At 39.9% G+C, this 64,217-nt stretch overlaps 3 protein-coding genes and 1 pseudogene across 5 annotated transcripts in view; 1 reads left to right on the forward strand and 3 right to left on the reverse strand.

The window, feature by feature from the left end:
- The first annotated feature begins 8,145 nt into the window (after window positions 1-8,145).
- LOC146477948 (uncharacterized) lies at window positions 8,146-14,354 on the forward strand (annotated as a pseudogene). Its single transcript, XR_014865201.1, has 2 exons — window positions 8,146-9,459; window positions 9,704-14,354. The product of XR_014865201.1 is annotated as an uncharacterized LOC146477948 (transcript).
- A 23,410-nt stretch (window positions 14,355-37,764) lies between these two features.
- LOC146477949 (uncharacterized) lies at window positions 37,765-53,481 on the reverse strand. Of its 2 annotated transcripts, XR_014865199.1 has the most exons (5): window positions 53,021-53,481; window positions 42,014-44,794; window positions 40,251-40,395; window positions 37,931-39,878; window positions 37,765-37,895 (listed from the first exon to the last, which is right to left on the reverse strand). XR_014865199.1 is itself a non-coding variant. In XM_085112622.1 (4 exons), the coding sequence occupies exons 1-4, from the start codon at window positions 53,268-53,270 to the stop codon at window positions 39,794-39,796; spliced, it is 3,261 nt and encodes a 1,086-aa protein (XP_084968748.1). In that variant the 5' UTR covers window positions 53,271-53,481; the 3' UTR covers window positions 37,765-39,793. The 2 variants fall into 2 exon arrangements, 1 of the variants encoding a protein (XP_084968748.1); XM_085112622.1 differs by having other exon boundaries at window positions 37,765-39,878.
- Window positions 53,482-53,863: 382 nt separating this feature from the next.
- On the reverse strand, window positions 53,864-60,651 carry LOC146477950 (uncharacterized). Its single transcript, XM_085112688.1, has 5 exons — window positions 60,399-60,651; window positions 59,701-59,823; window positions 57,950-58,153; window positions 56,739-56,888; window positions 53,864-56,053 (listed from the first exon to the last, which is right to left on the reverse strand). The coding sequence occupies exons 2-5, from the start codon at window positions 59,755-59,757 to the stop codon at window positions 55,970-55,972; spliced, it is 495 nt and encodes a 164-aa protein (XP_084968814.1). The 5' UTR covers window positions 59,758-59,823; window positions 60,399-60,651; the 3' UTR covers window positions 53,864-55,969.
- Window positions 60,652-62,299: 1,648 nt separating this feature from the next.
- LOC146477951 (derlin-1-like) overlaps window positions 62,300-64,217 on the reverse strand; it is a 14,856-nt gene continuing 12,938 nt past the window's right edge. The window contains exon 8 of the mRNA XM_085112681.1: window positions 62,300-63,124. Within this exon, the coding sequence (XP_084968807.1) occupies window positions 62,980-63,124 (145 nt within the window). The 3' untranslated portion in view covers window positions 62,300-62,979. The remainder of the gene's footprint in view (window positions 63,125-64,217) is intronic.

Here is a 64,217-nt window from a genome sequence, read left to right on the forward strand (position 1 = left end):
AAGTCACGATTTGCTTGTTTGATATTACTTGAGATCGTGGTGCCATAAGGTTTCCTAACCATTCACAGAGCTCGAGAGCTTAGCAAAGCAAAACCAAAGCAAACGCTTTTTGGTTTAGTGTATGGCACTATCGGAGTGGTTTGGTTCTCAGCTCCATATGGATTCCTCAAAACGTGTCATCAGATCTTTTCGTTAATTTCTTACGCACGGATTTGTAGTGCATCTAGGCTTTGTGTCCGTGGTAAAAATACAATGATAAGTTATCACGTTAAAACAAACAAACTTGTAACTGTGACTACCGTAGGAAAAACTCTCTTAAAGTTCAAAATTACAAAGGATAAAATTATCATATGAATAGAATATAGCTTCCGGTTGTTGTTACTACCATTTTATATGGTAGCTCCTTAAACCTAGAACGCGTGTTCTGAAGTAGAGGGAGCCCTCTAACGTTTAAGATACACATCTACATAAATCTCCAAAGCAGAGAAATCTAGTTAACAAAAAACAAAATGCGAGAAGGGTTTAAATAACTTACCACCAACGCTGTAGTCATCCACAAGCCACCTACTAAGCTTTGACCAATTTTTACACAGTGAAAGTGTTACGTAGCAAAAGGTAATTAAATATAGATGTAAAATCTTACGATTGAATAATTTGGCCATTTAACAGACGCAAGTCTCAAGAGGTGGGTTTGTAAGTTCGAGTCCTTGCCGTACAAAATTATGATATATGATATATACAATCGTAAAAGATGGTGGTTTTTAACAACGTTAGAAAGAATAAAATTGGAATGACAAAGTGTAAAATAAAGTAAAAATACAAATTTTAAATTTATTAAAACGAAAGACAAGAACAATGAATGAACTACACACGAATAAACATATCCCTAGATAATTGTCTCTCCTTTCTGGTTCCTAGATTTTATTACTGTTAAATTTATGTAAAAAAATTTCAGTATTTATTCGAATTATATGATATATGAAATTAACTTTAAATAAAAGATTCAAGTGGTGTAAGAAGGTGTTCGCTAAGCGTGTGATATCAATGGATGTCTGCAGGTGGAACGGTATGGCTATTGACTTTGTAAGAGATAATTGAAAGCATAGGTACATAAAAATGCTTTTTCTGTCAGTAGATAAAACTAATATCGTTTTTTCCTTTTTTTTTTTTTAATTAAAGGTGAAGATGAAAATGTGTAATTAAAGAGACATTTATTTTGAAATTGTCATAAAATCAAACCAATTTTATAGCTCTTACCAATAGGAACAGACCTAAACAATGTAATGAACCAATCAGGACTCGCAGCAGATAGATGTCGTCGACGTAAAGCGCGGGAAAAGGCGTGCCATCAAGTCACGATTGGTTTGTTTGATATTAGGTGAGATCGTGGTGCAATGAGGTTTCCTAACCATTAACAGAGAGCTTAGCGAAAGAAAATCGAAGCAAACCCTTTATGGTTTAGTGTGTGGCACTTTAGGAGTGGGTTGGGTCTCAGCACCATATGGATTCGTCAAAATGTGTCATAAGAGCTTTTCATTCATTTCTTACGCACGGATTTGTCGTGCATCTAAGCTTAGTGTCCATGGTAAAAACACAATGTTAAGTTATTAAGTTTAAACAAACAAACTTGTCACGATCATTGGAAAACCTCTTTTAAAGTTCAAAATTACAAAGGATGAAATTATCATGTGAATAGAATATAGCTTCAGGTTATTGTTACTGCCATTTTATATGGAAGCTCATAAAACCTAGAACGCGTGTTCTGAAGTAGAGGGAGCCCTCAACGCTTAAGATACACATCCACGTAAATCTCCAAAGCAGCAAAATCTAATTAACAAAAAACAAAATACGAGAAGGGTTAAGTAACTTACCACCAACGCTGTAGTCATCCACAAGCCACCTACTAAGCTTTTACCAATTTTGACAGAGTGAAAGTGTTACGTAGCAAAAGGTAATTAAATATAGATGTAACATCTTACGGTTGAATAATTTGGCCATTCAACTGACGCAAGTATCAAGAAGTGGGTCTTTGGTTTCCATTAATCTCAAGGACTATCGGTAATAAAATATGGGTATCGCAACAGGAAACTTTGTAGATAAAATTGAACGCGGATCACTAAATAAGAGGTGCATCTAAGCTTAGTCTCCATGGTAAATACACAATGATAAGTTATCAAGTTTAAACAAACAAACTTGTCACTGTAACGATCGTTGGAAAACTTCTTTTAAAGTTAAAAATTACAAAGGATGAAATTATCATATGAATAGAATATAGCCACAGGTTATTGTTACTGCCCTTTTATATGGTAGCTCCTTAAACCCAGAACGTGTTTCCCGAAGTAGAGGGAGCCCTTTAACGTTTAAGATACACATCTACATAAATCTCCAAAGCAGCAAAATCTAATTAACAAAAAACAAAATACGAGAAGGGTTAAGTAACTTACCACCAACGCTGTAGTCATCCACAAGCCACCTACTAAGCTTTTACCAATTTTTACAGTGTAAAAAAGTGTTAAGTAGCAAAAGGTTATTAAATATACATGTAATTTCTTACGATTGAATAATTTGGCCATTCAAATGACGCAAGTCTCAAGAGGTGGGTCTTTTGTTTCAAGAAATCTCAAGGACTATCAGTTACAAAATATGGGTATCACAACAAGAAACTTTCCAGATAAAATTTAACGCGGATCACTAAAGAAGAGGAAAAGCCAAACACTAAAAATACTTTTCCATTCAAAACAGTTTATTTCTGTCATTTCCCAGTTCACAGGTCGTATTAGCAATGTGTGGGTTAAAATTCGTAGAAGTAATAAAAACAGTTAAACTGGCAACGAATTTAACGAGTATAAAACTATTTATTATTGTTTCTACAACTTTCCTGAGTCAAAAATAAAGCTGATATCTCAATTCAGATATAGTACTAACAAGCGCTAGAAACGACGTATCGACTGATCATCACTCATTTTCAAGCTCGAGTCCTCGTGTAGAAAATCATCATATATGATATATACAACCGTATAAGATGCTTGTTTTTAACAACGTTAGACTATATCAAAAATGTGACGATAAAGTGTAAAATAAAAATAAAAATATATATATAAATTGATAAAACAGAAGACAAGAACAATGAGTTAACTTCACACGAATAAACACATCCTTATAAATGAGTCCAAATTTCTCTTCTTTTTGGTTCTAGTTTTTATTTCTGCTAAATTTTATGTCGAAGAATTGCCTATTTACTTGAATTGTATGATACATGAAGTCTATATTAAGTATAAATGAAACACTCAAGTTGTGTAAGAAGTTGTTCGCTAAACGTGTGATATCAATGGATGTCTGCAGGTGGAACGGTATGATTATTTACTTCGTCAGAGATAATTAAAAGCATAGCTATACAAAGTGCTTCTCTTTTCTCTGTAGATAAAACTAATATCGCTTTTAAAATTTAAGGTGAAGATGAAAATGTGTAATAAAAGCGGCTTTATTTTAAATGTCATAAAATCAAACCAATTTAATAGCTCTAACCAATAAGAACAGACCTAAACAATGCAATGAACCAAACAGAACTCGAAGCCGATAGATGTCGTCGACATAAAAAGCAGGAAAAAGCGTAGGAGCAAGTCACGATTTGCTTGTTTGATATTACTTGAGATCGTGGTGCCATAAGGTTTCCTAACCATTCACAGAGCTCGAGAGCTTAGCAAAGCAAAACCAAAGCAAACGCTTTTTGGTTTAGTGTATGGCACTATCGGAGTGGTTTGGTTCTCAGCTCCATATGGATTCCTCAAAACGTGTCATCAGATCTTTTCGTTAATTTCTTACGCACGGATTTGTAGTGCATCTAGGCTTTGTGTCCGTGGTAAAAATACAATGATAAGTTATCACGTTAAAACAAACAAACTTGTAACTGTGACTACCGTAGGAAAAACTCTCTTAAAGTTCAAAATTACAAAGGATGCAATTATCATATGAATAGAATATAGCTTCCGGTTGTTGTTACTACCATTTTATATGGTAGCTCCTTCAACCTAGAACGCGTGTTCTGAAGTAGAGGGAGCCCTCTAACGTTTAAGATACACATCTACATAAATCTCCAAAGCAGAGAAATCTAGTTAACAAAAAACAAAATGCGAGAAGGGTTTAAATAACTTACCACCAACGCTGTAGTCATCCACAAGCCACCTACTAAGCTTTGACCAATTTTTACACAGTGAAAGTGTTACGTAGCAAAAGGTAATTAAATATAGATGTAAAATCTTACGATTGAATAATTTGGCCATTTAACAGACGCAAGTCTCAAGAGGTGGGTTTGTAAGTTCGAGTCCTTGCCGTACAAAATTATGATATATGATATATACAATCGTAAAAGATGGTGGTTTTTAACAACGTTAGAAAGAATAAAATTGGAATGACAAAGTGTAAAATAAAGTAAAAATACAAATTTTAAATTTATAAAACGAAAGACAAGAACAATGAATGAACTACACGAATAAACATATCCCTAGATAATTGTCTCTCCTTTCTGGTTCCTAGATTTTATTACTGTTAAATTTATGTAAAAGAATTTCAGTATTTATTCGAATTATATGATATATGAAATTAACTTTAAATAAAAGATTCAAGTGGTGTAAGAAGGTGTTCGCTAAGCGTGTGATAATAATGGATGTCTGCAGGTGGAACGGTATGGCTATTGACTTTGTCAGAGATAATTGAAAGCATAGGTGCATAAAAATGCTTTTTTCTGTCAGTAGATAAAACTAATATCGTTTTTTCCTTTTTTTTTTTTAATTAAAGGTGAAGATGAAAATGTGTAATTAAAGAGACATTTATTTTGAAATTGTCATAAAATCAAACCAATTTTATAGCTCTTACCAATAAGAACAGACCTAAACAATGTAATGAACCAATCAGGACTCGCAGCAGATAGATGTCGTCGACGTAAAGCGCGGGAAAAGGCGTGCCATCAAGTCACGATTGGTTTGTTTGATATTAGGTGAGATCGTGGTGCAATGAGGTTTCCTAACCATTAACAGAGAGCTTAGCGAAAGAAAATCGAAGCAAACCCTTTATGGTTTAGTGTGTGGCACTTTAGGAGTGGGTTGGGTCTCAGCACCATATGGATTCGTCAAAATGTGTCATTAGAGCTTTTCATTCATTTCTTACGCACGGATTTGTCGTGCATCTAAGCTTAGTGTCCATGGTAAAAACACAATGTTAAGTTATTAAGTTTAAACAAACAAACTTGTCACGATCATTGGAAAACCTCTTTTAAAGTTCAAAATTACAAAGGATGAAATTATCATGTGAATAGAATATAGCTTCAGGTTATTGTTACTGCCATTTTATATGGAAGCTCATAAAACCTAGAACGCGTGTTCTGAAGTAGAGGGAGCCCTCAACGCTTAAGATACACATCCACGTAAATCTCCAAAGCAGCAAAATCTAATTAACAAAAAACAAAATACGAGAAGGGTTAAGTAACTTACCACCAACGCTGTAGTCATCCACAAGCCACCTACTAAGCTTTTACCAATTTTGACAGAGTGAAAGTGTTACGTAGCAAAAGGTAATTAAATATAGATGTAACATCTTACGGTTGAATAATTTGGCCATTCAACTGACGCAAGTATCAAGAAGTGGGTCTTTGGTTTCCATTAATCTCAAGGACTATCGGTAATAAAATATGGGTATCGCAACAGGAAACTTTGTAGATAAAATTGAACGCGGATCACTAAATAAGAGGTGCATCTAAGCTTAGTCTCCATGGTAAATACACAATGATAAGTTATCAAGTTTAAACAAACAAACTTGTCACTGTAACGATCGTTGGAAAACTTCTTTTAAAGTTAAAAATTACAAAGGATGAAATTATCATATGAATAGAATATAGCCACAGGTTATTGTTACTGCCCTTTTATATGGTAGCTCCTTAAACCCAGAACGTGTTTCCTGAAGTAGAGGGAGCCCTTTAACGTTTAAGATACACATCTACATAAATTTCCAAAGCAGAGAAAGCTAATTTACAAAAAAACTGCGAGAAGGGTTTAAATAACTTACCACCAACGCTAAAGTGATCCACAAGCCACCTTCAAGCTTTCACCAATTTTTACAGAGTGAAAGTGTTACGTAGCAAAAGGTAATTAAATATAGATGTAATATCTTACGGTTGAATAATTTGGCCATTCAAATGACGCAAGTCTCAAGAGGTGGGTCTTTGGTTTCCATTAATCTCAAGGACTATCGGTAATAAAATATGGGTATCGCAACAGGAAGCTTTGCAGATAAAATGTAACACCGATCACAAAAGAAGAGGAAAAGCCAAACACTAAAAATACTTTTCCATTCAAAACAGTTCATTTCTTGTCAATTCCCAGTTTACAGGTCGTATTAGCAATATGTGGGTTAAAATTCGTAAAAGTTAAAAAATAAAGGTTAAACTGGCAACGAATTCAGCGTGTATACAACTATTTATTATTGTTTCTACTATTTTACTGAGTCAAAAATAAAGCTTGACGTCTCAATTATAAAGTACTAACTAATGCTAAAAACGACGTATCGACTGATCATCAGTCATTTTCAAGTTCGAGTCCTTCTGTAGAAAATTATCATATATGATATATACAACCGTAAAAGATGCTAGTTTTTAACAATGTTAGACTATATCAAAACGTGAAGATAAAGTGTAAAATAAAATAAAAATTATAAATTGATAAAACACAAGACATGAACAATGAATGAACTACACACGAATAAACACATCCTTATAAATGAGTCCAAATTTCTCTTCTTTTTGGTTCTAGTTTTTATTACTGCTAAGTTTATGTCAAAGAATTTCCTATTTACTCGAATTATATGATATATGAAATCTATTTTAAGTGTAAATGAAACACTCAAGTGGTGTAAGAAGTTGTTTGCTAAGCTTGTGATATCAACAGATGTCTGCAGGTGGAACGATATGGTTATTGACTTCCTCAGAGATAATTGAAAGCATAGCTACACAAAGTGCTTCTCTTTTCTTAGTAGGTGTTGCGCCTAGAATTTAATTTATCCCTAAGGAGTTTGCACGGAATTATTTCAGTGTGTTACATAAAAATTTACATACCGCGTCGGTATATCAGCTATGTTTTCCAGCTAGGTTATTTTCCTCCGTCTCAAGTTTGTATTGCGTCGTGTTCTGCGAGCGGGTATATTTCTCAGTTGGGAAGCGTTCTTCGCATGTCATTTTTATTTTCAAGTTTTTTATGGCCACAGTTTTGTAAGTATTTCTCTTAGTTGTTTGCTTGTATATTTCGGTTTGTTTATTTCGCGTAGTTCTTGTTGTTTTGTTGCAGTTTGTAATTTATAATTCCCGTTTTATTTTATTTCAGTCGAGCACACTTGTTTTGGATTATACGTTATCTTCGTATTTCGCCCTTTTCTTCTTCATTAAACTTTGGAAGTGCATTCAAGCTGTGGCATTTTATTTTTGTGTTCGTGGCGGTGGCGGCTTCGGCCTGCCACATTTATTCGAAAAACTGTGTGGAAGTTTATGTCAGCGACCGTGTTGGTTTTGGCCACATGTTCTCACAGGACCGTCGAGTCGACGACCGCTCAGGTAGTGGCACTCCTCGCTTAGAGTTGAAACAAAATTTGAAAACGTCACGGAAAGGATATAAGGGTCACGTAACAAAGATTCGAAATGAGATTGAAGCGTTGATGGTTTCGCAAGAGTATGAATGTGTTCGTGGCAAGTTAGCTAACCTGGAACCAGCATTCTCGAACTTTCGGCGTGCTCATAAAGCTTACGTGCAGTGTCTTGACGATCCGGAAGAAATTTTTGAAGCAACAACGTGGTTCGAAGATTTCAGCAACGAGAATCGCCGGTTTGTTCAGCGCGTTGAGAAGTGGCTTGATGGCTCTCAGAGGTTGCCTTTGGTGGATGCGAATGATTCAGCCAGCCAGTATGGCTCTTCTTCGGTGTTCAGAAAATCGCCGAGTTCGGTTTCCAAAGCAATTTCGCGTTTAACGGTGAAGGTCAAAGAGGCCAAGGTAGAAGGGGCTCTCGCTGAGTTAAAAATGCAGCAACTCAAGAACACAAGAAGAAATTCGATTTGCAGCAAAGACGTGTGGTAGTACAGCGCGAGGAGGAGTTATTGGAGGTCGAAAATAAAATGGAACAAGCGCGTCTTAGAGTGCAAATTTTAGAGGAAGGAGAAGGTTACAAGGATCATTTGGCGTATTCCTTCGATCCACCCCCGGCATCCGGTGTTCCACGTGCCAAGGGCGACGACCCGCGAACTGCTACTTTTCCGGACACCGGTTTTAATTCGAAGTCTGCACTTACACACGAGCCTTTGCCATCGAGAGTTGAGACGAACACGTTACACGCGCGTTTCGTTTTAGATCCTGTTTCTCAATGGAAGCGTGAACCTGCTTACGGTGAGCCTAATGCTAGCCTTGACCGTGGAAACCCTTATTACCGTGAAAACCTTCAACAATTATTGCATCAGCAGCAACAAATGATTGAACTTCAACAGAAGACCTTCCAGTCAATGGCGTCTACGATTAAACAAGGATTCTCCTTACCAAAACCTGACATTAGCAAGTTTGACAGAAATCCACTCGTCTACTGGAATTTTGTTCGCTCGTTTGAGAACAGCATCGCAAGAAACGCATCGGATGATAGCGAGCGCCTCTCGTATTTGTTGCAGTTCTGCACAGGGACTGCAAGGGAAGCCATTAGTTCGAGGTCCTCTGTTGAAGCCGTACGACCAGCGTGGTTTGCTGACCTTTGCGGATCAATTAAGAGACTGTCAAAACGTGTTGGAATCCATTGGATACCTGAACGAGATCAATAGCGCCGACAACCTGAGGAGCGTCGTGGAAAGACTTCCGTTTTATCTTAGAATCAAGTGGCTAGAGGTTGCTGATCGTTTGCAAGAGTCGGGGTTGAGACCTAGTATTCACCACATCTCCGAGTTTGTGTCCAAGAGAGCCCGAGCAGTAAACGATCCTGTATTTGGAAACATCGTTGCTGGCGACAGACAGAAGACCAAAAAGACTAACAGGCCCAGCAGCTCATCAAGGGGAACAACCTTCGCGGCTCAAGGGGGCTCAGTCAAGCTTAATTCCTCCAACGTGAAGAGTAGTGTAGTGAGTGATAACAGCCGTTCTGCTGTGAACCAAGGTATTGGTGTTGGGTCCGGGACGTGCGTTGTATGTGCAGGCCTACATCAGTTATGGAACTGTGAGGAGTTCAAAAGAAAATCGTATGCCGATCGCATAAACACTTTGCGAGAATACAGATTGTGTGACAGTTGCTTCAAGATGGAACACATAGCCAGGGGATGCCTGCAAAAGAGTGCCTGTTATGTCGAAGGTTGTAACAGGAAGCATATGACGGTGATCCACCCCCCCTACGGAGCTGTCTGCGAACCGCAACATTTACGTCAATCGCTTTCGTGAAGGAGTTCCTCGTCCGTGCTTAGTTGAAGATCGCGTTAGCCAGAGTCACACAATGACAATCGGTGCAACTTCCGGTGGTGATGGTGTCACCCTGCGTCACGCCATTAGAGCTGGCACAACTTCCAGACCATACTGCGATTTCTTGAGTCACGCTGGAGATCGTGTCACGCAGAGTCACACGACTGGCATTGGTTCAGCTTCCGGTACACATCGCGATATCCAAGGTCGAGCAAGTTCTGGTGGAGGTCATGTTACTCAGAGTTATGCGATTGGGGCCGGTGCAGGAAATCAAAGAAACCAAAACAACAGCTAACGGTCAACCGAGAAGAGAATACGCCTCAGAGTTGTTCCGGTCAAAGTACGTGACAGTTTGTCTGGTCGTATGCTATAAACGTACGCTCTCCTGGATAATGGTTCAGATGTTTCTCTCTGTGATTCTGAGCTGGTGAAGGAGTTAGGTCTTCAGGGTGAACGGCGAGATTTCTTCCTGACCACACAAGAGAAGAAGGACAGTGTTAAGTCCGGCTTGGAGCTGAAGCTTACCGTTAGTTCCTTGGATGGTGCTTCAACATTGGAAATACCGAGAGTGTGGTCCGTTGATTGCTTAAATATCTCAAGTCGAAGTATTCCAGTGCCTGAAGATGTGAAAGGATGGCCTCATCTGAGCGACATTGAGCTTCCAGAGATCCAAGGCAAAGATGTTAGGCTGCTCATTGGATGCAATGCACCAGAGGCTTTTTGGGTGTTGAAAGAGAGACGTGGTGCGAGAGGACAACCTGTAGCTGTACGATCATTACTTGGTTGGACTTTGATGCGACCTGTTGAGAGGTTTGGTGGAGATTCCAATTTCAATGTGAACTTTGTACGTCTGGAGAGCGGTAGAGGTGATCATGATGAGGCTTTATTGCAGCAAATAGAAAAGTTTTGGAGGACAGATTTCGTTGATGCGTTATGCAGTTCTAAAGTGGCTATGTCCGTAGAAGATCGGAAGGCACTAAAAACGATGGAAGATTCAGTTAAGATCGTCTCTGGCCATTACCAAGTAGCTCTTCCTTGGAGAAATCAGCCACCTTATCTTCCAAACAATCGATTGGCAGCCGAGCAGAGGTTGCAGTCGTTGAGGAAACGGTTTCTGCGCGATGAAGAATTCTTTCAAAGGTACAAGGGGACAATCAACGATTACATCTCCAAGGGGTTCGCCCATCGGGTGCCTCAAGAGGAACTCCACCCCACTGGCAAGCCTCTATGGTATCTTCCGCATCATGCAGTTTTTCACCCCCACAAACCAGATAAGTTGAGAGTAGTGTTCGACTGTGCAGCAAAGTTTCGAGGAACGTCGTTGAATGATCAGCTGTAACATGTTCCTGATTTCACCAACAACCTTTTTGGTGTCTTCAACAGATTTCGTCAAGAAGCGATTGCCCTTGTCTCAGATATCGAGGCCATGTTTCATCAAGTAAGAGTTGACCCAAGGAATCACGACGCTCTTCGTTTCTTGTGGTGGCCTGGTGACGATGTGAGACAGCAACCAGTTGAGTACAGAATGGAGGTTCATCTTTTTGGTAGTACCTCTTCGCCTAGTGCCGCGAGTTTTGCTTTAAGGAGGACTGCCCAGGACAACGATGGCGATTTTGGACATGAAGTGATCGATACTGTGCTCAAGAATTTTTACGTTGACGATTGTCTTAAGTCGGTTTCCTCAAGGGCTTTTGCTGTGCGCTTAAGGGTTGAGCTTTGTGGTTTGTTGTCCAGAGGTGGTTTTCGATTAACCAAGTGGCTGAGTAATGATAAGGATGTGCTAGAGACTATTCCGAAGTGCGAAAGAGCTCCGTCAGTGTTGGATTTGGATTTGTTTAACGACAATCTTCCCCTCGAGAGAACACTTGGAGTTCAATGGAATGTGGACACAGACACATTCACTTTCAAGGTTGTACCAAAGGACAAACCTTTCACTCGAAGAGGGATTTTATCCGTAACAAGCTCGGTTTATGATCCTCTTGGGCTGGTGTCACCTGTTGTCGTGTCTGCCAAGAAGCTTTTGCAAGACCTTTGTCGAAAGAAATTAGGATGGGATGATGTAATTGCATCAGAGGAAACTATGCGCTGGAAGGCATGGCTCGCAAACCTGCCTAAGCTTTCTCAAGTTGTCGTGTCGCGGCATCTTAAGCCAGGAAACTTTGGAGAGATATTGTCTTCTCAGCTTCACCACTTTGCCGATGTATCCCAAGTGGCGTTTGGGGCAGTTGCATATGTAAGATTTGAAAATGCGGACGGCCTGGTTCATTGCAACTTTCTTGTGGCAAAATCTCCTCTAGCCCATGTAAAACCGATGACCATACCGAGGCTGGAGCTGTCGGCAGCTGTCCTCGCAGTCAAGATTGACCGAGTATTTCGTGAAGAGTTGAAGTTTGCGATCGACAAGTCAATTTTCGGGTCAGATTCTACTGCTGTGCTGCAATATATTAGGAATGTGGACAAGAGGTTTCATACCTTGTCGCCAATAGACTTGCAGTCATACATGATGGTTCTCAGCCTGCCCAGTGGAGGTACGTGCCGACTTCCAATAACCCAGCAGATTTAATTAGCATAGGAGCAACTGCAGATGAGATGATTCATAACACTCAGTGGTTTAGCGGTCCAGAATTCCTGTGAAAAGATGAACGTTTCTGGCCTACTTTCCCAGAACCCTTACACGAGACTTTAGATGAGGATCTGGAAATCAAGAACGAAACACAAGTTCATCTTTTGGCTTTTCCAGTAACAACATTGACTTCGATGATCCAACGTTATTCTTCCTGGTACAAGTTGAAGAGGGGTGTCGCTTGGCTCATCCGCTTCAAAGAATTTATAAAGAACAAGCTTTATTCACGTAGGGGACTTAATAATCCTTTGGACGCCCGTCTGCTACCCAAGGAACTTTCTTTGGAAGACACAAGCACCGCAGAAGTTGAGCTAATCAAATACGTGCAGAGAGTGTCATTTCCTCAAGTTTTAGACGCTCAAAAAAGGTCAAGTTCTTTGGTTCGGCAGAAGCATGTACTGAGATGTTCAGGCTCGAGTGGCTCAATTTACAAGTTGAGGCCCTAGCTGGATCAGAGGGGAATTCTTAGAGTCGGAGGCAGACTTGAATATGCTCCAATAAATTTCCAAGCAAAGCATCAGATTTTGTTACCAAGCAACCATCACTTGTCCAACCTTATCATCATGGAACATCATGAGCTTGTTGGGCATTTTGGCCAGGGATACGTGTTGGCGAGCTTGCGTCAAAGGTTCTGGATTGTTAAGGGTCGTGCTACTGTTCGAAGAGTGATTGGGAGATGCCTTACTTGTCGAAGACAGAATGCTGTTCGTGGACAACAACTGATGGCGAGTTTACCCGAAGATCGGCTGACCCCTGATCAGCCACCGCTCGCTTCCGTTGGTATTGATTTCTTCGGGCCATTGTACGTCAAACGGCGTAGGAGTATTGTAAAGCACTATGGATGCCTTTTTACATGCTTAACCATGAGAGCCACTCACATAGAGGTGACTGAGTCTTTGGATACAGATTCGTTTGTCAATGCACTTCGGAGATTTATTAATCGCAGAGGTCATCCAAAGATCATAAGAAGTGACAACGGCACCAATTTATGCGCAGGAGAGAGGGAAATTCGAGAAGCAATAAATGATTGGAACCATCGGAAAATCGAGAAGTTTCTTCAGCAAAGGAATATTGATTGGAGATTTAATCCACCTGGAGCTTCCCATACGGGGGGAGTTTGGGAGCGCATAATCCGGTCTGCGCGCAAAGTCCTTGCAAGTTTGTTGAGGGATCAGCTGGTGTCTGGAGAGGCTCTTCGCACCGTTATGACTGAAGTGGAAAATGTTTTGAACAGTCGTCCTTTAACACCCAATAGCAACAACCCTACAGATTTCGAAGCTTTGACGCCCAACCATTTATTGCTCCTGCGACCGAACGGTAGCATGCCACCAGGTGTTTTTTCTAAGAATGATCTATATTGCAAGCGCTGTTGGAGACAAATTCAGTACTTAGCGGATGTATTTTGGAAAAGATGGCTGTCAGGTTATCTACCTGCCCTTCAAGAACGCCAAAAATGGACAAGACCATCACGGAATTTTTGTGTTGGCAACTTGGTTTTGGTTGTTGATGAAAGAGTTCCACGTGGACAATGGCCTTTGGGTCGGATCATTGAAGTGCATACTGAAAGAGATAATCTCGTTAGATCAGCAAAGATTGCAACCAAGAAATGTACTTTGATAAGACCTATTACGAAGCTGTGCTTTCTTGAGCAGGACCTTAAATGAGAACTGTCATTAAAGGAAGACTTTTCAAGGAAACGCCGATCACTTTTTGTGAACTTGAACTTTCAAATGTCCTTAAGACAGAACATTTATTTGTTTATTTATTTTTCGTTACTTTTCTAGACGCTTAAAAGTTTAAGTGAACTTAACGCTTTAAGTTCAGGGGCCGGAATGTTGCGACTAGAATTTAATTTATCTCTAAGGAGTTTGCACGGAATTATTTCAGTGTGTTACATAAAAATTTACATACCGCGTCGGTATATCAGCTAATGTTTTCCAGCTAGGTTATTTTCTTCCGTCTCAAGTTTGTATTGCGTCGTGTTCTGCGAGCGGGTATATTTCTCAGTTGGGAAGCGTTCTTCGCATGTCATTTTTATTTTCAAGTTTTTTATGGCCACAGTTTTGTAAGTATTTCTCTTAGTTGTTTGCTTGTATATTTCGGTTTGTTTATTTCGCGTAGTTCTTGTTGTTTTGTTGCAGTTTGTAATTTATAATTCCCGTTTTATTTTATTTCAGTCGAATCACTCACTAGCACACTTGTTTTGGATTATACGTTATCTTCGTATTTCGCCCTTTTCTTCTTCATTAAACTTTGGAAGTGCATTCAAGCTGTGGCATTTTATTTTTGTGTTCGTGGCGGCGACGGCTTCGGCCTGCCACAGTAGGTAAAACTAATATCGTTATTAACATTTAAGGTGAAGATGAAAATGTGTAATAAAAGCGGCTTTTATTTTGAATGTCGTAAAATCAAACAAATTTTATAGCTCTAACCAATAAGAACAGACCTAAACAATGCAATAAACTAATCAGAACTCGAAGCAAATAGATGTCGTCGACGTAAACTGCGGGGAAAGGCATGCGAGCAAGTCACGACTGGTTTATTTGATATTAGTTGAGATCGTGGTGCAATGAGGTTCGCTAACCATTCACAGAGAGCTTAGAAAAGCAAAACCAAAGCAAAATCTTTTTAGTTTAGTGTGTGGCACTATCGGAGTGGGTTGGGTCTAAACGCCATATGGATTAATTTAAAACGTGTCATTAGAGCTTTTCATTCATTTCTTACGCACGGATTTGTAGTACATATAAGCTTAGTGTCCATGGTAAAAACACAATGGTAAGTTATCAAGTTAAAACTAACAAACAAACTTGTCACAGTGACAATCGTAGGAAAAACTCTTTTAAAGTGGAACGGTATGGTTCTTGAATTCTTGACGACCAGCTTGTACCATTTTTATTTGAATGCGTGCATGCGCAATGATCGAGTTATCGTGATGTGGGCTGAAATTTACTCGCTCGATCATTCTCGACCCCAGAGCTCTTCTGCGCATGACCAGCAGGGAGGAAGAGCTCTGGGGAACCCTGGGACCTATACCGCTCCTGATTGGTTTACGGCTGAAACAATTGAAACAAAGGAGACTTTTGACTGATTGGTTAATCCCTTTCCTAGAGCCCAGGTTCCAATGACGGGCGCGCCAACGAAAACATTATAAACAAACATGGCGGCGATGGCGGCCGAAATAAGGATTTCTTTTTCATGCGTATTCTTTAATCACGATGGCGGAAATAAAGGCAAGGATTTTTTTTAAGCGCGAGGATACTTTTAGTGCAGAATTGTCCGCTTTTGGGAGCGATCGAGTCTTTCTTCCGCGACATTTGCCTCGATGTATTGCGAGCACAAGCATACATACTGGGCTGGAGGATTTTTTTTGTCGTAAATATTGCAACAGAAGTAAATGGTGATTGACCGTATCTATAAAGGACTGAGAAAATTCAGCCGTGGCTCTATCAATCGTGGAGGAAAGGTAACTTCAATTCTTTTAATTAAGCTGTATGTGCGCACCTTTAAATCATTTTAGATCAGTTTGAGATTGTTGAAGTAAGAACGATTTTCTAAAAGTGACCGGCAGTATTTCATCGAGTTTCTAAGCAATTTTAATTTAGGCTTTGTTTTAAGAGGGATACACGCAGAAATCGTTTGATTGCTGGCTCATCCAAGGTAGATAGGTTTCTAATTCAGTACCCTTGCATCCAATAAAGCCGTTTTTTTGTTTTTTTTGTAAATTCAACAAGCCCTTTACCTTATTTCATTAATACGTTGTAATGTTCAGAACCAATACTGGAAAGTATTAAAGTTACTTAGTTCCATGCAACTTATGATTTACAAGTCAAGGTCCTGCCCTTTTGCTTAGTTTGATATAAAAATTGTATAATGTTTTCATGTGTTTATAAAAGGAAAAAGGTGAAACATGGGCCTTTGAAAAATTCCCCTCAACCACAGCAACTCTCACTAGATCTTTTATTTTAAAACCGTTATTTTTCAGGTGAAAAATTCAAAGAAGTGAGAAGGTTACAAGAGGCCACTCAGACTTCTTGTGAAAACAACAAGGACACACCAATTTATGAGCCCAAGGATATTTTATAGTTTCATTCCAAACATACCTGGAGGTGTGTGTGTGTGTGTGTGTGTGGGGGGGGGGGGGGGAGGGGTGTTACCAAGTGTATTGGTGAAAGAGAATTTGAATGCATGGGGCAAAATGTCCGAACTAATCCACTAGCCTAGTAGACATAACCCCCAAACTTTATTATTCATCATGTTGGAAGTTTTAAGCAGACTGCGGTCATCTTTGCAAAGTGGGAACCAAATCTTTTTTGCTCAGGGATACCAGCACTGGGAATGGGTTAGCTCTTAAACTTGAGATTACAAAACTCGATACAGAACACAAACACATCAAAATCTTTTGTGTATGCCTATTTCTTCTTATAAATATGAAAATGAATATTATAAGTCTAATAACATTCAATGAAAATGTTTTTGTAATCTCATCATTTGAATGCAATTTGTTTAAGAGAAATTAATTGTTCAACCATAAATCCAAGAACACCAAGGTAGTGGCTTTTTTTTATAAATCCTCAAAGGTGACCTTCTACCAACAAAATTTCACCAGAAAATTTCTCAACAGTGAGTCCATTGCAGTTGTACATTTTTTTTGCCAGTTCCTAACAATACACGTGGGTAGAGAGTCAATGCTGTAGTGAATTTTCAGCACTTCAGGGACAGACCTAGCCTCAAACCATCAACACTTTGATTTTCTCATCAAAAGCCCAAGTGAGGAAGGTTTTTATGGCTTGCACTCAATATCAGAAGTCCGATTCATTTAAAAATAAACAAATTAACATTCATCTAATTTTGGTTGCAAGTACTGGTGTTGCCATTTGGCATATAATTTGAAGTTGTGTTAAACATAAACCCAACGCCAAACCTCAGGTTCCTAGGTTCCAGCATTCTTGTGTGTCATCCTCCCACAAACTCCCCTGTGTTTTTATTTTAATGGAAATCCTTACCATTGTAGTGGCCCTTATAAGTTTGTTGGACAGACAATAACATGGAATTACGTTTAAATTATCTTCTTAATAATTTTAATAAATTTCTATATGGAGTTTACAAAAATGCTGCGGTATAAAGAGATGCATAATTTGATTTATTAGACAACTTAAATATAGTAAGAGGGCACCTGAGTCACTACCATGATTTGTCAGTTTAGCATATTTCTAAACTAAATTTGTTGTTAAACTTCAAGGGCTGTGCCTTTCCAAAAGAGATTTTAGTTGTTTGTGACATTTGGTGTAGAAAAAGAAGTCTCACAGAAGGCCATCTCTGAAGCCTTTTTTCTCTGAAGTAATAATATTATTAGCTATGTTTCTATATCGTCTCAACAAAAAATATCAGATTTCTCTAGCCCTAAAGGGGACAAATGGTTTGAAAGACAGCACTACCTCTAAATGCCATGTAAATTGATACAAAGAAAGACTTGGTTTTTTTTCTTTTACAAGGCACATTCAAATACACCTTTCACAGTTGTATATATGTGCAAAGATTGCAAATAATTATGTAGAGATTTTTAAAACAGTCCTAGAGTTGTAACCAGAACAGATATATATCTTCCATAGAAAAGTAGAGACCTGTTTTATAATGCTTTATAATAAGTGGTCATGGTCAGTGTAGAAGGCATGGAAAGTTGTATTTTAGATTAGTTTTTTTACATTTTAGATTGTATTTTAGAAAGTTAGGTGTCCCCTATTAGCAGTGGGGAAATCTGCACTGCTAGATTTTACTCGACAGGTTAATAAAGTTTTCAATTAATTTGTTTACCCACATTCCAATGCCCCAAACATATCATTGTAAATGATACTGATACCTTTTCAAAAAATGTGTTCAGTCAATCTGAGGAAAATTAGTTTTTGCCAATTCATGATCTGATTAGCCTAATTTTTGAGTTTGTAATATGACCACTGCATTTACCCATGATCGCACGCCTTGCCACTTGTAAGTTTATTTTGTTGTGGTCATTTCATTTTTTGGTAACAATAATTTATTGATCATTTCTCTGCCAAAAGCGATTGCTGTACCACAGATTATTTGAAGAATATTTCCGCCCCAGAGTGTTTAAAAGGCGAAAAGATTTTCGTTCTCTCGCTGAAAATTACTTAGTAACTGAAGAAACAAATGATGGAAAAACACAACCACAACTACTTTTTGAACTCTGCAGTACTGTATTAAGAGTGTCATATTAAATTAGGGGAAAGAGATAAGATACATGTACATGTAACACAGTGTTTGATGCTGGGGAAATAAAATAATTATTCTTCTACATGTATGGATGAGTGATTTCTACCTGGGCAGCTTGTGGCTGTTATATCCAGCCCTTCAGACTCCATATTAAGTAACTAAACTCCACTTGTTATTCCATGTGTACGTCCACCTTACCCAGGACATTTTGCAGAATGTCAAAAATAACTTTAGCATTGTATTCACTGAAAACAGGTGGCAAGGATAAAATGCTTTCAACTGAATCAAGGTGTTCAATGTTGTTTACTGCCATATCAACAAGTTCCAAACTAAAGCCAGTTGATATGCTTACAATTCCTACACAACATCGTGAACTGCGAAAGGTGTTTCGAGATTGCAGAAGCTTTTGACGAAACAGGTCAGCTTGTTCTTTAGAGACAATGACTGTGCTGGCAGCAGGTGCTGTGCTGGGAAGAACATCTTCACTTACCGGTTTGATTTTACTTTTACACAGTTGACATGTACAAATGTTTCTGTGATGGTCACAGCAACTATGGCCACCGTCACTTCTTTTGGGGGCAGAATGCCCAAAGTGCTGAAGAATAATTTCACGTTTACATTCAGTTGTTGATTTCACAAACTTTATCATCGTATCCTGAAGGCCACGCTTTGCCTTACTGACATCGTAACAATTGAAATAAACAATTGCCTCAGAAGGCAGGCCATCCCAACTAGCTCGGCCTGCCTCTTGGAAGTACTCTTCCATTGTGTAGGGGACACCCAAATGAATTGCCCTTCGAATGTTAGAGCAGCTTTCCAAAAGCTGGGCAAAATTGTTTCTTACACGGATAATAAAATAAAAACAATATGCAACATGAGATTAGAAGGGTCTGTCACTTTGGTGTCCCCAATACCATAGACTAAGAGGGATAGTCCAAGAAGAAGGCCATGCAGCTGGAAGGGATGGTCTCCCAGCTGAAAAAATGTATCATCATTTAACACAACACTTACTGTTGGTTTTAAAAAAATTAATCATTCAGACAAAATGTTCTTCCATTATTTATTAACTATATTGTATTTTAATGGTCAGGAGAATCTAGTAAGCTTAACATTTCCTAGCTGCTGCATATCTACAGTAGCTAGACACAGCGTATATTATTGTAAGCTCATCCAATTATATAGGACCATTCCAATTTTTATCCGCACCTCCCCCCCCCCCCCCCCCCTTTCCACCCCCAAACCATCGATTTCCAAAGTGGGGGAGAAATCATTCAAGAATCCAAGAGGGTGAATCCAACACAAAGCCATTTCCAAAGGGGTATCTCAGAGATACGAGGGGATGTTTGCTTGAAACTGGATTCTGAAGGGGGATAATTTCCTCTGAAGCGGTCTTAAAGCATATTAATTATTAATACTTCAATAGGGGGCGGGGGATGCGGATATAAAATGGAATGGCCCATAGCAACAATTTCGGGCAATAGAACATTTAGAGAAGCACCCACCAGTCATCCACTAAGTGCGCCTCATCTACGACAATACAGCGTACGTGTTTCTCAAATGTGGAGGTCTTGAGCGTGGATTTGGTTGTATTCTCGATAACAAACTCTGGGTGAGGAAAAACGAGTTGTAGTTTGCCTTCCCGAGCTTGCAAAATCACCAAATCATTTGTCTTCTTGGCCAAGTTTGCTGATCTGGTCGCGCATCAGCGCATTTAGTGGCGATATGACGATTGTGGTGCTTCTCCCTTTCGCGGGAGGTTGTCCGGCTTCCATGAAGTCGAAGACATTACTCAGCAAGTGAAAGATAAGGGACTTTCCAAATCCCGTTGGTAAAATACCTAATACATCTTTCTTACGACAAACTACAGCATCAATTATTTTCTTTTGTTCGGGCTTTAACTGAAAGTCACAGTCTCTACCATCCTTTGCTAAAGCGAACTCTTCTGCTCTGCTCAAGGCCGCCATTTTGTTTTGGAAGAGCCGAGCATGCGTTATGATGTCCAGTTAGCCAAAGTGCGCAGAGTTTCCCAGAGCTTACGCGGTCATTCAGATTGTTAGAAGCGTAAGCACTGGGGTCGAGAATGTCGCTCGATCAGATGTAAACTTTATCTCAATTTCATCTGAATTTAATGAAAATGATAAGTTATTCATGAGTCTGCATAAAGTGCATGTATTCACCATCAGCCGCCTTTACGGGACAAAAAACAAGGACGTAAAATCAACTCAACGAATAACGTATTCTTAAAGGAAAACAGGTAGTATGTGTGTTGTCGGTTAACTCCTTCCTTTGATCGAAACTAAGGGGCAACTTTTCTTTCAGGACGGATATTTTCAAAAAGCTCGACTTCGGTTAACGCTCTTTGACTCTTCTCGTTTGGGAGGAAAGATTGCGTGACTAGGCAAAAGAGCATCTACGAGAGAGGCTACACTTCGATAGGCGGAGCTGCTTGTTTCAGCAAACATCAAAAGCAAACATGAAAACCTTTCAAGGAGCTTACGTAAAAATCCAAGGAAATGACGCGACTGAAAGAATAAGAAATTCCACGGTGGGATAAATACCCCTTCGGTGTCAAAGGTAATCGAGAAGATCAGGCCGTAAACACTGAAATTTACATACAACTGAATACAACATTTCATTTCTCTGGCGGCAATATAAAAAGAAAACGTTCAATTAACTTTAAAGATTCAAGACAATTCCGTGGGTGAAAGGCTAAGGAGAAAAGTAGGAAACTAAAACTTAAGCTTCGAAATAGATTTCATTCGGGGTCCAGTGTGAGCTATAAGATCTATTCACCAGCACTGAAAGTTTGCTAATGCCCCCCCCCCCCCCCCCCTCCCATATATGGGCTAGATAGGTATGTGCCGCCCGATAGGGTATGGTTTTTGAGGGTCTCGATCCTTAAATTGGGTATCATTTTTGCACGTGTTGGCATTGTGTTCTCGGTGTGATCTTTAGATAGGGTACCTAAGTCGTATCAGCTAAAATTCAAGTGCGTCAAGTGCGTCGAATGCCGCTTTTCGCGGCAAAGCCGCGAGAATAGTGCTTTCGCCGCCAAAACTGCAGTGAACAAACTTCTCTGAAAGATGTTTTATGGTTATGATGGCATATTATTAAACTAGGCTTACTCTAGTAATCTTTGCTTGATGCTTAACTTCCGATGTTACAGGAACGAAATAAAGCCGTTCACGACATTAAATTCTTATTTTTTGTTTTTCCCTTGAATAGGGTGTCATTGTTCGGGTTTGGGCCTAAAATAGGGTATCAATTTTCGTTTGTCTCATCCTTAAATAGGCTGAAGGTTTAAGAACCTGGGTGGCACACACCTATCCTCCGAAATTTATGGGAGTCACCCCCGGGGCTAATGCACAGCGACAATCAACGCTTGACGTATTTCTATGTTTACGTTCACGTTCTTTCTATGACTCTGAACTCAATAAAGTTCATCAATCCACCTAATAACCTTGCTCCGTGTCATCACACCTGGTGACTCAAGTTTTTCAAGATACCTGAGACCTTTTAAAGAATGCCGACGAGACTTTCTGTTTGTACTTTTGTTTTGTTTTTACGATGCAACACTAAGCGAAGATCTTAACATCACTTATAAGAGGTTTTTTCTTACAACCGTTTGGAGGTCTTTTGAATAACTTGTCACTGTTCTTAGCATACCCCACTGGCCACTTGACTTAGGTAACAAGTAGATCATCGAGGTTTATTGGTTGACCAGAAGATTCAGAAAGGGCCAAACGCAGTCAATAGCTTTACTCTGAAATTCCTCAGACGAATCTTGCGAGACAAAATACTATTAAAGGATTTAACCAAATGATCGTCCTTAGAGTAGCAAGTGGTATTCTGCGCGAGTAAAGGACGTAGGTACGTGGTAGTCTCAGGGATGCCACATGAGTCATTACAACGAAAATGCTTACGGATTCTAGTATTCCAGAAAGGTCTTGTTATGACGGCTTTTAAGTGTTATGTTTTTGTTTACCAGATAAATTATCTGAGTTTAATTCTCACACAATATTTGTTTAGTCATCGTAGTTTAACAACGCTCTACATGCAGTCTACTCATACGTTTTGACCACCTATTCTTTCCAACCCGGTCAAAGTTGCACGGAATTTTTCGTGATAATGGAAATTGCAACTCAACTTCGCATGCTGTGTTTGGTGTGGTGAAGGACCTTTTTTATGTAGGTCAAACATGTACATTGTATCCAAATTCGACAAGAAAATAGAGTTGAGGTGAGTGTCATTGTTTAATCCAACGGTTTGAAAAGTTCAAGTCTTGCGCAAAAACAACTTATTTATAATTCATCAGCTGATGATAGAACAAATTCACAATCGTAACAGTTAACTTTTATTTTCCACAGAGACTTGGATGCGATCACTGAGAAAGCTTGACCAGACTTATACGTTATTTCTGTGATCCGGTTCCCCTTGAACAGGGGAGACCATTAACTTGCTCTATTGCTGTAGTGGAAAGGTACGGTGATAGAATTTCCCCGTTCAGTAGGGAGTTGTTCATTCATACTTTTAACTTGAAATCACAATACTCGCCCTCTATTTTTGATTGCCGAAGAATTACTTTCATCTTTGTTTACATGTCCTCCCTCGTTGTTTTTAAAAATCGCCTGTCTTCTGTTTGAAACCTAGCTGTCAAAGACCTGGAGTAATAATTGGACAACCATCGTTTCGATTTAAGTATATTGGAAAAGGGATAAAAAAAAATGGCCATTGTCTCTATGTAATTCGCTTGATATAAATTCACTGTTATATGTATTCCGTTGGTAAATATCGTATGTCATTCTGTAAATTGCTGCTATAATTTACAAGCACCTTAACATTCGCAGTAATGAACCTAGCCCCTTTGCAAATATCACATAAGATTTGGATCATTGTCAGACAATCATAAATGATTTTTACCAAATTCAATTCGGTGGTACTGTGACTCGATTTCTTTTCTTTTTTGTTTGTTGTTGTTGTTGTTGTTTTATGTTTTGCCCTATTTGTGTCTTTTTCCCTGCCCATCAATACAAAATATTGTTACAACTACACACTGGCACTTGATATATTTTAGATCTGTTTTTCTATCCATTTTTTTTTATCACAAGTAATTATTTAAGTAACGTAGTATTGGTTCTGATTATCAGTCGTCTACTTTCTTAACATTGCAAATTTTTTTGCTAGACGCCAATCTTTTCACACGTTTCTGTTACTTGTTTTGTTTGTATTTCACGAGCCGTTAAAATGTTGAAATATGAACATGTTTCAACCTTCCTTTTACAATCGGTGAGATCGTTAAGGCGTGCATTTCTACCTGCTCCTCTGCTGATTGTCGCAAAGACCTCCAACAGATCGCCTGCAGTAGGGTCAGTAACCACCCGTAAAAGATCAGCCATGAACTTATTTTGTTACGCGACACGACAAAACACTGTCTTTAATTCTATTTGAATATTTAAGCTCTCAGATGTTATATTCTTTGAACACAGCGAAACCATGATTTCGATTTGAGATAGTACCTGGCTATCCAAACTAGACTTAATTCATTCAAAGATGGCCAGCACTGTTGATTTTTACGTACCAACCGGATAAATAATTTGAGGATGAGGTCACCATGATACACTGTTTGGTGAAGAACGTGAGAATTTCTTTGTTCTCTTGATCAAGTGATGATGTTTTTCTCGTATGAAAATCGAAAAATAAATTTTTCTTTCCCGCGTTTGAGGCGTATAAAAGTGTGAAATTTCATTTCTGGTTGGGTGGTTTGTGCAAGACGGGAGACTAGGGAAAGTAGGGCTGTGACGTCATATAAAAACGCCTGCTCTCGGGGTATTCAACAATCCGATTCAAATTTTCGTCAACACAGTTTTCTTCCCCTGCACACGAAAAACAACTGAGGAATAGAGAAACCGTGAGAGACCTTAGTGGTTTCTACATCTTCAAGGATAACATAAATTTTTAATGGTTCAGACAATCTTTGGAGTTCACTGAGGTTTATGTAATAAAATACAATATATTCTATTTCAGCTCCATTTATTACTTGGTGATTATTGATTGTGGTCAAAAGAGAAGTATGGCCTCTTTGTCCCTGATGGTTTTCCTTGGCATCGTCTGGTGCTCGTCTGCGAAAGCTTCATTCACCACTGCAGCTACAAGATTCTCTAAGGTAGCCGCTGCATCAGATTCCCTCCTTGGTACCTATTCTCGTTCTCGCACCGTTGCCACGTTATCTCTACTGGAACAAGAAAAGCTAGAGGAAGCTAAAGAGTCCCTTGCTCAAACAGCCCTGACGTTAGCCCTGCTGGATGTCGGAGGAGGCATCGTTCTACCTGTCGCCGAAGAAATCACAAATTACGTCAAGACAAAACCGGAGTTCGCAGATACCAGACTGGCTTGGGAAAACTACAATAAGGTCTTAAATGACGAAGCTGCAAAGGCTGCAAGCGAGAGTGTAGACAAAAACGCTGTCCGGACTGCCAAGCGAGCTTTGAAGAATGCGCTTAAAATCGATGCTGAGAAGTTTCCTCGTTTGAGCAAAGTTGGAAAGGCATCCACAAAAGCAAGTAAGTGGTTGAAGGGAGCATCTGTGTTTGATGTGCTTGGGCCAATCACTGATGTCTTAACTATTGGTCTTAACATATGGGGACTGGAAATGGCCATCAAAGATAACAATCCCGCTGGAATCGCTGCCGCTTCCTTGAGTATCGCTGCCGGCGTGGTTGGACTAACCACCTTCTTCGCTGCGATAATAACAGGATCCGCTGTGCTTGGACCAGTTGGAGCTGTAATTGGGGCGTTTCTTGGTATTGCCGCTACACTGATCGAACTTTTCGGAGGCCCAGGTTACGATAAGCAAGCAGTCGAAGATTACAGGGCAAGACTCAGAGAGCTTAGAAACCTGAGGGACGCCTGTATTTCCCAAATCGATAGGCGGATGGAGTTCTTGGACGAGGTGGGTTCGCCGTACACTGATGTCTATGTCAATAATCAAGCGTCTTCAGTAGTTGCAGCTCAGTATGGAGCATTGGACTTGTTTGATTGTTATTACTATCAAGGAACCAGTGGGAATCACCGATCCTATTGCCCCCAATTTAAAAATTCTTTGCACCTCCGAAAATTTGTAGGTTCAAACATAGACGATCTGCATGAGGCAAAGGAGGAGTTAACGAGTGGGAAGTACGTATGCATGGGTAACTATCGAGGCATACCAAGTCCATATATGCCCCTAGCATCAAGTCATACGGGCTGGGGTAAAGATATTGGCTTCGTTGGCTTCGATTTTTATGGAAAGTTTAAGAAAGGCACCTCATATAAGGGTGTTCATGTCTTTGTTAATTCTGAGTTTGTGTCCGACGAAAAACTAAATGACATTAATATAAATACCAATATTCCAGCAGAGGTTGAGCAGAATGACGCAATTAGTATTGGAGATTACAAAAAGTTTGATAAGAAAGGCAAAATAACTATCGCGACAGGAGCAGGAAGTGATTGTTTGAATATTAATGGTATGATAGGGGAATTCCATAGTGATTACGAGAATCTATTTACCGCTGACTTGGGAGGTGGGTATGACATACTTTCATTTCAAGGAATTTCCAAGGACAGAGAAGACATTAAAGGGGTCTTCTTTGATTCTAAAACAGGCATTGTGAAATATTATCACGGAGGAAACAGAAACACGCATACCCTCGGTACAGTGAAACCTGTCATGCTATTCAATGGCTCCCCTTATGATGATCTCGTGATCATTTATCAGGATGATTTGAAAGTTGTGCAAACGTCCGGAAGTAATGTGTATGAATTTAATTTTGATGATTTAGATCTCGGTAATCCGTGGCCTTCGAGGTTTCAGATCGTTGACAAAAGCAAGCAAGCCCCCAGAATCATGATGAGCTTAGGTGAAGAAAAAAATGTATGCTAATGAGCTTACGGTGAGTTGAAATCACCAATGGCTTATCATTAACTGCAACAAGAGAAACCATTTTGCACCTCTGCGTGTTATAATTCATGGTCGGAATGGTCTTTTTTCACACGTTCGGAGTTCCGGCAGTCACGCAGAAAGAAACAGAATCCCAGACATCGTGGTTTGTGCAGATCGAACGCGCGAGGAATGCTTTCGTTTTATCCACGCGAACGGTAAGACATGGTTTTTTTGCTCGAATAGTAACTCCAGGGCACAGACTTAATATAATATGAACCACTCAAAATAGGCAACTGGGCGATTTAGCATTTTAAAAGAACATCGAATCAAAGAACAAACCCAAACAATTCCTGCCAAAAGCAGTAGAATCGCGGCACAGAGTTGGGGACATTTATTTACTGTACAAAATGTAACAATATTTATTGTAGCACAAGCCGCGCTAGACTGTGTCTTTATGAACGTTGTAATCACATTAAACAAAATTCGGAGTATATTTTCCACAAAAAAAAGAAAGAAAGAAAAGTGATACAATTGTACATTGATGATACAAAGCAAGTGATCGTCTCCGCGCGTTGCATTCGGTCCTCCCTAAAATGGAAGAAAAAAGGAATAGTTTATAAACTGGAGTGCGAGGTTGGTATTCCTCTCATTTAGAGTTATAAACAATTGGAACTACAAAGCAGTGTTACTGTATACTACATTTGTGCTCGACAGAGCAGCTATGCGCAACGCAGAAGCAAAATATTACAAAGCAGAATATTACAGTAAGCTAGATTAATTAATATCCTGCCCGACAGATAACAACAGCTCACTGAAAAGAAAGCTGACTACCCAAGTAGAGCAGAATTGGTTATTGCGTTATTAATTAGTGGAAGCAGAGAATTCTGCTCGATAAGCTAAAGCAGAACCCAAGTTAGTGTTCATAGCGCGAGGTTAGCCGGTTAATGTTCTGCTCGACAGATAACAACAGCTTAATAAAGAACTGACTGTAACGAGTATGGTTACATGAAGTACAAGTCTAGTTCCCGCCTTGCGTGTCACGTGACCGAGCTTGTAGGAAGCCATCTTGAAGTTTTGTTGTCGCTGTTCAACCGGAATAAATAAGTTGTGTTTTGCGGACTCTGTGTCTTTCCGCCTGTCGTTACATGGTGTCAGAAGTTTCCCGGATCCACACGTCACGAAAAGGAATGATTTGTGGCAGAAGCTACCGAATTTATGCCTGAAACCAGTGTTCAAAATAGCGAAAGTCCGGCTTCAAGTTTGATAACCATGGCGAATTTCCAAAAACCTCCTCCTGACATACTCGAGCTAAACGAAGGTTCGACAGCGTCCAATTGGCGAACTTGGGTTTCTGCTTGGAATAATTACAGGCTGGCTACGAAGCTAGATAAAGAGGAAGAAGCACGCCAAGTAGCAACACTTTTGGCCGTAATTGGAAAAGAAGCGAACAAGGTGTTTCGTACTTTCACGTGGGCCTCGCCAGACGACGCGAAGAAAATCGCTGCGGTTGTAAGCAAGTTCGAAGAGTATTGCATTCCCAGGGAAAACACTATTTACGAACGTTTTCTTTTCTTTACGCGGGATCAGCGGGAATCTGAAACTGTTGATCAATATTTGACGGAGCTTCGCCAAATTGCAGCAAATTGTGATTTCGAGTCAATCACACCCGATCAGCTTCTCCGGGATCGACTGGTGACAGGTACCAAAACTGCCAAGGTACGTGAAAATTTGCTCAAAGAGAAGAAATTGACTCTTGAGAAAGCTATAGATATCGCTCGTGCCGCCGAGAGTACGGCTGTCCAAATGAAAGTTATGTCTGCTGAGTCTGGATTGAGTGCTGTGAAAGAGAAAGAGAAAGAGCAGTCAGAAAATGTCCCATCTGTCAGCAGTGGCTGGATCAAGGACTGCAGATTCTGTGGTAGGAACCACGAAAGACGTAGCTGCCCTGCCTTTGGCCAGATTTGTGCATATTGTAAAAAAAGGAATCATTTTGTTGTCAAGTGCCCAGCAAAAAGCAAGGTGTCATCTGTCCAAGAGCGATTTTATTTAAGTGCCGCAGGTGTTGGAAACGGAGGTCGTGAGATGGTTACCCTCACTGTATCAAAAGAGTCTAACCCCCTTTCAGGTCACGATGTAAGCTTCTTGATGGACACGGGGGCTGAATGCAATCTTTTGCCCTTGGATGTGTACAAGAAGGTGACTGGCGATCTGCACTTGAATTTCCTCAATGCACGCGGCAAGTCAATCCTGGTTTTAGCTAATGGAGATGAGCAACCCATCGAGGGCAAAGCCACAGTGTATGTCTCCCGCAAAGGAAACGCACACAAAATTGAAGTCAATGTAGTCAGGGGCCATGGGTATGAGCCCATACTGTCTAAGCAGACAATGCTGGAAATGAACTTGATAAAGATCCTAGACAGTGACCGAGATCCACGCGTCAATGTACTGAAGTCCGACACAGAGCCACTGCTGGAAGAGTATGACGATGTATTTGAAGGCCTTGGAAAGTTGGACGGACAGTACCACATTGTAACAGACGAGTCCATCAGACCTGTAGTGCATCCTCCGCGGCGTTTACCTGTTGCGATGACTGAGCGAGTTCAGCGGAAACTCGAAGAAATGGTAGCTGCTAACATAATCGAACAAGTCGACCATCCTACTGACTGGGTATCCAGTATGCTAGTGGTGACCAAGCCATCCACCGAAGCTGAGGGGGAAACCAAGTTACGCATCTGTTTGGATCCCAGGGATCTGAATCTTGCCATAAAGCGTGAACACTTCCCGATGCCGACAATTGAAGAGATTGCAACTAGGCTGAATGGGGCAAAATTGTTCAGTGTTTTTGATGCCAGTAATGGTTTCTGGCAAGTGGAACTTGACGATGAGTCTAGTAGTTTAACAACGTTTAACACCCCGTTCGGGCGCTACCGTTGGAAGCGAATGCCATTCGGCATCAATAGTGCACCGGAAGTTTGGCAGCGCAAAATGCGAGAGCACATTGAGGGGCTTAAAGGAGTAGAAGTAATTGCAGATGATTTTGTGATCGTTGGATTTGGCAACACACCTGCTGAGTGGCAGACAGACCATGACCGGAATGTGCGTGCCTTCCTAGACCGTTGCCGTGAGAGAAACCTGAAGTTGAACAAGAAGAAAGCCCGACTGAGACAGCAAGAAGTTCCCTTCATCGGACACGTTCTAACCCGTGAGGGACTGAAACCAGATCCACACAAGGTTGAGGCAATTGTGGGGATGCCAGACCCGACTGATGTCCAGTCCTTACGTAGGTTCCTGGGCATGGTGAACTACTTGGCAAAGTTCCTCCCACGTCTATCCAAAGAAACAGAAGTCTTGAGAAAACTCACTGAAAAGGATGCTGAGTGGTGTTGGCTGCAAAGTCATACTGATGCTGTGGCCCATGTCAAGGAAATGATTGTATCTGCACCTGTACTTGCCTACTATGACGTGAATAAGCCAGTGGTCATTCAATGCGATGCTTCCCAAAGTGGACTTGGTGCAGCTCTGCTACAGGAGGAGCGCCCAGTGGCTTACAGCTCTCGTGTGATGACTCAAACGGAACAAAACTATGCGCAGATTGAAAAAGAGCTACTCGCCATAGTTTATGCTTGTGAGAAATTTGATCAGTACATTTTTGGAAGGAGCAATGTAATTGTGCAGTCAGACCACAAGCCGTTGGAAACCATATTCAAGAAGCCAATCCACAGTTCGCCAAAACGCCTCCAACGAATGCGTCTCCGCTTACAGAACTATGACATCCAAGTGGTATACAAGAAAGGAGAGACCATGTTCTTGGCTGACACATTAAGTCGCGCTTACTTGGAAAAGGAACCAGTGAGTCAGACCCAGGACAGTGACGTCCGTTCTGTCAGAGAACGACTGTTCGCTTTTGAGTTAGAGCAGATTAAAAATGGTGAAGATCTAAGTGTCTCCCCCACTCGCCTGGAAGAGCTGCGCAAGGAGACTGCTCAGGATGAAGAATTACAGACCCTGTCTGATGTTATTCATGAGGGTTGGCCAGAGACCCTGTCAGAAGCTCACAAATATGACCGGCGTCGGAGGCAAGTAATTGAGCTGTATTGGAACAGCCGTGATGAGCTGACCATTGAAGATGGATTGGTATACAAGGGTCATCGCCTTGTGATACCATTTAAAGAGCGTTCTGGTGTTGTAAAGAGCCTGCATGAATCACATATTGGAATAGAAGGAACATTGCGTCGTGCCCGCGACATTGTTTACTGGCCTGGAATCACAGCCCAGCTCAAAGATCACTTGTCAAGGTGTGGAATCTGTAACCGTTATCAGCCCGAACAATGTAAAGAGCCTTTAAAGCCTCATGATGTGCCTAATTTGCCATGGCAGAAAGTTGGTGTTGATCTTTTCGTGCTGGACGGGCAATCATTTTTGATAGCCGTTGATTACTACTCTGGCTATTTTGAAGTGCAAGATATGAGTAGCACCACCAGCAACCGTGTTATCACCATTCTAAAGGCGTGGTTTTCCAGGCATGGTATTCCTGTGACTCTCATCAGTGACAATGGGCCCCCCTTCAACAGTGAAGATTTCCAGACCTTCAGTAAGGAATGGGATTTTCACCACGTCACATCAAGCCCTTATCACGCACAAAGTAATGGTCGTGTGGAAAATGCAGTTAAGACTTGCAAGTCATTGCTGACCAAAGCCCGAGCTGATAAGCGTGATCCTCTGCTGGCGTTACTTGAGTGGCGCAACACACCAACTGAGGGTATGAATGCTTCTCCTGTTCAGCTACTATATGGTAGGCGAACACGCACCCGTCTCCCAGTAGCCAAGCAATTGTTAACTCCACAGGTGATAACTGATGTCCCCGAAAAGATCAAGATTAGAAAGCAGAAGCAGAAATACTACTATGATCGTCACTCACATGAACTGCCAAAATTGCGTGACGGTGATGCCATTAGAATGCGATTGCCACGCGAGAAGGAATGGTCACTGGGGCGCGTCATTGGAGAGGAGGGGACCCGTTCCTACTTGGTTGAAGTGAACGGAAAGCATTATCGTCGGAACCGCAAATGGCTCAGAGCAACACCCGAGGAGTTACCGGAGTCAGTGGAGACAAACCTCGACATGACCGATCCAATGGAACTGGTAGAGTCAAGTCCTGCTGAGCCGCCACAGGCAATGATACCATCATCACCAGTGGTTTCTGGGCCTCATACTGAAGGTCGTCCAGTGCGGGACCGCCGCCCCCCAGTGTGGTTAAAAGATTATGAGTGCTGAAATAAGACACTGACTCTGCCTTGTTGCCCCTTTTTTCAATTTGGCTTTATTATGTACTTTTGCAGGGGCGTTTTAATATAGGAGACTTTCTAAGGCAGATTTGAACATTATGTTATTGCTTTTTTATTATCATTAACGTTCTGTATGCATAAACTAAACTATTAGACTTAGGAAGGGAGATGTAACGAGTATGGTTACATGAAGTACAAGTCTAGTTCCCGCCTTGCGTGTCACGTGACCGAGCTTGTAGGAAGCCATCTTGAAGTTTTGTTGTCGCTGTTCAACCGGAATAAATAAGTTGTGTTTTGCGGACTCTGTGTCTTTCCGCCTGTCGTTACACTGACTACCCAAGTAAAGCAGTTTGCTCGACAGATAACAACAGCTCTGGGAAGAACTGACTACCCAAGTAAAGCAGCCTGCTCGACAGATAACAACAGTTCAATAAAAACTGACTACCCAAGTAAAGCAGAACAGAATTAATATCGCGCGGTGGTGGTTGAATTAATGTGGCGCGCGGTAGATAAAAACAGTGCAGTTAATAAATGACTAAGAGCCAAGCTATGCAATACAATAAGTTCAAAAAACAGAATCTTAAAATTGATATAGCCTATTTACAAATTTCACTACTCACCAATGCCTTGCCTTGCCTTGCTTTTATATGATCGTGAATCCATGTCGAATACGCGCGAGTTTCCCAACCTCGATCAGTTTCCCGCCAAAATAACAAAGATTCAACAAGACTTCGACTCTCGGCAATGGTCTGAAGAGGTACATCCTTCCAAAATATCGTTCTAATTCCTAAACGTATACGTTGCTTTTCGACATTTCAATCCTATGATACTTGCGTTAAATGCTGAGAGGAAATTTGTTAGCCAAATTCAAAGACAGACAAAGCTGTGTAAATTCTCACTAATACAACTCAATTTCAGAAGTACATTATTTTATCGAAGCTGGCGTCGATTTATCTGAGCATCGCATTCCCAGGTGAAGAAAATAAAAGCGAATAACCCAAGAACTATTTTCCTCGGCCTTATGGTAGATACAACTTACCAAGTCGAATATGCATGTGTAAAGGTCAATCCCCGAGCAGAGGAAGCGGTCTGCTGTTATTTAATAAATTAAATTGCTGCCCGCCGCAATTACTCTCCGATAAATACAAAAAATTCCATTCCTTCGTGACAGTCTGGGCTGGGAAATGTTATGAAAACGAAGGCAAACCAATGGCAAAATCGGCAGTTGACCGTGGAAAATCATACAATACCACTCCGGAAAACACTGCGTGTCGCAAGGCACGAGTTTGTCTCGAAAGCGCAAGATGAAACTGCGTGACTATAATACACCGTGGCTGTTTCATGTTACATTTCCAGGCATATGATGACACCTCGCGTACAATATTAAGAGAACCCCTGGGTGAAATTTTTTTCCTGCTCAAAGCTGCTCATGAACTTTAAAACTTCTGACGCCGGGAAGGTCAGGTACATGGTTTTATGGTACAAAAAGCTGATAGTTTTTAGTTCGCAAGGTCAAAGGCATAGGGTGATAGAATTAGAGTTGGATACAGAAACTACAGGCAACTTGTTCATCAATGATGCTAATCCTCGACCGATTGATTACAGGCAACTTGTTCATCAATGATGCTAATCCTCGACCGATTGATTACGCGCACATTTCTCCTTTGGGAAGAGATTCCAAAATAATAAAATTTAGTTTTCCCCCGTTTGCGACAAATCCCCAGTTCAGCAGTTCAAACGAGCTGTTTCTATTGGAATGGAATACTGCCAGTGATCAAAATTCCGGAGACTTCGCAGTTGACATGAAGGGTGGCAATAATTTAGTGATCATAAGTGACAAGTATTTTCTGGAACCATGTGGAGTTGATGGTGAAACGGTCATCCTAACTTTAAATGAAGGTTCTGTGACGGGCACTTACAAAATTTCCGTTGAAAAACCTGAAGATCCCAGCTTCTCTTTCAACATTTAATTAAGGAACGTTGAGAGGACTATAAATGAATATGGCGACCAAATAGTTTATTTGTTAAGTTATGATAATTACACGCCCACTGTCCCAATGAACCTCTTCAACGCGTACATGGAAAAGACCCGTGTTCGGCTAAACATCAAGACTACAGAAGATGTCCTTGAGCAAGATTAAGCAGGGTCAGTTCAATAAAACCTTCAAGTTGTAGTTTACAAGCTGGACGATTAATATGACATGCGCACACACACACAAAACTCAACGAAGAGTTCAGAAACGAGTTCCATAATCGTCGTTTAAGACTTCCAACACTGTTCATTGGATTTGTTTTCTCCCTGAGCGCGTAGTAACAAGGGCCCATGTTGTTGGTTTTAAGTATAAACGCTTTATTCAATTGGACCCAGGAGTCGTATTTGTTAAGCAATGTGTTGAAAACAAGCCCCAAATTGAAATTGCTTTTGATTCAAAAATAATAGTTTCCCTATTCAGTGCCTGGCATACGACACCAAGCAAAGTGATTGAAAATAGCCTACAACCCCAAGTGTTTATGATAGCGACAGGCATAGTTCGGCAAACACTAACACTACTTGATTGTAATAAAACAGTTCTCTTCTCAAGAACATGCACGAGGAATCATTGCTCTGTTTCGATTCTTTCACTGCATAAAAAAAATACTAGGCAACAAATTGGCCTATACCTGGGAATTTCCGAGCTACTGTTAGTCTTCCAAAATCCAAGCTGTCAGCATTGTTGTCGATTGTGGTTAGTACGGTTACCCCAGGAACTCGTATCAAATCCTGGTTTATGTTACAATATTATTAATCATTTGCACATCATCCAATGCGTAAGGTCGTCAGAGCGTGGGGAGGTTAAGCAACGACGACGGCAACGGCAACGCCGCAAAACAGTAGGTGTGATGAGCAAAAACAATCGCTCTGCACGTGCGTTTTGCACTTTGGTACATTTCTTTGCCGTCATCTGCAAATCAACAACGTGAAAGGACCACATTTAAGGTTTTGTGGATAACGTGAACGCACGACGGTGAAGTTTTCATTTTCTTTCTTAACTTGTACGCCACTCCTACCAATTTGGTCCCTGAATAGTTCGCCATTTTTGTTAAAGTCGAGCGAGTTGAAATAATCGCGAAGTAGCACAAATGAAATAAAGATAAATTTTCAGTGACGTTTTCGTTGCCGTTGCTGTCGTCGTTGCTTAGGAAACTTAAGAACGCTACGATGACTTGCACAACAACAAACGCCAGTGCGCAGGTGCAGTCCGTATCTTGCTTTGTCGTCAGGTTTTCTCATGAATAAGTCATCGTTAAGTTAAAAGGACATTTTTTTTCTGTGGTCATGCACCAGACGTCGCCCATGTAAAAAAGGTTTGTGTAACTTTTGTTGTCGTGTTTAAGTTCCCTATTTTCTCTGTACGTTGTTGGATAAATGAAAAAAAAAAAGTCAACACGACATAACAACAACAACAATAAACTGATTTAGTGTTACCATACTGATTTTCAACGTTAAACAAAGAATTAACTAAAAAAACTTCAGCATTCAAATCTCTACTTACGATTGCTGACAGGAGTTAATTAATTCAGGTACTGGTAAAAACTAACTTAACCGGGACGTTCGCTTGACCCTATTCTGGAATAGGAATACCTACAGTGATAACAAGAAATCCCTCATAAGAGGTTTGGAGGTAACTGGAACGCAAAGTGGCTAGCTCTTAAAATTTCTTCCGTCAGCGAAAGTTTGCGGATACGCCTTCCTCAGTTTACCCAGAAAGAAATTTAACAGCCAGCTTATCCAGCTTATCTTCCCGCTTATTCTTATTCCGGAATTCGGTCTATCAAACGCGACCTTAGAAGAATGACTTATTGTCATATGCGGGAAAATGAAAAAAAAATTGACACTAGTAAATTTAATGTTATCCTTTGGAATAACTTCAGGGATACTGGATAAAGAGGGGATCTCACTCCACCTCCCTCCACCCCAAAAATGGTTCGGGTTCTTTCATGTTTTGTTTTTTGTTTTTTTTTGTTTTTTGTGGGGGGGGAGGCAGGGAAGGTGGGGGGTTTTGGGGGGTGGTTGAAGGAAATGAGAGAGCCTATCTCCCTTCTATCTTCCTGCCTTCCTCTCCACATTAAAAATGCATATTCTCACTCAAGTTCCTACCACAAATGATGTAACCCGGACATTGTTGACTGATCTGATTCTAACCGTGTAACGTGGAACATAATGAAATGAGTTGAACATCCACAGTGAATGGATCAATTAAAGAACTGATTTAAATACCCCACTGAAGAATTTATTGACTTTATCTCAAACCTAGTAATGTTAGCTGTCAAGAAGTGTTCCACTGGAGCCAACCGGTTTAATCAAAACAGCTGGCTGAATTAAACTCTTGTAGAAGTGCTTCTTTGAAAACACGCTGATTGTTCAGTAATGAATTTCACGTTAACCTGAGCATCAGGCTTCTCAGTAGTGTGTTTGTGGCGGGGGGGGGGGGGGGGTTCCTGCCCTCCCTCCCCTCAGGAAGGCATGATACTAAGGTTAATTTCACGTTAAAACTGATTTCATTGCCCGGTAGTTGACCACAAATCACAACTCACATGAGCAGCTTGCAAAACTTTTCCGTCAGTTATACCCATCACACCATATCGGATGGGTTAGTAAATGTTTAAAAATCCGTGAAATAGGACTTGGAGAAATATGTCAACGACGAGTGCGAGTTTTGTATCGATCCCCGGCTCCAGATTAAACACTCAGAACCGGATGAGAGCACGAAGCCGCAGGCCGAGTGCTCTTAATCGGTTTCGAGGTGTTGAGAACCACTGATGAAAGACCAAGCATGAGTTGTGAAAAAAATTCTGAAATTATATGTTTTGGGAGTCTATGAAAAGCAGGTTTAACGGACGAAGGAACAGTTTCACTTCAAAGTTTACTGAAACAAATTCCACGGCACACCGTACTCGCTTTCAGGACCCGACAAATGAAAGTCGTCATTAAAACCCACAGTGTAATCAAGGCACGAGCGACTTCTTTGAACGGGTCTTCATTTTTTAAAAGATGCAGTTAAACACCAAATCGAAAACGAAGCCAGGACACTTATCTGAAAGTGGCGGTGGTAAATTTCAGGAAGGATTTCCGCGCAGTCCCACACATTAACAATTATTCATGCACCTCAGTGCTAATGGATGAAACTGTAAAGAAATCTTGCCACTTTCGTCAAGAACTTTTTTAGTACAGATGCTAAAAGCAGACATTTATTTCATGGCAGAACCTCTGAGAATTCTGAGGTTTATTTGCAATACGTTTTGAAGAACAAATGTTATTTCTTTTGGTTTTATGAATGGAAAAATGTGAAAGCAGATGAAAACTAACCAAGCACGAGTTGATTTTCCAACCAAAAAAACCAAGCCAAGCGAAAACACCACAAAGCGTTATTTTACTTCTCAAATAAAATGCACGATTACTGTATTCCATTTTGTTCTCCTTTGCCAGATACACCGGCCCGGACCTGTGTACTCCTCGTTCAGGAGCTACGATCGCGGATGGCATCAAATCAAAATTAAAACAAAAAACAAAAACAACAACAACAACAAACACGTGCCCAGATTTAACGTAGAGATAACTAACATGCAGAAGTTCTTTTCCGTTAACTGAACCAGCGGGTAAATCAAGCCAGCATGAAAAATAACGCCTGAACCAACAGGGGAGGAGAAACAGGACAGAAATTCTCTCCTGGACTTTTCTCCCGGGGTTATCCGACGTACTTTGTGAGGGAGGAGAGGGTGGGTAATTGCCTGTTGGACCGCTGAGGGTACTAAAATGGACAACCACTCCCATCGGAGTTTCATCAATGCCTTCAAGTAGCTTGCAGGCTGTTGGAAGAGAACGCTTCTGGTATTCAAGGGTTTCGACGGCGTTCTAAATAACCCTTTTTACATTTGCATGCTTAGAGGCGTGGTCTTTGAGTGAAAACGAGACTGGAGTTGACTAATTCACTACTGTAAAGGAGTTTGAAAAAGTCCTTTGAATTTCTTCAAGAATTATTAATGGTTTGATAAGCTACATCCGATTTCTAAATTAAACACCTAGAAGTTGGAAATCGCATGAAACATTCTCCCTCGGGTTTTTAAACCAAGTATTAAAATACTGGTACATTACCAGAAAAGCGGTGACGTTTGCAACTCAAAGGCCAGGTCACTACGCACGTGACTGTATTAAAACTGGGCTATTGTTCAGCACAAAAGCAACACTTGCAATTGACCTTTCTCGGATAGCCATGTTGTCAAAGTATTTTATTTCCATTCAAATTACATGGAACAATTCTGTGCGAACGATTCAATTTTCATTTCAAACCTACTAAATTTGCGTAGCACGATACTGCTCACAAGGCATGCCTCGGCAATTCTTCACGTGGGGTTTCTTAGTCCCTCTGTGACAACTTTGTTTGCGAGCCACCTATACGCTTGGCGGTGTCAGGACAGTCTCTTAACCTGCCACTAATTCTAAAATTGTTACATAATAACCTAACTAAATAATAGAAAAATTGTTTGAAACGGGGACTAGCAAAAGCTCAGAAGCAAATAACACTTCGAAAGCAAGTCCTATTGCCGGCGCCCCAATAACTAACCACAAAAAATAAAATAATTCCAGCAAGGTTCTGTTTACAAGGACGTGAGAAGGACAACTTTTCCTTAATACACACTTCAGGTAGGAATAACCCGCCGGAATTGCTGGAGTTTGACATGTATGACAAATACTTTATGACAATGGACGTACATGTATGAAATCAATTATGCATATGAGCTATCACGTATGTGAACTATGGATGAACGAATGAATGATTCACTGAAACGGTAGTTTGGACCTATTTTGATCAGTTTTGGGGCCACACCAAAAGCTACAGTCATGCCGCCCCATCCATCATGAATTTCTTGTTGCTTTACCCTGATTTTATCAGATTTTGAAGCAACACTAGTCGCAAATTAGATCGGTACTGTACAAATGACAGACGAACTGTGCATATTTTGGTGCGAAAGCAAATAGGTTTACCATACGGGTAAATATAATTATTTATTACATCTCTCAGTTAGTACGCGCGGTGTGATTGGTCAATTTTTGCGGGCCGTATTTCACTGTAAGGCCCGATAAATTTGAAAGTTGTTCCTTTCCCGCACGTCCGATTAACTTTAGAGATATACTAGTTATGCAATGCTTTCGAGTGGTATACCGTGAAATATCCCAAGAGTGACTTGATTTTTCTTAGCATAAAAACAAGCCTTTAGGTGAGTGTGTATACAAAGAACAATCAAGTCACGAGTGGGATATTCAAGGTATACCACGAGAAAGCATTGCATAACTAACTTATCCCATGCCACTCATGCTGATCGGTTTTCCCTGGTTCCAGGAATTCAAAATTAAGGTCAAAACTAGAGGTATTCTTTTTCCATGTTTTAGTTGTTGACAGTAATTTTTCCGAATGAAAATTTTGTCCTGTCGCAGGCTCTTCAATCAATCATTCGGCGGGAAAAATTTGTAGGCCGCGATGAACGCCGGGATTTTTTCGTGGAACACTACCCGTTGCATACCGCAGAACATGGAACGGGTTTCTAGCTTTCTGATTGGCTGTATTCTCTATGGCATTGGATAAATAATATCTCACAAATCAACGGGAAAAAAACTCGGTCCGTAATTTACAGTACACACCTCGAACTCGGTTAGTAAGAGGTACAAAACTTGTACAAAACTTGTCAGGAAAAAACCTGGCTTCAACAAGAGTTGTTAAAAATTGTGAAATAAGACCTTCACTTAGTAACAAAATCAATCAAGAAAAAAAGAGAGGAAGGCCGGACAGGAACAAGTCGCGATCTGTTCTTGCGCACTTTGGAAACAACAATGCGATAGCTTGAAAAACGTTACCTTAACATTTTTCAAGTTTCAGTCCATTCCAAACTACTTTGTCTAAAGCCAGAGGCACTGACTTATTACTGTGGTAATAATTTATAACAAAACTAGACAATTGTGTTTTTGTTTCTGTTGACAAACATTTTGGGGTTGTGAAATGACATCAAATTCGCGTAATACTTCCCCTTTAGTTGCTCAGTTAAGAGTAATTGGAGAAAACTAGCTAACCTAAAGCAGATTTTGTTTAATGTTTGTTTACTTTTTGCTCCGCAGATTAGCGGATTCTTTGAACTAGACTAGAATTCTTATAGCCTCTGTAGAGCCGCCCAGAGGAGAGCGGGCGGCAGTAGACAGGCTAGAGTTCTCATCAACTAGACGCTTCCACCAACACGTGACTCTTGCTATTCTTTCTTGTACTGTCCAATCAGCCTAAGGCGGGGATAAAGCTGATGATCTGTTCCTCTGGGAATAGCAGTTTGGCTAAGGCTGAAAAGACAAGAAAAAATCAAATTAACAATAGCATCTTGCTGCTCTATTTTAGAGGATTTTCTTGTGCTCTTTTAGTCTTGGGTCTTTATTTTAGGGATAATAGTATCTACTTCAACGATTTAATCTCACACCCGCAGTTCAAACATATGTTTCACATATTGATAATCAAAAAGTTAGTATTGCGGGAAAGCAATTTTTATGTTCAAGCTTTCAGCTTCAGAACGTCGTTAATTAAAGGATTGTATCACCTAGATGTAAATCACATGACCAAAATAAATTCTTCGACAAGGTTCGTGCATACTCTTTCAATAAATACAGTACGTACATAATGAGAGCAATGGTCCTGCGCGATCTTATAACGATACTTACTAGATCCCTTCTAATGAGGCGTGCGTATGGGCAGCTGTCATCAGAAGCTTGAATGCGTCTTCTTTAAGCGAAACATAGCACTTGTGGTGTTGGTTTTCTTCAGCAAGGCCATTTGTCCAAGATGCAAATATGTCTGGACTCAAACCTAAGGAGACAAAGAAATAGCCATTAATAGAACTTAATAGTTGTGTTAAATTGTACACATGCCAACGAAGCTAATTTTCACAAAAATTTATGAATAAGGTCTCTTTATGAAAAAGGTCTATTGGAAACTATACAGCGTTTATCTCAGTGGTGTTATTTGTTGTAAAACTGTAAATGGTTTAAGCCAAGGAGTCATGTTATAAGTACGTAAATTATGATCATCCGGGTGTAGTCCTGAGAAGGACTGTTGGAGGTGACATCGACATGATTACATTTACCCGGATAATCATAATTCACGTGCTGTTTGTTGTGTTATACACAGTGTTCCTACTTCAGAGTCTGTGAACTGCATCTATTCAAAATTAATGAAAGGCGTGATACTGTTAATATGTACAAGATGGTTCTCATTCTTGAGTTTCTGGATAGAGTGTAGTCCTTTCCTGTGGTGAATTTGGTCTAAGGTGGTTCTAGCGTTTGAGTCTGTGGACGAAATCCTTAAGTGTGATCATTCAAATGAAAGCTAGTGAGCTGCACTTTCCTATGGTGCTATTTATGATTGCTGCACAAGGTGCATCTAACTTTTGAAGCCATGCATATTAGCCTAAATTACAACCATCCAAATGAAAGCTACTGAACAGTACATGTACTTTCCTGCAGTGCCAAGGGGTTTGTCTGGTATAGTAGATAGCACCCAAATGCCTAAATCAATTCTAATCCACTGTTTTCATTCCAAAATATTGAATGGATGACACATTAACCAAGGGGTACCTGACGTATGTGCCTCAGGTACCCCAGCCCATAAGATCGCCATGCAAAACACAACAGCAAGATGGATGATAACAACAAGAGAAGACAGGCCAAAAGTTTAACAATCTGTGCACAGAAAACTTGAGGGAAGTGTACAACAAAACTACTTACAGTCTTACCACATAATGTATACCACATAATATTAATTAAACCACAAACTAAGCATTCTTTCCAATGTTGAAAGCTATCAAAATTTGTTCCAACTGGCCTTTTATAAGACCCCTAACTTAGCCCCAATATTGACATCAAGTACCTGTTTTAAGGGAATTTCAGAGTCTTTGTATCCATGTGACTTCTATTCCAACCCCCAGCCCAGTTGGAGTATTTCAAGAGCTCTGTTTCAATTCTATTCATTTGAATTCTCCAGCAGTAAGCCCTCTCTGGGAAACAAGCCCTCTCCAAAATAAGTAAAGTCCTTAAAAAGGCGGTACTGCAACCCTTTCACTCCCAGGACTGAGGAGTGATCAATATGTAACTTCTCCTTATATTATCAACACATTGTCAACCAGAAAGGGGATGAGAATAAAGACAATCATCCACTAGGTGATATTGTTTGGTGTAACACCAAATTCTGTGAACTAACTAACTTTAAAAAGAAATGTATGGCAGTCACTCAGGAGAATTAACATTCAGATCACGGGAGTGAAATGATTAACCCACTATTGGCCTAGAGCTTACATTCGGAATTTTACAGTCACAGGAGAGAACAGACAGTCACTGTAGTTGTTATAGACAAATTAAAAAGGAAAAAAATCAGGCTGAGGCTAAATACAGAGTAAAATAAACTTGCATAGTCCTGCACTGAATAATACCTGCCATTGAAATTCTCTTGTTTGGACTGAAAATATCCACAGGCTTGGCAGTTTCTGCTTCTTGCCCGATAGGTGCGTCTGTCACAGGACTCCAAATAAACAACTGCCTCAGTTTTGGCAATGCACCCAGCTGAGCTGCCAGTTCAGAGATTCCTCCTTCACTCACCAAATTTCCTTTGAGGTGAAGATTTTGCAGTTCACTAAGGAACATGAATGATTGGCAAAGCGAGCTTACACCAGCTTCAGTGATACTGTTGTAACCAAGGAACAGAGAAAGCATCCGGGGAATGTTGGCGACAGAGCCTGCTAATCCTGCAAGTCCAGCATCTGCAATCAAGTTATATTGAAGTGACAGTTTTCTTAAATTTGGTGTCAGTTTTAAACTCTCAGAAAGAGTTTTCAGTCCAACACACGTGATTTGGTTTTTGTCAAGAAACAGTTCCGTGAGTGTCTTCAAAGAAGGAAGAACTTTGGCCAAACTTTTGGCACCCTTGTCTTGAAAGGCATTTCCAGATAAATCAAGTGATGTCAACTTTGGTGCTTCCTTGATGCAGGCTCCAACAAATGATCCCTGGTGTAACAGGTTTGCAGACAGATCTAATCTTGAAAGTCGTGGACAGTGAGCAAATGCTTGCCCAAGGCTTGTGTACACAACTTTGGAAGCCTCACTAGCAATACCTGTTGTCCGATTTATACTGCGAAGGGAAAGATGTTCCAGTTTTTTAACCTTCTGCAGCCCCTTAGCCAGTGCTTTGACGCCTTCAGCACCAATGTCAAGGTTGCCATCAAGACTCAAGCTAGCCAGTTCACTTGTGCATGACAATTTCTCAGACAAATGCACCATGTTGGTCTGGGTTAATTTGCAGCCACTCAGATTCAAAGAAATCAAATGTGGAACATACTTGAGGGCTTCTATAACAGCTTTCATCTCTAGATCTCCAAGACCACTGTAGCTCAAATCCAAATGACGAAGGTTTGGGCAGGACTTAATGATTGACGCAAAGTCAGTACCAGTGTCATTTCTTGAAGCATTTGCACTGAAAACAAAATTCTCTAAGGGAAGAGTGCTAGATAAGCTGTTACTGAATGCTTTCACAGCCCCATCGCCCACAATATTTTGCTTGAAGCAAAGTTCTCTTAGTGATGGCATTTGTGAGAGAGAGTTTGCAAAAAATGCTGCTGTCTGCTTTTCTAGCTCACTGTGTTCCAGGACAAAGGATTTGAGGTCAGGGTTGTTTTGCATAAAGTACGTCACAGCACGCACACCATAGGGACTTATCTCACGGCCAGAAAGCTTCAAAACTCCATCAAGAATAGTGGATCCCAATTTACCAGCAAGGTGACCCTGGTGGGATTCAAACAATGCCAGTACAAACATCTCAAGGAAATCATCCATTTCACCACTGGCAGAAGCCATGACACTCTCTTTGAGATTTTCCAGCAGAGGGACAAACACCAGCTCAAACTTCTCCCCCACAAGCCCAGACACAAAATTGAGCAGCATGCTATCAGGAGCTTTCCTGATGCACTTTAGGGTTAATGAGGAGACCTCTTGCAGTTTTGCCGGATCATTGGCAGCAGATTTGATTTCATTGCTGAGCCACAATGCTGCAAAGTACTCCTGAAAAGACTTGTGCAGAAAGCAGCACTTCCGTACTGGTTTCAACCTGGAAGCGCTGTTCTCCTCAGACAAGAGTCCAAGTTCAAAAAGAATTTTGCTGGAACACTTCCTCTTCAGAGCCAGGACATCAAAGAGGAGGTTGTCCTCAAGTAGGCCATTCAACGCCATTTCTCCAAGGACAAGCAGATCATTGTAGAGGTCCTGCGGGATATCCTCCAAGGTACTGAATACCTCATCCTCAGACCCACCGTCTACAGAATCCTTGGTGAAGTGTCGCTTCACCATGAGCAAAACAAGTTCAGTGAATAGGGTCGTCAGGGTGGTCAGAGCTGCAAAGGCTGTGTCAGGCGCTTCTTCCCACAGGGCACATATCAGCATGGCTGTTAAAGGGACCTTTGCAATGTCTTCAATTACAGGATGAGTTTCCAATTCTGATAGCAGTACTCCAGCAGTGTCAGCATCATCTGGAAAGTACTTGAACACATACTTTCTGATATTCTCAGTGGTGAACCCGGTAATTGCCAGCCGTGTGTCCATCATTCTCTGAACATGCAAAGCTTTGCCTGGACGAGAGGTGAGGATCACACAGGAATTTCTGAAGATCCGCCCACTCAATATGTCTTGAAGATGCGTCAGACATGATGCATTGGTTTCATCAAAGCCATCGAGAAGGAAAAGAACATTTTCCTGATGGGTGACAAGGTAGCTGTGAAGCTGGGCCAGCGGAATGGGGAAATCAATGGGAAACAGCTGCTGCACAACGGCATCTTTAAAGGCACCCTTCATTTGTTTCAACTCAACAAGAATTACAATAGCATAAGGCAGATGATTACTGGTGCTGGTAGACCAATCATAAGCAATTTTATACAGGAACGTACTCTTCCCAACTCCTGCCTCTCCCTCAACAAGGATTCGCCGAGGCTTGGCACAACCAGGACGGCTCAAAAACATTTCATGGTATGAATTAAGTGGCTTCTGAATGGATTTCATCCCCTGAGGCAGCTGAAAGAAAATCTGCAAGTTTGTATAAATGTGTTCTATGTGAATCTGAAAGGAGTCATTCCATGTGAGTGGCTGAATCCAACCAATGACATTTTGATAATGGTCACAGAGTGATTCTTGGATAAGACGTTGCACCTCGTTGCCTGATCTTTGTGGCACTGAAAAAATACAAAATCAATTTGTTTACAATGATCTGCATATTGCATTATAACTTACAATTTAAATAATGTCATTTTATTCCTATTTGTCTTGACTTTTTAAACAAGAACTTCCATTACAAAAGGGCGAGTCCCTCCTTCCTTTCACACCTTTGTTGGTGTGAATGCAAAATTAAATGCCATTTAGTCATCACAAGTTGTTGACTCAAACATTCTCTGAAAAAATATGCCTAAACATTTCATATCACCATGGCAACATCAAGACATTGATCAGTTTCTAATTTGGTTAACAGCAAGCATCATACAAAAGGAACATGTTGTTCATCAGATACATGTTTATAATTTGATGTTTGATTGACAACTGAAGGTGAGAGTGGCCAGGCTCGTTTTATACTGAAATTTGTGGTTTAACTTTTTCATTTGACTAGTGGTTAAAAGCCAACTTGTAACCTGTCCAATTATAATGAGAAAGTCCTTGGGACCCCATTCAAGTCAAATCAGTTTGAATTTGTAAGACATGCAGGGGGAAAATCATTTAGGTCCCAGTACAGTCATTTCCTTGGTCATTTCCTATAACTACACTATACAACCAACACCTTCTGGACCACGTTTTGGAGTCTGTACTTTAGAAAGACCACAATAGCCAGCAGGACACCTTTGGGAGTAATGAGTAAGAGTGATAGGGGGTGACTGGGGGGTTCTGTGGGGAGAGGAGGAGGGGAAGGGGAAAGGATTAATAGTCATGAATACTGTGAATTGACTTCATAACTGCCAATGTGCAGTTGTCAGTACCTAAATCAATAGAATGATGTATGTAAAATAATAGTGAACTGAGATACCCAAAAACATTGGAAATATGAATACCAAATCACAATACATTACATACGGAAGCCCATAAGGGACACATCTTTCCTGGTAATATTCCTCCATATAACAAGAAGTTACACATCTCACAAAATAAAATACACTACAAACTAAATAAATCCGCACACTGTGAACAAAATAAATCAGCACGCTGCAAATAAATAAATCCGCACACTGCGAACAAAATAAATCCGCACGCTGCAAATAAAAAAGTCCGCACGCTACAAACAAAAAAATCCGCACGCTGCAAACAAAATAAATCCGCACGCTGCAAACAGAAAAGTCTGCACGCTACAAACAAAAAAAATCCGCACGCTGCAAACAAAATAAATCCGCACGCTGCAAACAGAAAAATCCGCACGCTGCAAACAAAAAAGTCGGCACGCTGCAAACAAAAAAGTCCGCACGCTGCAAACAAAAAAGAAAAAAGTTCTGCGCACGCAGGTAGACGCAAAGTACTGGGACTGAGTGTTGCTTTTGAAAAACATGGCGTCCAGTAAAGCGATGGCGAAGAAAGCTGAGTGATGAAATTGTGCTCGACAGTTTGCCCTGTGGATCTGATGGAGAGCTATTTCAACAGAGGCCTTATGTACAGCCATATAACGCTGATGTTGCGGAAGACATCATCATCAGCTGAGCCGGCTTGAGGGCCTTAACTCCTTTTTTACACTCTGGCCACGACTGGCGAGCCACTGAATATGAACCTTACCCGTACTTTTAATTTCGACCTTGACTGGCGAAATTTGTCCCTGTATTCGGCGATATGAATAAACGAACGTTTAAACGAAGGCTTCAAGACTATGATGTCAGCATAACCAAAAAAAAAATTAATAGTGGATTTCCTCGTGTTTCCTTGGGTAAATTTTTAAACATATATTTTGAGATACGAATGTAAACAAGCCTGTCAGAGAAATCCAGTTTAATGATTAAAAACTATAATATTATGTGATATTGGCAAAATCGTCTGAATGACCCGAAGTTCTGTTCCTTTCAAATTCTAATCGAAACAATTTTTACTTAAGTAAACGCAAAATGCTACAGAATGAGGATGAAATGTTCCATCATATCTGTCATTCTATCTATATTTTGTCGCCATGGTAACTGTCTCTTAAACAGAAGTAATTCTTACTGGTAAATGATATTTGAAGAAAATATGCCCCCAGTCCCCCCTTCTTTCTCTAATAAACCCCCTCTATTAGGGAAGCGGGGGTTACATAAAGCTTTTAAAGTAAGGACCCCTGTTCCCTTGAATAACCACCCTTTTATTTTCATGTTTCTAGGACAAGGGTACAATGAATTACATGGTCTAAATAACACTAAATTAACTCATACAGGCTCTTCAAACAGATTGTCAAAAAGTACTCAAAATATCAAAAATGGTGTAGACTATTGTCAAAAAGGTGGAACTGGAGATCTGGAGATTAGTACATTGGAGACAAGATGAAAATAAGGTGATTGTCCAAAAATATGTTATAAAATTCAACCTGAGATCATCCCTAGTCCTTGCACAATTTTGCTATACTATTTAAAATCGTTGCAATTTCCACTGTTAGGAAGCAGGACTCCCGGTGTAAAGTAATTTCATTGAATATTGAACATGTTTTCATTTCTGAATTAGTTTCTAAGATATGTTTTAAAGCTTGGAAAAATACGATCTCCCATAAGAAATGCATAATAAAAGACACAAGTTACAGAATTTTACCAAACACTGGAACACCAGGTTGCAAGGGTGAGTGGGTGATGATTTACCAACAGCTGAATGTCAAGGTCATTCTTATATGTACAGCACAACTAAATATAAACAGGACTGTACATGTAAACAAACATGTAACTTTGAGAACACTCTCCACCTGGGCAAGTGACGTGAAGAATGCACTCACCTTAATAACTGCCTTCCACTCACCCCATTTAACAACTTTGAATGTTAGATGTATGCAATTGCTTGCAGACCAATTGCGGTCGTTTCAGCTGAAAGTTAAGTCCAATCGCCTGAAACGGTTTCAGGGTTTCTACCCTGGGAATGGCAGAAATCCCATTCAAAAGTGACAGTGGTGCTCACTGGGTATATAAGAAAACCCTATAAGGTGCTAAGATTTTGTTTCATGGTATCGTTCCACATAAATTGTACCTATCAGAGGTACCAAAAAATAAATAAATAAATAAATATATAAATAAATAAATAACCTGACCTGTTAGTAGTAATTTGACATATGTGATAACATGCATTTAGTTCAATTGCAAAGTTTTATTCTTTTGAAGGTTTTGGAAGGGACTGTCATAAGCCTTTACTTTACTTATACCCTGAAGAGTACCTCAAAAGGTACAAATGGACACCCCAAGAGGTGCCAAAACTATGACTAGCACCCCATCACTTTTATAATGGCATTCCCTGAGTTTTCCAAGTTGTAATTTACATGACTATATATATACATTTTTTTCATGATATAAATTGTAGAAAACTGCCTGGACCAGTAAACTTTTTAAGCAAAATCAAATCCCGTACGCGTTCGAGTTCAACTAGATCATCATTCACAGCATGCATCTCGCCTTCTTTAAAGACCGCAGTCTTGAGGTCTTCACTTCAATGTTCGTTCATTCACGACATCTATATGTTGATGTCTTCACAACATCAGCGTTATATGGCTGTACATAAGGCCTCTGTTGAAATAGCTCTCCATCAGATCCACAGGGCAAACTGTCGAGCACCATTTCATCACTCAGCTTTCTTCACCATCGCTTCACTGGACGCCATGTTTTTCAAATGCAACACTCAGTCCCAGTACTTTGCGTCTACCTGCTTGCGCAGAACTTTTTATTTTGTTTGCAGCGTGCGGACTTTTTTGTTTGCAGCGTGCGGATTTATTTTGTTTGCAGCGTGCAAATTTTTTTGTTTGTAACGTGCCGACTTTTTTGTTTGCAGCGTGCGGATTTATTTTGTTTGCAGCGTACGGATTTTTTTGTTTGTAGCGTGCGGACTGTTTTGTTTGCAGCGTGCGGATTTTTTTGTTTGTAGCGCGCGGACTTTTTTATTTGCAGCGTGCGGATTTATTTATTTGCAGCGTGCTGATTTATTTTGTTCACAGTGTGCGGATTTATTTAGTTTGTAGTGCATTTTATTTTGTGAGATGTGTAACTTCTTGTTATATGGAGGAATATTACCAGGAAAGATGTGTCCCTTATGGGCTTCCGTAATTACATCATGACTACCCATTGAACAAAAACTAGTCAATACTTTTTGACAGCATACATGTAGATGTCTTTATTCAGACACTCGCTGACAAGTTAGAGAGTTAGCATCTCTGCACTTTAGGTTGCATTCCATTGACTGTATTCCGGACTGAGAATAAGCGGAATAGCTGTTAAAATTTCTCTTATTAAGGTGGCTTACTACAGTTTTTGTACTGTGCGAGTCTTTGATATGCGCGCACGCTGCCCAAAGCACACGAAAGCATCACGCGCGAGCAAAATAACGTGAGCTTGCTGAGGAAATCCCGCGAGCACAAAAACAAAATGGCGGCTCTCAGAAAAATTTTCTGGTATTCCAGGTGGGTTTCAGAGGTGTGTTTACAGTAGCTAGATCGTGTTTGGGCTTAATAACTGAAAAAACGTGTTGTCTAATGGTTGCCGTTCCTTAACAGCCTTAAAGCCTTTGCAGAGTTGTGATTTTGCGCCAAATGTTTGAACACGAAGGCAGCATGCACTCACCAGTTGGAGCGCGCGCGCGCGCTGGAACCCGGGTTTTCCCAGAACAAGCATGCGCAATGGTCTTCTCACCGTAGGTTGCAATAATTATTTTTTCTCGCTTAATTTCTCCAAATCTAGCCGTACAACCTATGTTCAAATTTTTGCTGTTGACAGAAAACACTAAAACGGAAACGTGAACATTTTTTAAAGAAAATCTGTCAGAATTTTTTTAGGAATTTTCAAATAAGGCAAAATTTTCCAATTTTGTCATTTGCCAAATTTCTCCCTGACAAAATTTTGTGTTCTTCCCTGTAAATACTTATTTTTGCCCACTTTCCAAATCCTGAAATTTTGAAGTGGGGTCGTACGGCTAGATTTAGAGCCAGACAACTGTAAAAGGTGTAGTTTCCAGGCCCCCACTAAGACTTATTCTTCTGTATTTAACACTTTTTGAACATTCAAAATTTAATTTCTGACTCAAAATTATCTCTATTGTATTTACTGTACTACAGTGTAGAAAAAATGTCCAAGAAAATTCCTCTTGGCGTTTTTCTTAAGTTTGATTTAAGGCCTTCTTTCACTCCAGAAAACTGTAGTAAGCCACCTTAAGTAATTTGAGAAGACATTTCTGCAAACGTTCGCTGACACATGATATATCAAGGGCCATTTCTTACTCCAGTACCAGTAACTCCTAAAACTTCTCAGGAGGGATTTCTTGTCATTGTTGCAAGTATTCCTATATTTCCTGCTTTTGTACATGTACATATCTTTTACTTACATATATTGGTATATATGTAACTTTTCTTCTTAAGACTTAGTATAGGTATATTAATATATTTAGGCATAGCTTATTTAATCCTCAATTTATTTTAGAAGTACTTTTACCTTTAGAAATCAATGTTGTTAAGACTTAGATTAGTGTTTATGTATATATTTAATGTATTACTTAATGCCTATGTCGCAAATGGAGGTTGGGTGCCCAGGAGCCAGGGGCTGGTACCGCCAACCCAAACCCAGGTAGGTAGAACACCCCATAAGCTTGCCCTACCCAAGACCCAGCCACGAGCCCCGCCCGCAACCCAGCCCCAACCCTAGCACCCGTCACACTGAGACTAGAAGCTTAGTGGAAAAATAATAAGTACATAAGACAATGAACTAACCCTAACCCTAACCCTAACCAACCTCCAACACCAATCCCAAACAATGACAAGGTAACACTACTGGGAGGGAAGGGAGGGAAAGAAAAGCCCAACAAAAAGCGATAAACTAGCCACGCCACGAAAAACGCTGAGTAGAGTAAATTTCCGAGCATGTGCGGTGCAAAGGAGCACGCCTAAACTGCAAGAGAATACCGCTGGCCACGCTGGAGACTAACGGTAGCCAACTAGCCACAGGCTAGTTGAAATGCAGTTTTGGCTAGTGGGTTTTGGGCTTTCACTAGCCAACATGGCTAGTGAAAATTTCAGGCATTTTTACAGTCGAAAGAACCCGCAAATTGAAATCGACTCTGAGAGAACACAGCTAACAAGTACTCTGTTGACAAATATGAAAGAATGTGGAAATACTAAAATACCAAAAAGCGAACGAACGGTAACTTTTTTTCAGGCCTTTTCCGTAAGGAGCAACAAGCGACAGAAAACTGTTTCTGCCAATAATTAGTTGCGTGTGAAAACACACATAACGTCACCACAGTGTTGATCAGCAATCGGGTTGCAATTTACATGAACAACGAGGTTGACTGGTCACGTACGCGAACGCTTTCAGAAAAAGGATTTGTTATTGTGGTAGTTGGGGAGTTATGATTATGAAATCCATTTAATTCCTATGTTTGCTAATTATAATTAAAGTAAAGTTAAATTAAAGGACGTGTGAATCGACATTTTTGGAAGGAATGTTTGCTATTATAAATAAACAACACGCCCGACAAGCTACGGTAAGAAAACCAGTGAAATGTAAATCGAACAAATTTGACAATTTGTCTTGAACAGAACTAAAAATAAAAAAAAAAATAAAAACTAGGTGATATCTCTTTCATCTTTTTTAAACATATCTATTTGTATACAGTCCGTCTCATTGCTTTTATGCAAATGTTTGTTGGGAATACGTACCGAAATGAACATGTTTGAATGCCTGCCGATTGAGAAAAGGCCGTCTTTAGTTTCTAAATATGGTTCAAGATTTTAAATGATTCTCCGATTCTGACTCATCGAAGCTTATTTCGGGCAACCTGAGATGCGTTCTTACTCAGGATGTGCAGTATATTCTTGACTTCCCACATTACACATCATTTTCTCTGGCTTAACAGGATGACAATAAAAAATCTGACGAAGTCATGTCTACAAGTTTGCGACATTTTTTCCCTATCAACATTGTATAATTTAAAAGTTAAAATGTCTACCCTTCCGCAATTCCCCCCCATGTTTGAAAGTTCTGGCTAGTAGAAAATTGGTTTTGGCTAGTGAAATCAAGGTTGTCACTAGCCACGGGGCTAGTGAGAAAAAGAATTAGTCTCGAGCCCTGCCTATGTGCCTCCCTGTTGCTGCTTTGTAGCTCAATATTATTTGTAGAAAAAAAAGAAAAGCCTCTGGGACAAGGGTATCCATGGGTATTCCTGATCTCTTGTTAATGGATGTCATTTACATGTAACTGAGGAGGTGCACTTGATCAAGGAAATACTAACAATAAGTAGTTGGTGTAGTTAATTCTTGCAGCAACAAGATGTTGCAGGCCATTGGTCAGTTAACAATTATTCCATGAGCGCACATTGGATATGACATTATGATAGATAGCTAACATCATGAGGCATGTAGCGCCGAGTTGACTATAATCATCTCACATCCAACAAGCGAGAGTGGAATAATTGTTTGACTAATTTAAAACAATTAAGAAATATTGCTAGATCTTGCTGATTTTAACTTTGCAAGAACAAAAAGAAGACAATTTTAATGGTCGCTATCTCTCTGGCATGATTATAATGGCTTACATACCAAATTGGCCACTAAGCCAATCAAATCCCTCAAATTACATGATAAAATGATCCAATTTTTAATAAATACAAAATCAAACAGTTGTATTATTTTTAGACATTGTGTGGGTATGGAGAATAATATTCAAACCTGCCCACAGAAGATTACTGGTCACTCTAACAGGGAAAGGTTTCAAAACTTTAAGTGTGGAGCTAACTTCTCATTCTTCCAAAAGTTTGGTGACCATTGTCCCAAGCCAAAACAACCGATACCATTTCCCATAGCTATATAGGGGGCTTATCAATATTTTCTGGAACAACACATTACGCTTCTGAAAATGAGGCAGATTGTGTTAATTTATGAATACTCAACAGGGACACGACAATCTCAATGTTAATAATGATTACCATTTTTGGCTCGTTTTTGCATAATTTCTAGATTTCTGAAGTCTTAAATAAATAACTTGAGCTTCAATTAGAATCAAGAAATAAGAAATATCAACACTGAGGAGATGTTCATGGTAATACTTTTAGATTTTTTTATAACTTAAATGCACTGTTTTAACCGCATATTATATAAATTATGTCATAGTATGTATTCCCAACTCACCCGGGTTCAATCAAATATTACAATAATTTTATAAGCAATAAATTATAGTCCCTTAAACTATGAAAAGATGTAAAACGGACGCAATGATGCAATTCCTACTCACCTTTAACACCGAGTAATACATCTTTCAGTTCAAAACGATCAATTCCGGTCAATAGCTCCGCCAAAAATTCAGTGTTATCATGACCCAACAAGTTCCTATTCTCAAGCTCATCAAACAAGTCCAGCGGACGAACAATCTTCTCGAGAACACCAACAGGGATGTGCTGTTTGCAGACAAACTTTAACTGGCCGAGTTCTCGATCAGTTATTCCATTTGAAACGGATAGCAGCCTGACACGAAACGGATCCATGACACGGAATTATTCAGCTCAGCTCATAGTAAGCGGTTGTAATCAGTTGTAACTTCGAAATGTGAAGGCAAATGAAGGCAAATGACTTTCCTGCGTTGCCTCGGTGTGTAGAGCCAACTGTTCATCGGAAAGACGTGGTTGATCTTCTAAACTTCGAAAAGCGGATGAAAAACGTGTTCAGTGTATAACGTACAATTCTAATAGAAACATCCAGAGAGGATTGGGAAATTTTACGCAGCCAAGCCTTAAAAAAAGAGAGAGCCCTGGAACTCAATAGACTGCATCAAGAGACAACCTCGTTCCCAGGGTCTCTCCTCTTCACGTCCCAGGGTGCGAGACTGAGTGCAATTTCCTTTTCTGGGGGCCGGGGTACAAGGTCCGAATCGGGACGCGGTGGGGTGGGTGAGACAAAAGCCTGAAAAGGGGTCTGCTAGCGTAGGCTAGGGGCGGAATTGGCCGGGGTATGGACGTTAAAAAATAATTTCAACTGATTTTGCTTGTTTTCTCTTTTTTGGGGAGAGGGTTGTTTGGGGGTAAGGTGGGGTAGGGGTGAGCACTGATCAGTAAGGTAAGGTATGGTAACTTTATTTAGACACAGTGTTCCCTTCAGGACTATACAATATTTAATTTAAATAAATCTAACTACCTAACTAAATTAATAGTAGGTATAGGCAATGTTGAATTACGAGTGTTGTGTGCAATTTTTTGCATGACGCGAGCAGCGCGCGCTCTAGAAATCGCATGCGACAGTCGTGAGCAAAAAGTTGTACGATTAGTGCGGGGCTGTGGGATAGCAAGCGTACCATCACTACCTCTTAGGTTATAAGTTAAAGTATCGGAACAGAAGACAAAGCGTGAACTAAGATATTCCGGAACCATATTATTTACAATCTTGTACATCATTATTGATTTATTAACAAGGCGTTGACGGTCCAGTTTAACCCAGTTTTCATCCGCAGCAATTCATCAGTACTACGATCGTAATTTGAAAATGTTATGACGCTTGAAGTGACGTGTGAAGTTTTGCATGTGTTCTTACCAAATTTACTTCCATTTGGGAAAGGGGTCGTTGGTTATAGTGGCATAATAGGGACAGAGGATGGGAAAAAACATGGAAAAAAGAATGGGGAAGCGAAATCACTCGGCCTCATCACCTTGATGAAGACTTGCAGTAACCTGTGCCAACGTCAAGAACTTTAGTGACTAAACCGTGAGAAAAACTATTACTTTATTTATTATACAGTTCAATTTTATCAAGCAAACTTATATAATTTCCAGCAACTATAGACTCATATCCATCTAGTGTTTAATAAGTTAAAACTTCTTGTTCGTCAAGGCATGTTGTAAGACACTACTTTTGCTTAATCGTATCGAAATAAGCGGCATTATGTAGTTGCCACACTTTCTGTGGTGATGTGATATCCATGAAATGGCGTATAATACAGAAAGGGATAGCGGTGAGAAGTGACGAACATTTTGATTAAAACAATGAAGGGAAAAGCCCTAGGAACAACTCCATTAAGTCCAGAAATGCACCTAGCCCTGAATTTGGGTACTTCATATAAAACAGGCCTTTCTGTCGTTTTCATATGACTTCATGTTTGACAGAATTATGTGTGTTTTAACGGAGAATTAAGGTTAAGGGACACCTTGTGATGTCTATCATGCAGTTCATGAATCTCATTAGCGTGCATTTCTGGACATATAGGAACGACGTGGATCGTAACGTTTAGAGGAAAAATGTCAATACCAAAATTAACAGAGAGAGTTTTGCCAACCGGTCTAGCTTAAAGTGAACTTGCTTTTCTCAGTTAAATAACTGAAGCAGAATTCCAAAACTTGCGCACCTAATAAAGCAGTTAATGAACAGCAAATGAAGAATATGTAATATGCTACTGAAATAAACTAATTGTGTTACAATTATAATAACCCCATAATCCAAATGCCAGGTTTAGCCGCTACTGGATCGCTAAGCCAGCAGACTTAACAACAAGATCCCAGTTTGGAATTTCAGGATTTATGGAATAATAGAATCAAGCTATTAAAAAATAAAATGACAAATACAGTGTCAATTTTTTAAAATGCATAGATAAAATAAAACTTTAAAACACTGAAAATAACGAAAACACACCTTTTGTTTAAGCTTGTTGTCCAAACATTAGTATTTAAACAACGTACAATGTTTACTGAACAGCAACAGTGCCTACCTGAACAAGAATCCATTTCTATATTAACTGTACATTATTTCTCCCTTTTTTTTTTTGCATTTACATCTCGGCGTCTAAGTACACCTCACCTTTATTTTCACCAGCTGAAGGCCCAGTTGTTCAAAGCACGATTAAGCTTTAGCTAATCCTGGGTTAACGTGTACTTTGATTCGAGTTTAACTATTAATCATTGAAAGCACTTCAAAAAGATTTTTGTTCCTCAGTTTTCACTAAGACTTTTCGTTACCACTAGCTTAAAATTAGCTTATAAAACTTTGAATGAGTTAATCATGCTTTAATCAGGGATTGACGTTGATCGGCTTTCGAACAAACAGGCCCTGAATTCGTAGCATCTGAACTGTACATTCGCGATATATGATATATAGATATAGATGAAGATAGATCTAGATTATTCAATGTAAAAACTGTCTCATGTGTGAACTTTTATCGCCTTCAGTTACTCTTTCTTTTATCGGCGACGCCGTGAAACAGCTAGCTGGTTTCACGATTTGTTAGCTTAAAATAATACAGAACACCATCTCCAATAAGCAGCAACATGGCTGAGAATCCACAGACCTAAAAGCAAGTAAGAAGAGCTTCAATTTTAGAGATATGCATGAAGGGTGATAGTGAACACAGAAATCATAATCAGTGTCATTTAAACAGTGTTATGAGATGATTTTTCTAAGATAAAAAGAGTCATGCGAAATTCCTTTTCATAGTTCAAATCTTCATGTTGTTTTCGCGTGAAAATCGAAAAAAAATTCCTTATCTATTTTTCTTCTCCGCGTTCGAGGCGTATGAAAGCGTCTAATTTCACTGACTTCTGGTGGGATACAATACCGCGCAAGATTTAAGGCTGGGGAGGATGATCATCGCCACTTTAGCGGTTTCTCTATTCCTCAGTTGTTGCATTCTGAGCATTCAACATTCCCATTCATAATTTCGTCCACATCTCTAGATTATGTTATGAAAGTGAAGATATGAAATTCATACATTTAAACACGTTTTGTTATGAAATGCAGAAGCAAATGTGTTGGGTTTAATACTAAGTTCTGCAATAAAGTTTATCAAAAATTTAAAATACACGGCATTTTGCCCTGGGGCTTGACGAACCATCGGGAATATAATATCAAGTTATCATTACTTACTTTTCCTGATAGCTAATTTCAATTACAGTAGAGCCCCGTTAATACGGTCACCAATGGGTCCAAAAAAATTACCAAGGTGGCTTCCACTGTACGTCAAAAAAAAAACTTACAGATGCAATTTGCAGGTGACCGCATGTCTGCTTCCTAGCATGCTTTATCACCTTGCACAGGTCAATCTTCCCGAGATGAGTGACTTCATTTATCAGTAAAGAGCTTGAAACGAGCAAGAAAATGGCGCTTAAGATACTTATAACCACTATCTGAAAAGGAAGTTGAGAAGAGTGTTTCAATTGGGGATTGAATGTTCAAAATTAGGCGCTATATGCACTTTGTCCAAGACTAGATACTGCAAGAAGTGCTTCATCCGACCAAAACAACGCAACGTCACATGCAAATTTGCATAGCTTCCACCTTTCTATAGCTAGATAGTTCTGCTTGCAGATGAAACGGGAGCGACATCTAGGGTTGGCTAACTTGGACGAAAATTGAATAAGCGTTTTCAAGAGCACAAAAGAGTCTTTGAACTTTTTCGACTCCAAAGCTCGACTCAAACCCTCCTACCTTTCTTCAGAGTGTTCAAGACTTCCACAACGAAAGGATTTGAGAGTTGAAGATCAGAGGAAAGCGATAATTTAAGCTTTCGATGACCCTCGCGGCTTTTCTTTTTAATCATCACAAAGACATCAATACATTTAAAATAGTGAGTGAGTACCGCGCGAGAATGAATTAAATTGGCAATTGTTTAGGGGGGTTTAACGGAAAACAGTAATGTATTTACAGAGGTTTGTTATTTTTACACTTTCCAGTGACCAAAGACCATAGTACAACCTCTTCAGTGGAGTTTTCTACGATAGTACGTACGGATCGTGCTACAACTCTTTATAGAAGCATTGCGAAACGAAACTGTCAATGTTACGCATGTTAACACTGACAGGTGCACTGATACGCCATACACGAATGTTTCCAGTAACCTTGAGTACTATTAGGGGAATGAAGGTGTAAGCTACTGTATTGCATACATATATAAGCCACGCTATTACAGAATAGTTCATTTGGGTACCAAACGTGCGTCGGTCCCTCAGAACAATAACATGAAGATTGGGGATGCTTTACAATCGCCAGAACTGTCAAGCCGCTGGAATGATCTAGAAATGATCACAATGTGAAAGAATGGCTACATGCTTTAATTTTTTTTAACGTTTTCTAAAAGGTGTCTAAACTACGATCAATCTCTTAATTCCAAACAACTTATTCCATTTACAAAGTGGCAGTGGCTAGTTCTGACAAGTGAAAGACGACACCCACGTTTCATTTAACTCACGAGAAGATTCCAACTTTTGATTCTTTCGTTGACTCTCGACAGGGTAAACACAAAGACGAACGTAACAAGCAGCCATGCACTGACGGCGGAAATTAAGAAGAATAACAGTCGCTCCTTATGGTCTGGTCTGAGGATACCATGGTCTTTGGAATTGAGGTTTCTGTTGTATAGACTCACTCTAATGAACGCTACCATCAGCAACAGCTGTGGAACAATGTAACAAAAACCAGCACATAAGACTGGATGGATTGACCCTATCGAGACTTTTCAGAAATTTTCACTACCTGTTTGACATGTAAACGAATGTAAATGCCTGAACAAAAGTGTTACAAAAGCTTTCTAGTCGCTTGTATGTTGTTACGTTATCGTAAGCCTGCGCATGCGTAGCTGGTGGAATTGTTTGGGCGATACTGAATGGACCGATAACGATACCTATAGACAGTATTCGTATTCTCGGTATTAACTGGAACTAGCTTGCACACGAGGCTTATGCGGGGGAATCTTTTCACATGCAAATAGTTTGTAATATATTCACCCTCATGAGCCTCCATTGCAAGCTCGATCCAGTTCAATACCGAGAATACGAATATGATCTATTACTCGATATCATCGATACTTAGGTTTCAATTGAGTGTTGTAATTTCTCAAGTAATTTCAAAGTACTTTCTCTGGCCAATCACAACAGATGTAAACAGCACAATTAGAACTCGAAGCAAATACATGTAACCGGCGCCAAGCGCGTGCGACCAAGTACGATCGGTTTTGGTATGGCTTCCCATTGGTTGAGAAAATGGCGCGAACTTTATCAACCAATCATAGAGTCTAGTAAAGCAAAACCAAAGCAAACGCGAAGTAACTTTCGACACTCAATTGAAAACCGCTCTATTCCCCGAAATTAATAGCTGTTGCGGTTGGTGTTCACGGAAATGCTAGCTGACCTATTTTCGCTTTTTTTTACGACTTATTTGCTCCTTCGAAAACGAAAGAAATTAGTTTGACAGTGCAACGAAAATTCGAGCTGACATTTTGCCGAAGAACACTTTATATTTTCTTCACGGCTAAATCCGAATTTCTGCCTAACAGATATCCCCCGAAAGGAATCGTTGGGTGCCGTTGAAAAAAATTGTAATACAAGTTAACGGGGCTGAAGGTTTTCTATGTATTTTGTATGCACCTTTTTTGATATATAACGTCTAATTTAGAGGCTGACGCTGAACGTTCTTATTATTGTTGGCAATTTGAGCCTGAAAAGTTCTTTAGACGTTCTTAAGTTATCTTTTATAGTATTTCAATAACTCTATGCGGACGTGACCAAGACACCTATTATTTGGGTTAATTGGACAATACAGACTGAATTTTTTCATGTATTATTTATCCGTATTTATTCTGTTCATTTTAAAAATATTTGGTTGGAATAAAAATGTTCTTAACTCAGGACTCTTAGCCTGGGTAATGTTCTTAGCATGTTCTTAAATTTTAGTTAATCTCAGCCTCAACGTTCTTATAAAAAAGGTTCTTATAAAGACAAAAGAGTGTATTCAATTTATTCAGAAACTAAAAAAATTGACAAAATAAGGCACTGTGGTCTCCTTTGTAACAAAATTTATCTTGGATCAAGACCTTATCAATATACATTTCCTTTAACATTTAAGTCGGGTCCTGATCGGTCACTGTGTTATCGTTTTGGTTTTGTTTTACGTCAATCGTTGAAAATATCACCAAAACAGGGTTAGAAATAGACAGCGACTTACAAACTCTGCAATCTTCGAGATCGCCTCTGGAGACCTCAAATACTCTGAGCCCGACATGAATTTCGTCTACTTCTCCGTTTTTTTCTCGTCAAATACTTGTCACAATCATCAACAGTAAAACATCTGCACATCAGAATAACAACAAGTTAGTTTCCTTGGGAAAAGTGTTTTAAAATCGTTAAACAGTTCCCTGTAAGTAAGTTTTATTTACTTATACGTTTCCAGGCTTGAAAATTAAGTGATGCGCCGAGTTTTTCCACCAAGGTTGAAAAATTATCTTGCCGTTCGTTTGTCTGCTATATACAGATTAAACTTTTGCCTAGGGAAGCAAAATTAAGACTAAAATTAAATTTAAAAGAAGGAGGGGAACGACTTTTGTTTGAAGCGGGCTGAGCGTGGAGCTTGCGGAAGAAAAGAATCAGGGAAAGAGAAGCAAGGGACTTCCGTTGCGAAAGTCCATATCAGTAAATGAACATCAATAAATATTCGAAAAAACAAGATTTGAATGTCTTTCATTTACACATGGGTAATTGAAGACGGCGAAATAGGCAGACAGCCAACGTTTTGCAAGAAATTTAATATGGATGCTCGTTTTATTATTTTAAAATTGTTTTGCCTCAAAACTCCGCTTTGAAAGAATATAAGAAATGAAGGCCAGTAAATTCAAATAACCGCACCTTTTCGCACAACAAACCTACCTTACACATCATGACTGAAGCTGATCACGAATCCACCTGGGGGCCTAGCCTGTTTCAGCTGTTTGCAGGAACATTTGCTTTTCCCTCCGCCAGACAAATACAACGACAACAAAACATTACTCGACGAAGTTTGAGCCTTTTTAGCTTTTTAATTAGTCGCTGTGCCGTGGGATGGTGAATGGCCATGCATGGCTCAATGAGATTCCGTTTTAGATCATTACGAAATCCACGTGACGTAGATGATAAAACATCACCCGTTGCGAAACGCAACACACTGCTGATAATTGCAGAAGTGAATCGAAGTAATGTCAATTTCTCTCCTTTATTGTCACCTGTAACTTAAGCTTATACCTAAGTGGTTTCCAAATGTGTTTAATTTATTGCAAAAGTGAACTGATATGGCATATTGTGAAACTTTCACGTCATTGAAGAACACAGCTGAGAGCAAGTCCCAAGTTATCCTCTTACATCGGAAACAAGCCGGAATGATTTTCATAAAAAACTTAGTCCAGTTTTAAGTTTGTGGAGTTCCTCTGTGCTCTCATTTTACACCAAGTTTTGTTTACAGTTAAGTTACTCGGTTAATAAACTGCAGGGAAAAAACTGATGGTATAAGAAAGGAAAACATGGTTGAGGTTGAGCAGGGAACTGGGCCGAGTTGCAAATTTTATCCAATTAAAAAATTGACACCATCATACGAAATACCACTTTAAGATTAGTTATTTGACCAAGTTTGGTACTATTTAGTTAAATAACAACCAAGTTATGTATCTTGAAACATGGATCGAAATCCATACAAACGTCTCTCATTTTGAGAAGGCGTCCCCCAAAACCATATAAACTGTCAAAATTTTTTTCTTATTTCTGTGATATACTTAAAATTAATAAAAGTCGTAATTTTCAACTCAGTTTCTTTGAAATGGTACCTATCTGACAGGATTTTACAGGGGTAACAAAAGAGTTTATATGGTTTTGGAGGACGCCGTCTCCAAATTAGATATTTTTGTGTGGATTTGGAACTTTGTTTCAAGATCCATAACTTGGTTGTTATTCGACCTAAACACCAAACTTGGTCTAAATGACTAATCTTAACGTGATCTTTTCTATGGTAGTGCCAATTTATAAATGAGACAAATTTTGCAACTCGACCCAGTCCCCTGCTCAACCTCAAAGTGGACAATACCATGTTTTCCTTTCTCATACCGTCAGTTTTTTCGCTGCAGTTTATTAAACGAGTAAGTGAATTGTAAACAAAACGCGGTGTAAATAAACTGTACACCAGGTTATCAAATGTTACATAAAACAGACAAAGGATAACGCCACGATCCTCCTACAGTCAATATTGGTGACCGTTTGAAATTCAACCACCTGTACCACATTTTACAAAGTGACCGGTAGGTACCGTTCAACGCAGGTCCAGTTAACAGAAAAAGCTCGTTGGGACCCCGCAGTAAAGAGTGACGTCGACCGCTTAATAGAGGTGACCGTTGAATTATAAGAATTAGGGGAAGTAACTTTCGGAACTTTGGCAACTGTACTGACCGCCTAACACAACAGAGGGTGACCGCTTGATAAGGTGTCGCTTAAACCAGGTTCGACTGTAATCGACAGAGGAGGGAAATAATTCTGCAAGTCAACGTCACTTCCAAGAAATGGAGCCATGTCGAACAACACTCCAAGGGATATCGAACTTACAGAGCAAGGAGGAATCGTTTTACCAAAGTCATAGGATGCTAACTTCCAAGAAAATATTCTGAGGCGGCAAGCTAAAAGAACTGGGCGGAAAAAGATACATCCTCCCAGTTCCGGAGTGGCCCCCTGATCAACGTGTCGCCTTCCGAAGTATGGCGAACTTTACAGAAGAACGGGGAGTTTTTTTCCCTATCCAATCAAACACATCATGCTGGCAAAGTCTGAACAACTTTAATGAACTTTTTTCAACTTATATAATATTACAGGAACTGGTGCTCTGTCTGTGTCCTTCACGCACGTTTTATGCAGTTAAAAAGCTTCAAGGACGGTGCCTACTAACAAAGAAGTATTTTTACGCGGTTTCAAACTTTGCGGTGAAAGCAGATCTGAGTAAGGGCTATTGAAAACCAAATGGAAAATTGGGGGTAACCGCGCATTTTTTAGAGATAATCAAGCAACAATTATTCTAAAAAACAGTAAAATACAAAGCAATGTATGGTATTTTTTTTTTCTTTCTAAATCGAAGCTTTATTATCTGTGAAAAATGTATGGTTACCCCCAATTTTCTTTTTGAATACCAAGGGCACTTGCTAAGTTCTGTTTTCTCAGCATAGCTTTAAACCGTACAAAAATATCCCTGAATTAGTAGACACCACCCTTAGGAAACCCGAGTATCTCGAGATGCGCAGAACGTATGCGCAGTAACAAAAGTAGGCACCTTCCTTAACATTTACATCCATGGATGTAAATGAATGACAGGTTTCGTTTTCCTATGGAAATTCGACTTGCACTTCAAGTTTGCTCGCAAACAACAATACTACATACTATGTTCACCAAGAGAGTATTTCAAGTACATTGACGATTTACACGAGTATGTTTATTGGAACGTTTATTCGTTGCCAAGACGATGACCCCGACCCCAGCCTCCCCATCCACCACCCCCGCCACCATTATCCTGGTCACGTGGTCTACGGCTTGCAGGAGCGACACCAAAGCCACTCACACCTCCCTGGCGGTTTGGTAGAAACTTGTACCTGTAAAATGAATCAAATTATTACCGATTGAATGTGATTATTCTGGTTTACAGAAATCGTGCAAAGCAGAAAAGTCATTTCTTTGCTGAGCAATGCAAAAGTACGACTTCATTGACAATAGTTTGAAGACTTGAGTGTGAAAGAAATAAAAATACCATATTGGGTGTGCAACTTTTCAATTCAGTCCTTTCAAACTTTTCAAATGTTTTCAATGATTGAAAAAAGTGTCCGTGTTTACAAGCAAAATTTCACAGGTAGGGTTGCCCTATCACTTGGGTCAACTATACCACAAAGCGTGAAGTGGGTGAAAGGATGGGAAAATTATAGAAAATTGTAAAATTGACTTGTAGACTATTCACCAGAAGCATTTTTGGTTTGTGAAGGAGGGTGAAAATGGGGGTATTCAAAGCCGGGTAGTACTCGTTCCACCATTTGTACCACTCAATTTAACTTCTTAAGGGTCTGGAAACAGTTAAAAAGTTGTCCCGGGTAGGCAGTATTGCATGTACAACAACAGGCAGGTTAGGCAAGGTATCCCTAGCATAGCATTTACAAGCCAGGCAGAGTTACCCTGATGCTAGGGTAACCCTACCTGGCTTTTAAACACATCACACACACAAAAAAGAAGAAATGTTGTAGTGCTAGGGTAATCCTCTTGCTAACACAACCCTTGCTCCTTGTAAACAGGCCCTTAGACCTGGTTGTGACAAAGTATTTAAGAGTCAATGTCTGAGAAAACCGGGCAAAATCTGAAAAAGCTGAAAGATGGGGGTCGGCCAAATTATTCCATACTAACATCATAGTTAGGTTAGGTGGACTTATGGATAAATATACTAAAGTTTACTCTTCAAGTGTTTTGGTATAGGAGAAATGAGATCCACTCTCCATCACCCCCTCAGGTCCTAGTTTTTCTGGTAAATTTGACCCAAATTTGACAGCCAGCAAAAACTGTAAAATTTAGCGAACGGAGTTCGTGTTTTGTACCTGATATAAATGGTCATAGAACTTCTTGTAAAAAGCCAGAGATATGCGAAATAAGTAAAAGTCACTCTACAACATTTAGTTTTGGAATACCTATATTTCGCATCTGCGA

This window comes from Pavona decussata, unplaced genomic scaffold (genome assembly GCF_977016875.1).
Source record: "Pavona decussata unplaced genomic scaffold, jaPavDecu1.1 SCAFFOLD_67, whole genome shotgun sequence".
Taxonomy (NCBI): Eukaryota; Metazoa; Cnidaria; class Anthozoa; order Scleractinia; family Agariciidae; genus Pavona; species Pavona decussata.

Coding starts and splice junctions, on each gene's coding strand:
- LOC146477949 (XM_085112622.1), bottom strand. CDS start 53,270: ATGGATCCGTTTCGTGTCAGGCTGCTATCCGTTTCAAATGGAATAACT. Junction 44,795..53,020: donor TGTATTACTCGGTGTTAAAG/GTGAGTAGGAAT, acceptor GTATTTTTTCAG/TGCCACAAAGATCAGGCAAC. Junction 39,879..40,250: donor GCCTCATTAGAAGGGATCTA/GTAAGTATCGTT, acceptor TTGTCTTTTCAG/CCTTAGCCAAACTGCTATTC.
- LOC146477950 (XM_085112688.1), bottom strand. CDS start 59,757: ATGTCGGGCTCAGAGTATTTGAGGTCTCCAGAGGCGATCTCGAAGATT. Junction 56,889..57,949: donor TCAAAAGTTGGAATCTTCTC/GTGAGTTAAATG, acceptor CTTCCTTTTCAG/ATAGTGGTTATAAGTATCTT. Junction 56,054..56,738: donor GTCACCTGCAAATTGCATCT/GTAAGTTTTTTT, acceptor ACTTGCTTTTAG/GTCTGTGGATTCTCAGCCAT.